The following is a 59359-nucleotide window of genomic DNA, read 5'->3' as shown; positions in this document are numbered from 1 at the left end:
GAGGAGGGGGCGGGCCCCGGCCAGAGCGCGTCCGGGAACTCCAGGGCCAGAAGGGAGGGGGCGTGGCAGGGGCGCGCACGGGCTCGGGCTGTGGGCGGGGCAGGGAGCGCGCGCCCGCTCGGGGACTCCAGAACCTGAGGGGCGGGGGCGGGGCAGAGGCGCGCGCTGGGGGCTTGGCCGGTCGGCGGTGTCGGGGAGCGCGCCCAGGGCCGAGCCTTAGGGTCAGGGTGCGCGCTCTAGCCGCGCGCGGCCCCGCGAGTGAGGGCAGAAGGCGGGCAAAGGCCGTGCTGCGGGGCCGCCACTTCCTCCCTTCCGTGCCCTCGAGGCTCCTGCGGGCTGCAGCCCCAGCGAGCAGGTGAGGCAGCGGGCAGCGGAAACGCAGGCGGGGCGGCCGAGGTCCCGCACCCTCCATCTTGGAGTGCGTGGCCACCTTGACGTCCCCGCCGCCGACTACCTTTGTTCCTCGACTTCAGGCTCCGGGCAGGTGGGGCGGACGGACTTTTCCCGTGCAGCCTCCCCTGGGCTCGCAGGCCGGGCAGTGCTGGGAAAGAGCGGGTTTGGGGAGGACTCTGACCTGCCCCTAGAAGGGGCTCCACTGCCACCACTGCTTCCCTCCCTGCGCCCCAACCCGGAGAGGGACATGGCAGCTTGTTGCCTCTTCCTCTGTTTACGGCCCAGAAAGCCCATCTGGCCAACTGGCCCTCACTTCAAAGGCTTGAACCTCACAATCCTCACGTCCACCGAGGGGAGGTGGTGTTGGGCTTGACTTGATGGAAGGTTGTGGGTAGAAAGGAGGGCCTCCTACGAATTTCCATAAATTTCCAATTTCCATAAAACTCCAGTCCAAAGAAACAGCTGCAGGGTCGGGTTTTGCTGGCTCTGCCGCGTTCTTTACAGTCCGGTTCTCTCCGATGAGCAGCTCCAGACGTCAATGCCGGAAAGATACTGGACGCAGCGTCCAGCCTCCTGGTGTGTGGAGTCCTTCCTTGTCTACGCAGACTCGCAGCTGGAACCGGGAAACTGGTCTTGGTTTTCTCAGGGGGTCCACTGAGGGAGGGACCTGAATTAGATAACTTGTAGGCTGGATGATTCCCTCAATTGTTGATAGTTTTGTGTTTCCTGGATCCTGTGGAGTAAGACCTCAAACTCACAGTTCATGGATATCAACCCTTAAACAATTTCCAAGCTAAGTTTCCAGAATGCTTCTAGTTCGAAGTGAGCGCTGTTTTTGGTTTTTGTTTTGTTTGGGGTTTTTAAAAATTATTATTTGTGAGTGTCTGTACCGTCAAATCAGATCTGACTGGTACAGGAGGAGATCACCCCTCCTTCTCCAGCAGAACTTTTTTTTTTTAATGGGGGACGTTAGCGTCTCTAAATCAGGTATATGGATGGTGGTGATGCACATGTGACTCCACATACATGTGGTTAAATTGTACAGAACTAAACGTACACAACTGCATGCCAACTCAAAAAAACCCCAGCATATTGCGGGTTGAGTTTGACCCTCCAGCAGATTTTCAAAGGCTTTATTTAAATTGCATGGGAGGAGATCGCCCATCTTTGTCCTGCAGAACAGCTGGTGATTCTGCCTGCTTTGGTGTTGGCAGTGAGATTCTCTAGCCACTAGGCCACCTTCTGGATAGACTGTGGTACCCTGGCATCTGTGTTTTTGTTAGATGGTACTATGGGGGGAGTGGAGTGCAGAGTGCACCGGACTTCCTTGTATTATTTCTTAGCATGCATGTAAATTTGTAGATGAATCCTGATCAAAAGGAGGAACGGGCAGATGAGAATTCCAAATTATAGCATCCAGTGTTTCTGTAGCCATGCTACTGGATTAGCCCCCAAACTGCTGCCCAGAAACAATCTTTAAAGCAAAAATATCCCCTAAGTCTTCCTTAAACCATATTGTTGTGTGCCATCAAGTCCATTCTAATTGATTGTGACCCCCTCAGGACGGAGTAAAACTGCACTATGTTTGGTACTAACAAGTTGAAACAGACTCAGAGTTGACCCTCTATGGTGTTTCCAGAGGGGGGCGGGGAACCCAACCCACACAGGAGAAGATTGTCTTTCTCCCATGGAACAGCTGGTGAATTCAAAACAAGTACCTTTGAGTGGTCAGTGCAACTCCTTACCACTAAGCCACCAGAGTTGACAACGTCTAAGGTTGACAGAAGACGAGTCAGTGCCTTTGAGTTGTGGAGTTGTGGTGCTGTAGAAGAGTCTTGAACATACCATGGACCACCAAGAACAAAAATAAACCTGTCTGGGAGAGAGTGAAACCAAGTTTCTCTTTGGAGGCTAGGATTTTGAAGCTCCATCTTACATAATTTGGGCACGTAGCCAGGAGGGACCGATCCTTGGAGAAGGACATCATGCTCGGAAGGGTGGAGGGACAGCACAGGAAAGGAAGACCCCGGATGAGATGGATTGATACAGTAACTGGGGCAATGGGAGTTGGTGTGTCAAAGTAATTGAGACTGGCTTAGGACAGGGCAGGCTTCAGAGCTGCTGTACATAGCATCACCATGAGTCTCAGGTGACTTGGCGACACCTAACAACAACAATAACAAGGAATTGGCGGCACAGAATGCTAGCAAGAGCTTTGCTGAAGTGGAGATAATGGCTCCAGGAGTCCCCTATTTTCTGCAGGCACCCAAGCCTTTTACCAGTGTAAATGAATTGTATTTTCTACCACTCTGCCACTTGGAAAGGTTATCCTTTTCTTTTAAGCCTTTCCTGTTCTTAAATTTAAATGTAAATTTGCATTTATCCTTAGAAACATCACCTGGGTGAGGGCCTCTATCAGTCAAGACAGATGGAGGGCCAGTCAACATCAAATGTCATGGGATGCTGGCAGGTTGTCAGCAAGGTCTGTCACCCTTTTCTTGACATCCACATGCTATTGTCACAAATTTAGAGTTTAGCAGACTTGCAGCTCTTGCTCCAGTGACAGAAGCTGAACACTTAACGGCATATCACTGCCACCACTGTTAGCCTAGCTCTTAAAGATTCTACTCTAGATCTTTCTTTTTCAGAGATGGAGGCAGACGGCTTCAGAGGAAGGGGCCACGTGGCTATCGTCTCCATCTATGCCTGCCACAATTCTTTTGACGGATTGCATCTTTGGAGTTTGCATCATCAGATCCCGTGCTTTTAACTGACAAAGAAAGCAACTATAGCCTTTATGGATTGAATTGTGTCCCCTAAAAATGCGTGTTGTAAACCGTGACTCATGGCTATGATTCCGTCCGGGGACAGAGATTTTCATTTGTTGAGTTATTGGGGCTATATCAGCATAGGATGTGTTTTAAGTTGCTAGGCACAGAAGCCAGCAAGCACCAATGGAGGGAAGACATATGCCTCCTGAAGACTGCCAGGGAACTGAAAAGCAGGAGCTCTATGGGACAAGGACTTTCCCCCAGAACTGAAGAGGAAGAGCCTACCTTACCCTAGAGCCAGAGCCCTGAATTCAGACTCCTAGTCTCCTAAATGTAAGAAAATAAATGCCTATTTGTTAAAGCCAATCCCTTGTGATATTGCTGTTACAGCAGCACTCAGAGACTGAGACAGCAACTGAAAACTAGTAATTGTACTGTGTGCAGTACCTGCTCTGTGCCAAGTACATTATGCAAATGGTCTTAGGTCCTTTTAACAAACTTGCCTGATGCATGTATCACCCTTGTGGGCTTCATTCCCTAGAACTCCTGCCTCTACCACATCAGGGTGTGGAGGGCAATGCTCAGCTGAACGAGGCTCTTGGCTTCTCGGCAAAATATATGGGATGCTCGGTCCCCTTTACAATTCCTCTTGTCTACCAGAAAGGGACAGGCTAAAACCTGCTAGTGGACCAGCTTGGTATATAAAGCTGGGTGCTTGTTTAGTAGCTCTGTTCCTAGTTCCCACTCTTTTACCTTTAGGACCTGTTCTTTAAAATGTTAGCTTGAGTTTCATGCCTGGCAGTTGTTGCTGTGTGCCATCAGGTAGATTCCAATTCATACGCCCACTGCTGCAGAAATTCCTACCGCCGTTGAGCCCATTCTGACTCAGAGCAAACCTGTAGGACACAGGAGAACAGTCCGGAAAGGGTCCCAAAGCTGCGGTCTTCACAGAAGCAGGCTGTCACATCTTTTGAACTGCTGAATGTACAATTAGCAGCCTGACATTTCATCCACTGTGCCGCCAAAAGCTCCTCTGCGCCTCATGGTGATCATACACGACAGGGGAGAACTGCCCCCATAGGCCTTCTAGACTCTCATCTTTACAGGAGCAGCGACTCATCAAGTCTTTCTCCCATGGAGCCACTGGGTGTCTTCAAACCATCATGTGCCTGTGACTTAGAACGGCCCTGTGAACAGCACATCTGAACCCTGCCCTATCCTGCACCATCCTCATCCTCTCTGACATACTTGAGCCCACTGATACAGTCACTGTGCCAATCCAACCAGTTGAGAGTCTTCCTCTCTCTGACCCTCCACCTTTCCCTGTATGATGTCTTCTTCCAAGGACTGGCCCCTCTTGACAGCATGCCCATGGTTTGAGATGAAGTTTCACCATCTTTGCCGTGGCCACACTTCCTCCAACACAGATTTGTTTGTTCTTTTGACAGTCCATACCGGAGAAGCCCACCTTTCTCCTGCAGAGTGGCTGGCACGTGCAAGCTGCTGACTTGTGAGCAAGCAGCCCAACACATAACACACTCCACCACCCACCAAGGCTCACACTCTCTCGCTTGCTCGCTCTCTATCTGTAGCTCTGTATGGCTACAGCGACTACTGTAACATCATGACAGATGGGGGAAAGATTGAAGTAGTCAACTACTCATCTTCGTTCGGTCCACAATCAACACCCATGATAACAGCAATCAGGACATCAAAAAAACATGTTACAGTGGGAAAATCTGCTGTGAAGACCTCGCCAAAGTGCTAAAAAAGCAAGGGTATCAGTTTAAAAGTGTGCCTGACCTAAACCATCGTATTTTCAACTGCTTCCTATGCATCTGAAAGTTGGACGATGAATAAGGGTGACAGAAGAATCGAGTTGTGGTGTTAGTGAAGAATACTCAACATCCCACAGACTGCCAAGAGAACAAGCAATTCTATCTTGGAGGAAGGGCCACCAGGGCGCTCCTTGGAGGCAAGAACGATGCAACTTCATCTCATTGACTATGGGCATGCTGTCAGGAGGGGTCAGACCTTGGGCAAAGATTATGCTGGGAAAGGTGGAGGGTCAGAGAGAGAGGAAGACCCTCAAGGAGATGGGCTGACACAGTGACTGTAACAAGGGGCTCGAGTGAGACCGGGGCAGGCTAGGGCAAGGTTCAGATCTCTTGTTCATAAGGTTGCTATGAGTTGTAATCAACTCAACAGCATTGAAGCCAAAAACAACTACTGTAAAAAATATTTTCAAACCAAAGGTATACTTTTAGGTTTTTCTTAATCACAAAGCTAATATGCATCTATTTTTTGAGTGCTTTTCACTGGCCCAACCTGGGGGAGGGGCTGCTCCGGCATGTGAAGGATGCAGGAAATATGAAACATTAACTCCAGCTGTGGAGAACCAGAAATCATTCCCAGGAAACAATTAGAGGACAATTAAGCGCTAAGCCACTTTGAAATGCAAAAAGTTTCATTGGGAAAAGAAATGAAAATAGGGCAACTTAAAAAAGAAAGGTTAAGAAGACATGTGGTGGTTAGTTGTCATGGTCAAGTTGAGTCTAACCCAGTGCGACCCCATGTGTGCAGAGGAGAGCTGTTCTGGAGGGTTCCAAGACAGTGGGCCTTTGCAAGCCTCTCACCAGGCCTGTCTTCCTCAGCACCTCAGGGCAGCTTCAAACACATGCCCTTTCAGTAAGTGGGCAAGAACTTACCCATTTGCACCACTTACCCATTTGTACCTCTATTAGACAGCTCTGGTGGCCTGGTGCCAAGAAGCCACGCTACAATCCCAAAGGTATATAATCCCAGCTCTTCGTTCCATGGGAGAGGGATGGGCAGTCTTCTGTGAAGCAATTAACTGCCTCTGAAAACCTGCTGGAGGGTCAACTATGGGTCGGTTCTGACTCTGAAGTACTCAACAGCAACAGGAACTCTATTAATAAAGACAGTGAAAGCTTTCATTTTTCATTTTCTTTTATGGGGGTTTTAAAAATTTATACTAGGACCAGGAAGCAGTCTTCAGAACAGAGCAGGGAAACTATGCATGGTTCAAAATCAGGAAAGGTGTACTGCAGGGATGTGTCCTGCCTCCATATCTTTTCAATCTATGTTCAGAACAGATCATTTGGGAGGCTGAGCTTCATGAGAAGAAATGTGGCATCAGGATCGGTGGAAGACTCGTCAACAACCTATGTTATGGAGATGATACAACCTTGCTTGCTGAGACTGAGGGCCTGAAATGCTTGCTGCTGAAGGTTGAGGACTATAGTTTTCAATATGCATTGAAGCTCAATGTCAAGAAGACAAAGATTCTCACCACTGGGCTAATTGGAAGCACCGTGATAGATGGAGAAGAAATAATAAATTGTTGATAACTTCCACTTTCTTGGTTCCATAATCAACACTCTTGGCACCAGCAGTCAGGAAATCAAGAGACGAATTGCACTGGGAAAATCTGCTGCCTAGGACCTCTCCAGAGTACTGTGGAGCAATGATGCCGGTCGAGAGACTAATGTGCGCCTGATCCTGGCCGTAGTCTTTGAAATTACTTACTATGCATCAGAGAACTGGACACTGACTGAGGATGACAGAATAAGAATCGATGCCTTTGAATTATGGTGCTGTAGAAGAGTCTGTAAACTGCCAAGAAAACAAATAAGTCTCTTGGAGAGGGTGAAACTAAGTTGCTCCTTGGAGGTAGGATTTTGAAACTCCATCTTACATACTTTGGGCACATGTCCAGGAGGAACTGGTCCTTGGAGGACATCATGCTCAGAAGGGTGGAGGGACAGTGCAGGTGAGGGAGACCCTGGATGAGATGGGTTGATACAGTAACTGGAGTAATTGGGGCAAGTGTGCAGAAGTCAGTGAAGCTGGCTCAGGACAGAGCAGGCTTCAGAGCTGTTGTACATAGGGTCACTATGAGTCTCAGACAACTTGACGGCACATAACAACAACAACAACACTGTAGAGGTACCACTGAGGCAGAACAAGACATGCAGAGGATTTTTAATCAATACAACCAACAGTGGAAGACAAGATAATGGAAATGATGACCGTAGCATCTAAAACAAAAGCAAAAATTTTGTCATCATATGTGGAGAGGAGAGTGGTTGGCTGTTGTTGTTGGATGCCACTGAGTCGAGTACAATTCCAAAAGACCCTGTGAACAGCCGATCTGAGCCCTGTGCTAGCCTGTGCCGTCCTCACACTCTCAGACACTCTCAAGCCCGTTGCCGCTATCACCGTGTATGTTACTACGTATTCTGACTTACCATCTCCCATCCATGTGGACAGCTTGCTGGGCATCAGAGTAGGTATCACCTAAAGAAAAAATTGAATCAGAGCTTGAAAAAAGCTTGAGAAAGCTCTGGGTAAAATATTATACACCAGGGAGCTCTGGTAGCCTAGTGGATAAGGAGTTTCGCTGCCAATTCAAAGACTAGAAGTTTGAATCCACCAGCTGCTCCGAGGGAGAAGGATGAGCAATCTCCTCCTGTGCAATTACTACCTCTGAAAACCCTCTGGAAGGTCAGCTGTGAGTCAGTTCTCCTATGAGAGTGTACATACCAGCAACTCCAACAACATTGGAAATTCCAGACAGAGCGAGCTGGAGCTCTTCTCTGCCCTGTTCCTCCCTGTTTTCTGGAAGCACAATGGCTACTCGTGTTCCTTGGCTTGTGACCACATCACTCCAATCTCTCACCAAGGTCACAGCACCATGCGTCTCATCTTACCCTAGCTACAAAAATCACCCGTGTCTCTTAAGTTGGCTCTGACCCACATGCCCCACATGCACAGGGTAGGAAAGGGCATGAAAACCTCTGTGGGGTTTTCATCACTGTGATGATTAGGAGAAGGCCTCTGGGTCAATTCAAACCCTTAACCTCTCAGCAGTTTAACCATTCGTGCCCCTTAGGGATTTCCCCTACCTCTCTCCCATCAGGATTAATGTGACTGTGTGTGGGACCCACCCGGATAATAAAGGATGATTTCCTTATTTCAAGATCCTTCATTTAATCATAGCTGTAGTGTCTGTTTTCCAAATAAGGTAATATTTATAGGTTCCATGGCCTAGTACTGCTATCTGTGGGCCACATCAGTCATCAGCAACAGATACCTGAGTGACAGTGCTCTTAGACATTCCAAGGCATTGGCTGGGACTTTTCCTGCTGGTTTGGAATAGCGACGGAAGCCCCAAAGTTGCTAAATTCTCAGTGTCACTGGGCTGGGTCTGAAATAGGCTCTTTGCTCACCTCAGGAGGTGCACGCCAGACGCATACCCACTCTTACAGCTAAGGGAGGGAGTTCCAACAGAGCCACCCACAAAGGCGGAGGGCCCCAAATGGAGGAGTGGGTCTCTAAGTGTAGCCGACTTGTGTGAGCAGAGGGGGATACCCAGGGTAAGCTTTCTGTTCCTCATGGCCTTGTAATATGGAGTTAGGGGAAACCTCTGTAGCTTCATACCCCATTTGTTAATAAAACAAATCCATCAAGAGACTTGTTGCAGGCTCTCCGAGGCTGCAGTGCTCCAAAAATGGATGTAATGGCTCTTAATCACAGCAAAAGATGTGAGGGTGGTGCAGGCCCGGGCAGGGCTTGGTTCTGTTGTCTGTGGAGTTGCTCTGATTCGGAACCAATTTGATGAGCTGTGGAAGATGCGGACTGGAGTTCACATCAATGCACGGGCACACCTTAGAGGTGCTGCAGGCTTTGTTCCAGGCCGCTACACGAAGGGGCTACTGTCAAAGCAAGTCATGCACAGTCTGGTAGGGCCGTCTGTAAGGAATTTTGCTGCTAAGCCAAAAGGCAATTCCTCCCTTGGGGTCTGGATCTACCAGTGGCTCCTTGGGAGAAAGTAGGGCAATCTCCTTCCGTTTGCTTCACAGTCATGGACAGCCACTGGAGGGTCAACCATGAGTTAGTTGGCTCTAAATTAACAGCAATGAAGGTTTGGGGGGATTTTTTCCCCCTGTTGCTTGTTTTCTTTGAGTGCTGAGAAAAGTTATGTTGACACCATACTGTAAAGTTTGCAATAGCATGAAGAAGTTTGAGATATCGGGAGAATGACACGAAGTGAGCACGTGGAAAAATGGCGCCTCGAATAGTTCAAAGTAGGCCCTTCGCGTTGTTAAAAAAAGAAAAAGAAAAATCCAACATCTGTGAAAAGCGAAAAAGCTAGACCTGCCTGAAAAATCACTTTGTAGGAACCCAAGCGGGACCTGACCCAACCCCAGGTTGAGTGACTTCAATCTTGTTACTGTCATCCTTATTCTAGGAGGAGATGGTTTTGCACGGCCTTCCTCTCGTATTCCATCAGCGTTCGGCCACTTTCTAGAGCTCCGACTCTGGCCTGGCCAGTGGCTGATAGCACCCTTCCATGGGAGGAGCTGCTTCCTGTCCTACAGTTGCACAGGTAACTCTTATGTGAGAGACACATGCTTTCAGTGCTAACTGCTGTGGAATGCTTGCCCAGAAGTAGGCTGTTCCGTTCTGGAAGGTCTGCAGCCTGCGGACACAAGGCAGTGTTTGCACTGCAAGACTCCGACCCCCTTCTTCAGCCCGTGCCAATTCACCTGACCAGGCTTTTGCACGAAGCCAGCTTTATCCGAACCATAGCAGAACCCCTCTCCACCCTCTGACCCTTCACCCTAAAAACACAGGCACAAATATGCCCCCACGGGGAAAGTGACCATCAACTGCTAGAGTTGAAATCATTCAAGTTCTTTGTGACCAAGTGGTTCAAACAGTGAGCACCTCCAACACTTAGAGGTTCCACTTCTCCCAGAGGTGGCTCAGAAGAAAGACCTGGGATCTCCTTCCAAAAGAGCAGCTCTTAAAAGCCTTGTGGAACAGAGCTCTGCTCTGAGCCAAATGAGGTGGTCACGAGTCCCAATCGAAGAGGAGGGAGGGGCTGCTTCCTCTGCCTAGGACTGCTGTTTTGGATGCGGGAAATTCCTGCCCTGGCTGCCGGCCAAGATGCTTGTTTAAATTGAACCTATTTTACTGAACTTCAAGGAATGTAGAAGAATTTGACTAGCAGTGGAAAGAACAGGAAATAATGGCAGACAACCGTTTGAAGGGCTTTAAGATTTCCCTGGGACAGGTTTCTTTCAAGCAGATGTAGGAGGTGTCTAAAAAATGAAATGATGAGGATAATTTTATCCTTTGACATAATTACACATATGGAAGGCCCTCAGGAAATAGTGGGTAAGTTGCATTTTTAAAATTCAACTTTTTGGTTTAGGAATAATTTTAGATTTACCAAAATGTTGCCAAGATCAGGGGATCTGCCCTTGTATTTTCTTCAGTATTTCCCTTATTTTCTAAAGGAGAATAAAATAATAAATAAAAAGGAAAATGCAGTAAATACACAAAAATACATCAAAGCAATCTTTTAAAAATTATTATTATTTGGTGTGCATGTACCATCAAATCAGATCTAACTGGTGCAGGAGGAGATTGCCCCTCCTTCTCCAGCAGAGCATCTGGTGGATTCAAACCGCTCACCTATGGGACTGCAGTGCAGCTTCTTGCCACTAGGCCACCAGACCTCCCTTAAAGCAATCTTGGGTTTTTTGTTTTTTCTTTTATTACTATCTAGGGGTTTTTTCCTTAGTTTGATACCATAGATCAGGGCTGGCGAACTAGAGCTCATCGAGGTGGTAGTTGTGATTAAGGTGCATGGAAAGGCTTCTGACCCACTGTGACACCTCTGTGACACAGGCAAGTGGACCTCTGTGACAGAGGAGAGTGGTCATAGGATTTCCTAGGTTAAGATCTTTATATAAAGGAGCAGATTGCTGCTTCTTTTCTCCCAAGAGGGCTAGAACTGCCAACCTTTTTGTTAGTAGCACAGCCTTAATCATTGTGCCGCCTAAGAGACAGCCAATTGCGTCTGTAGATAAAGCTCTGTTGATCCCTGGTAGCACAGTGTTATGCACTCGGCTGCTCGCTGTTTGACTTTATCAGCCACTCTGTAGGGAACCATCTGAGATGCGCGTAGCAGAGAGCGACATGACATTTACCCTCAACAATGTGGATTGACAACAACATTTACCCTCAACAGTGACCGCAACAACGGACTCAAGCCCAGCAAGGATTTGGAAAATGGCAACAGATGGAGCAGGATTTCACTCTCTTGTTTGTAGAGTTGCTGTGAGTGGGAGGTGACGTGATGGTACCTAACAACATTTTATTTAAACCCTCACTCTGTACCCAGATGATAAACTTTTCTACACTAGCTACTTGCAGTGCCCTCTACTATGCTCATTCTGGCGTCTCTCACAAATGCTTGGCAGCGGCATGGATAGCTGAGGTATGATGTGCTATCTACCAGCACACTGAAGCTCTGACCACAAGCCAAGTCGTTGAGGTTAATGTGGGTTTCCTGACTCCCTGCTCACAGCCCCCTGAGGACCCATGAAACAGTCATTTCAAAACCAGCCAAGTCTATGGTGAGTGAGTGCAGTTTATCCTTTGTTTCAGATGTGTGGGATTTTACAGTTGTGGAAAGGAAGACTCTTGACAGAGGATCAGAGCTCAACTGCTTACTGAAGAGTTGGATGTTCGCGTTCACTCAGAGGTACCTGGGAAGAAAAGCCTGGTGATTTCCTTCAAAAACTGTCACAGAAAGCCCCACGGAGCAGGGTTCTGGTCTGACACACATGCCATGAGTTGGGTTGACCTGATGTCAAATAGTTTGCTCTAAGTCTGGCCATAGAGAACTGGCAGTCTTCTTTTTACTAGATAAGCATTATGTGCTATGAAAGAAAACACTAGGCAATCTTTGGGCAAAGTTCTGAAATGCCATGGAACTTACTTTCCCCAGGTCTTACACAGTTTCCACCTTCGACAGAGTGTGATCTCACCACTTTCCCATCATTTTCTATTAGAGGAACACATCAGTGCTTTCCTCTCCAACTGGTTCCACCTTACACAGGTTCTGAATTTCTTACAGGTTTTACTGTATCCAGCATGTAGAAGTGTTTCTATCCTCCCCCACCCTATCTTCACAAACACACACACTCTTGAAAGAGGTGTTGTTGTCAACTTGGCATCCAATGGAGACACTTCTCTCCAGCTGCTCAAAGATGAACTCCCTGTTGCTTCAAGACACTGTGGAGAGAAGCCACACTGTGGCTGGAAGAAGCCTGCAGACATTTAGGGTAACTGGGAAACCTATATCCATTTCCCCTCCCCAAGAAAGGCCTATGGTTCATTCTGCCTTCCAACACTGCTGACTCCTTGAATAAGTTACCTCTCTTCTTTGAGTGTCTCGTAAGTAAAAGCCTCATAAAATTCATAAGCTACAAGGGTAGTACCATCAAGAATTAAGCAAGATGGTGGAAAGTATCTACTGGGATTGCCTTGTGGAAGGCACTGAAAAGAATTGTGCCCCTTCTTCTCTGGACACATGTGATTATGTTACAGAACATTTCAACTTCCATCTTACTAGCAGATTCTCTCTTCCTGGCTTTGATGGAGTCAGCTGCCATGCTGTGAGTTATCCCACGGAGAGGCCCACAGGGCAAGGAACTGAGGACAAATTTTGACTGATGGCCCACAAAGAAATGAATCTTTCCAATAAGCCACATGACATTAGAAGCCTTGCCAACTTTAGCCTACTAAAGCTGAGCCTTCAGAGGAGACCTCAATGCTAGTGTCTTAGTTGTCTAGTGTTGTTATTGATACTATGTACCATTGACTCAGAACTGACTCATAGCTGACCCTCTAGTGGCTTTCAGAGCCAGTAAATCACATGAAAAGAGATTGCCTATCTTTCTCACACAGAGCGGCTGTTGGATTAGAACTGCTTGCCTTTGGATTGGTAGTGCATCTCCTTGTCATTAGGCCACCAGAGTTATAACAGAGATAGATAGCACAAGTAGATGGCTTTTTTTTTAAAGTAGGTGGCTTTTAAAAACATAAATTTATTCTCTCACACTTTAGGAAGCTAAAAGTCCAAATTCGGGGTTCCAGTTCTAGAGGAAGGCCATCTCTCATTTCTCTCTCTCTCTCTCTGTCTGTCTCTCTCTCTCTCTCTCAGAGGAATGTGTCTGTTTCCCTCAGCATCTGTAGGGCAGGTGTTCCTTAGAGATCTCCATGTGCCCTGGCTTTCCTCATTCACTTGGGGACTCAAGTACAAAAAAGATGCACTCTACTCCCGGCAATTCTTTCTTGATGGTAGTGAGGCCACCCCCTCTCAGCTCAGTTTCCTCTCCTTTTATCTCTAGTGATATAAAAAGTACTATAGGCCACGCTCTAGAGAAACTCCCCTTACATCTACTTAAGGCTGGGATAGGATTAAGGAGGGCTGCATTCCACTCATAATCTTCCTACAACTATTTGGTTTATCATATCATGGGGGATCATGACATAGCTTTCACATTATATCATAAACTCTCTCAACTCACTGCTGATAAGTCAGAACTTACTCATAGCTGACCTTCCAGTAGGTTTTCAGAGAGTGTAAATCACACGGGAGGAGACTGCCCATCTTTCTCCCGTGGAGCCGCCAGTGGATTTGAACCAATTGACTTTGTGTTAGCAGAACTTTGTGCCCATTATTTTACCAGAGTTCTCTATCATGTCATTGCATGCACATATTTTGCTGTTGTTGTTAGATGCCATTAAGTCGAGTATGACTCATACTAACCCTATGAACAAAAGATCTGAACTCTGACCTATGCTGTGCCATCTTCAACGTCTCTGAGAAACTGGAGCCCATTGCAACAGTCACTAGGACAATCTGTCTCACTGAGGATCTTCTTCTCTTTCACTGACCTTCCATCTTTCCAAACATGATGTCCCTCTTCAAGGAATAGCCTCTCCCTGCAACATGTCCAAAGTATGTCAGACAAAGCTTCATAATCCTTGCCTCTAAGGAGCAGCCTGGTTTAACCCTCTCTAGGACAAACGTGTTTGTTCTCTTAGCAGTCCATGGTATGTTCAATAAATAGTCCAACACCACAGCTCAAAGGCAATAATTCTCCTTCTATCATCCCTAGTCATTGTCCAGCTCTCTGATGCATAACAAGTGCTTGCAAAGACCATGGCCTGTATCACCGTGCACCTTAGTCTCCAGAGTGACATCGTTGCTCTTCAGTACTTTGGAGAGGTTCCTAACATCAGACTTTCCCATTACAATACTTCTTTTAATTTCCTGACTGCTGGTGTCAAGAGTGTTGATTGCGGAGCCAAGCAAACTAAAGCTGTTAACAATCTCAATCTCTTCACCATCTATCATGATGCTGCCAGTTGGCCCAGTTGTGAGAATCTTTGTTTTCTTGATATTGAGCTTCAATCCATATAGAAGTGCTTCAGGTCCACCTCAGTTTCAGCAAGGGTTGTGTCATCTGCATAATGCAGATTGTTGATAAGTGTTCTGCCAATCCTGATGCCACATTTCTCCTCATAGAGCCCAGCCTCTTGGATAATCTGCTCTGCACGTAGACTGAAAAGTCATGGAGATAGGACACATCCCTGGTGTACACCCTTTCCGATTTTGAACCATGCAGTGTTTCCTTGCTCTGTTCTAATGACTGCCTCCTGGTCCAAGTATAGTTTTCACATCAGCACAATCAAATGTTCTGGGATTTCCATTCTTCTCTGAAGTAGCCACAGTTTTTTATGATCTATGTATGTTGTTGTTGATTGTGGTCAAGTTGAGCACAACTCATAGCGACCCTATGAATGAAAGGCCTGAAACCTTTCTATAACTATTGACATTTATCAAAGTTCATAAGAGTTTCCCGAGACATGGAGTGGATGCCACTCTTGCTTCCATATATATAGGTTTATATATATATATATGTTGTTATTTTCCATTGAGTTAACTACAAACTATAGTGACCCTATCCTCTGAAACCTACCCTATCCTAAGCCAATCTCATTGTCTCTGACACACATCATTACCTCAGTTACCGTGTCAATCCATCTCCTCCAGGGTCTCTCTTGCATGATCCCTCTACCCTTCCAAGCATGATCTTCTTCTCTAAGGACTGGTCTCGCCTGGCATCATGCCCAGAGTATATCATATGGAGCTTCAAAATGTTTGCCTCCAAGAAGCAACTTGGTTTCACCCTCTGTGGGACAAATCTGTTTGTTCTCTTGGTGGTCCATGGAATGCTGAATGTTTTTCTGTAGCACCACAACTCAAAGGCACTGATTCTTCTGTCATCCTTAGTTATTGTCTAGCTCTCTGATTCACAGCAAGTAATTGCAAAGACCATGGCCTGGATCAGGCACACCTTAGTCTCTAGACTGACACTGTTGCCCTTCAGCACTCTAGTGAGGTCCCTGACACCACATTTTTCCCAATGAAATTTGTCTTTTGATTTCCTGACTGTGAATGTTGAGGTTTTATATTTGTTGTTGCTGTGTGCCATTGAGTCAGAGCTGATCCTCCAGCAGGTTTTCCAAGGCAGTTAATCACATGGAAGGAGACTGCCCATCCTTCTCCCACAGAGCAGCTAGTGGATTCAGTCTGTATGTCTTTGGGATTGAAGTGCAGCTTCTTACCACTAGGCTACCAGAGCTCCGTGTGTGTGTGTATGTGTGTGTATTTCGTGAGCGCTAGGGTGGAATGTTGATTCGCTAATGGAAGTAAGGAGAAATGGATTGCCTCCGGAAACTCTATGAACAGTGCTCGGATCTTTTGTTCATAAGGTCGCTATGAGTTGTTTATGGCTCAACAGCACCTAACAACAATAACAACGACAACATAGAGAGAGCTACGTTGTCCTAGAGGACAGAAAGTTATGCTACCAAGCTCAAGGTGGGCGATTTTAATCTGTGGCCCTCAGGCCTGGTTTAAATTGGTTTTTTGTCAGACATTCTTCTATGTGGTATAGCACTGGTCTGTGCATTGCTGTACAGAGGTAACTCATGGTTGCTGTGATGCCAAACACTGTGACACTGATGTGCCAAATGTGAGAATAGTTACGCATGGTGGACAGTGTTTGGTGGAGCTTCCCAATTAAAACAAGCTTGGATGCAGGAGTGTCATCCACTTCCAAAATGGCTTGTCTCCAGAAACTCTAAGAACAGTGCTCAGGTCTTTCATTCATAGGGTCGCTATGAGTTGTCTATGACTTACCAACAACAATAACAATATAGGTGTGAGAGAGAAAGATTTCAAATTGCAAGAAAATGGCTCATGCGCTTGTAGAGACAAGTCACAGGTCTGTAGGCAGACCTTAAGAGAGAGGTGTTGAAAAGGTAGAGTCCAAGTCATCAGCAGGCAAGCAGGGTCTCAGATTGCTGGCTTCAGAAACTGACACCCCTGAGGTAGGGTAATGCAAGTATAGTGTTGGCCTTGCCAACTGAAAGTAAACTGCTTCTGATCGTCCTCCAAAATTAATGGAGAAAAAGGCATTGGCCAGATCAATAGCTGCATACCAGCTATCAGGTTGTTGTTGTTGTTGTTATGTACCGTCGAGTCGCCTGCGACTCATAGCGACCCTATGTACAACAGCCCTAAACTCCGCTCTGTCCTGTGCCAATCGCACTGTCTCTGACACTCCCATCCCAATTATCCCAGTCACTGAATCAATCCACCTCAAGAGGGCCTTTGGAGACACCATCTGGTTAAGCTTACAATAATCAACTATCATTCTTCAAGATCCATCTGCATTCTGCACAAGACAAACAGTCAAGTTAAATGGGGATATGGTCGGAATCACCACCCTTACATCCTTTAATTCTTTGATAGTGGTACTACCCTCTGCAATTACTCCCAGAATTCAATATTGCTTTGGATTTATTGTTTTCCCAGATAAAGGCAATTTTAATGGTGTCCACTTAGCTTTTCCCATCATAATAGCCCGTATTGCACATGTCAGAGATCTAAAAGGAGAGTGCTGCCAGTTACTATGCATTCTGGAACTGAGAAAACCAATGAGATGGGTCCAGTGATTCACTGGATCCACTGTAAGCCTGACAAGCTAAAACTCCATAAATAGCCTGACCTCCATATGCCCCTGTTCTGACCAGTGGGCAAAAGTGACTTTTTTAGTATCCCGAATTAGTGTCCATTGAGAGTTGGTATCTAGTAATCCTCAAAATGTCTGGTTATTCCCTTTCCCCTAGAGAACAAATCATTCCAGTAAAAGGCCATAGATCTCTTTGGGACAGGCTGGGAGAAAGATGAGCAGTATCAATTTTTTACAGTACTGGGGTTCTTCCTCAAAAGGATTCAGTTTCCCCTACCTTCAAGGGGTTGTGAGTCTGTGAACTGAGAATTGGCTGTAGTCTGAAAATTGATTGAATAACTGTGATTCTGTTCAGGTAGGTCAAGTTAGACTGCTATCCATCTGGCCTTCAATTCTTTCTCTTAAATCACTCACTCACTCATCATCACTGAGTTGGAGCCAGCTCATAGCTGAGTTTCCAGAGGCCATAAATCCCACAGGAGATCATCCATCTTTCCCCCTCAGAGCCATGGTCGATTTATACCAGCAGCCTTTAGGTTAGCATCACAACTTCCTATTGACTATGCCACCAGATTGTTATTCGGCTATTATTCATAGAGACCCTATGAATAACAGATCTGAACCTTGCCCTGTCCTGTATCACCATTGGAGCAAACAAGTGTTTAGTAGTTTTCTCTTCAATGCCATTCCATCCATGACTAAGTAGCCAACACCATAAATTCATATGAGTCACACTACTGTTTTGAATACTGCTTTGACTCTACTTTCTATCATGGTAATCTTGTTCACCTTACCTTGATTAATTCAGTACAGTCACTTGGCACCTAACAGTATGGGATCCAATCGACCTCATTGCAGGTAGATGTCTTAATTAGGTTAAGACACTCAATGTCAAATCTGGCTTACCTAAAATGACAATCATGGTTGTTTTCAAGGATGCTGGAGCTCCTGTTACAAGTTTGTTCCTCACCATTGTTTTAAGTGGTGTGTTCTCTGGGCATTCCATCTGCGGATCTATGGGTCTAACCTTGTAGATTGACTCTAACATGCCTATTTCCCTAAGCCTTTGGATACTTTCCTCTACAAGGTGCCAAGAAAGATCTGATACCTGAACTTGACTTAATGTTGGCCACAACATATGTGATCCTTTCTTAACCTCTCAAGCTGAAACATTGAATGAAGAATCTATATTTAATAGTATCAAATCAGTAAATTCAGATTGATTTAATGTTATGTCCTTGTACCATTATTCCACACCCTTAATAGCCATTCCCACACATATTATTCAGGTTTCTGTTTGTTGTTGTTAGGTGTTGTTGAGTGTGATTCATAGTGATCTTATGAACAACAGATCTAAACCTATCCTGTGACATCCTCATCATCTTTGACACACTTGAGCCTATTGCTGCAGTCAACTGTGTCAATTTATTTCATTGAAGCTCTTCCTCTCTTTCACTGGCCCTCTACCTTTCCAAGCATGATGTCCCTCTCCAAGGAATAGCCTCTTCTAGCAACATGCCCAGAGTATTTGAGATGAAGCCTCCAAGGAACATTCTGGCTGCATTTTTCCCAAGACATATGTTTATTCTTTTGGCAGTTCATGGGATATTTAGTACTCTTCTCTGACACCACAGCTCAAAAGCCTCAATTTTTTTCCTCTCATCCTTGTTCATTGTCCAACTCTTAGATGCATAGCAAATAATTGAAAAGATAGTACTAGAAAATGGAGTTCTTTTGGAGTGGAGAGTATCTCTTCCTGGGTCACAATTTGCACTCTACCTCTTGGGATGCACAGGGGTTTAATGCTAGTTATGGATCTAGAAGCAAAATAGGTGGTGGAGATGGCTCTTGGGACGATTCAATAATGTCTTTTAAGGTATCTACTTCAGGCAATGCCCCAGGTTGTGACACTGGGAAATCAGACATCTCATCAGATGGAAGTAGAAGGACTGGTTCAACAGGACTTAGAGGCTCAATGTCCCTAATTTCCTGATTGTCTCTCCATAGTCCCCATCTCAATCCTCAGGGTCTCATTTCTTCCTAGTCAATACCTTCACTTTAACCTTAGACACCATTTTGGGTTGGCAATTTAGTTGGTATTGTAATTCAGCTACTCTTACAATAAGATTTTGAGTTTGGTTTTGAACAATGTCAACTCTGTTGCTCCAACACACAAAGCTTCCTTTCAAGACCCAACTGAAAACTTTAAAGTCATTTATGAGAAGCTTGAGCTGTGAATTAGAAGCACTAAGATCATTTCTTTCTTTCAACACTATGTCTAACATGAATCGGACTAACCATCTACTTTCCTTAAATCTCTCTGCCTTACAAAAGTGTAGAAAAATGCTAAACACATGATTACCCAGAGCCTCACTTCTCACTACTACTTAGTCTATTGGTGGTGATATTTTGGATATATTACAACCTCAGGTCATGGATTGGAAAAAGAAAAAAAAAATCTCCCAAATACATTGTCACTGAATTGAAATGGAAGCTGTCCCTTCAGTGGGTTTTCTGTGGCTATATTTAGAACTGGAGATTGCCTATCTTTCTTACTGTGATGACAGAGCTCAAGATACAACCTTCATGGCTGGTCCAGGAACCTGCATTCATAATGATTCCCTCCTCTTAGGTAATTCTGGTGCCAGAGCCCCTTGCAAGGCTCAGGTTACCTTTTAGCATTTGGGGTCAGCTGGAGTTCTTCCAAACCCACGCCTACAAGTTTGCATGGTGGAGTGTGGCGTGGCATGAGATCAGTTATCCAAACCCTGGAGCATTAGTGAAAATTAAAAACAAACAAACAAACAAACAAACCCCAAGCCAAACGAATTTTCCAGAGTCCATCCTGACTCACGATGACCCAAATGTGTCAGTGTAGAACTGTATTTGATGGCTGAATTTTCAGAAGTAAATTGCCAGGTCTTTCTTTGGAGGCACCTCTGGGTTAGCTGTTACAGGTTTTCAAAATGCTAGCTTTCCCACACACACTCCCATAACCACTGCTAAGTGAGACTAGTGTTATTATATTTTGGAGGAACATCCTTCTAATTTGTACATCACTCTTTGTCAATTTGCTATACTGAGATAATCTGGGTTTGCTGTGATGCTGAACCTTGTGCCATTGGGGTGTCAAATGCCATAATGGTTTCCCAATCTGGACATTGCTTGGCTGAGCTCCCAACTGTAAAACAGGTTTAGAAGCTGGAGTGGCATCCACTTCCTAAACCACATGCCTGTGGATACTCTATGAACTTGGAGAAACGACGATAGTTATAGAAAGACATTTTGTTCATGGAGTCACTATGAGTCATGTTCAACTCAATGGCAATCAACAGTGGCAGCAACAACAAGAACAACTCCTATCAAGGCAGCTACAGTGTGACCAAGCTGCGTTTATGGACACCTCAGACCTGTATTATTTGGAAGTCTGGCTTTGCCCCCTGCCAGGCTCTCAGAGAATCTATTCTACCTCTGCCTTCCATGGGGGGAGTGGTTACAACTGGAAGCTCAGCTCTGCAGTCTGGAGAACAAGAAGGAACATGCGCTGAGCCAGACCTGGACTTGACTTAAAATTGTAAAGCAAGCATTAGAAATGCAAAGACACTGCTGGCATGGGACTGCATTGAAGTATTCACATTTAAGGGAGCTTTAAGTGGCTTACTGGGAAGGAATTGCACTGCCAGTGCAGAGGTGGGCTGTTCAAATCCACCAGCTGCTCCACGTGAGAAGGATGGACAACCTTCTCCCGTGCAATTTACTGCCTCTGAAAACCAGCTGAGCTATAGGTTAGTTTTGACTCAATGATACAGAACACCAACAACATTCACATTTAAGTGTTCAGTAAGAAAACAGTGTTAAAGTCTTAGCTTTCGTTGAGTGAAAAAAAAGCAAACCCCCCAAAAAAACACTTTAAAGATGATTTACTGGATGAAGAGGCCAATGAGGGTCTAAAGAGTCACCTAGGTGGCTGAACTAAGTGAAAAGGTGTCAGCGTGAACCCACCCAGAGGTGCCGTGGGAGAAAGGCCTGGCGCTCTTCCTCTGAAAAGCCACGGCCTCAAAAAGCCTGTGAAGCACAGTTCTACTCTGTACACACGAGGCCACCAGGAGTCAGAAGTGACTCACTGGCAGCTAAGAACAGCAGCTGTATTGATGATGATGAATGTGATAGACCTTGGATTCTCCTCCTTCTGAAAAGAAGGGTTTACTTGATAAAACCATGATCTAGACGGAACTTTTTTATACTCAACCTTGACTAACTTTATTTTTCTTTTTAACTTCACACAATATGTTCGTTGTTATCATTAGCACGGAAGTAATTTCAAAACCTTTCTGTGTTTTGTTGAATCCAACAAGGATTTTAATGTGCAAAAAATTCTACAGGAAAAACAAAGCAGTTGGAAAATACTCGCGTTATCTTTTTTTGCACAACTTTTTTTTCCTTAAGCAGTTATTCGTGAAAGCTAAACTAGAATGTCAAAAAACCGTAACCCTGTATTGTTGCTGTTCAGTAAAAATACAACAAACGCAAAATGTGTATGCTTGCATGTGCACTCACCCCGTCCCCCTCACTTCTTTACGAGTTAGCCTAACGGTTCATTCGTTATCTGAACAGGAAAATCGTGGGCTCAGTCACACTGGCAGCTCCTGCGCCATTCCCACAACCCTTGCTAAATTTGAACTAATTGTTTCAGCTGCCATGTCAATCCATCTTATGGAAGGTTCTTCTCTTTCTTATTTACTTTGTAAACATTACAGCCTAGAAAACCTTGTGGGCAGTTTCCACAGTCACATGAAGTCACCCACCCGCCATGAGTCCATTCATTCCAGGATGCCAAACATTTTAGCACCAGTTCTCTGCACAGGACAGATTTTTGATTCCTGAAAGGCATCGAAATTATGGATGTCAACTGGCGTAGGAATGACATGTCACCTCTAGCGTGTTCTGTTAGTGAGACCAGTGGACAGGAGATGGCAGGTTTGGGACCGCAGCTCTCCAAGAACGAAATTACAAAGGCGAGCTTAGTTTACAGTGGCAAGCAGGAGGCCCTGACCTCTCTGTCTTGCATTCTGTGCAGGACTCCCCAAGCCCCTCGTCCCCCAAGCCTCCTGCTCTTCCTGCTCCTGGATGAATGAAGCAGCACTCCCCTCTTCAGGCTCCAGCCCCCTTTGTAGCCAGGGGCAGAGGGCGGGGGTTCTTGGAGAGGCCGACCACGCGGCACAGTGGCACATGATGCCTTCCCCACCGGCCAGCACATGACCCAGGCCGCCCTGCGAGGCCCTGCAGACCCGAGCCACAGCGCCGCATCCCTCAGCGGCCCATGGCCTCCCCGCGCCTGGCCACTTTCTGCTGCCCCACGCGGGACGCAGCCACGCAGCTGATGCTGACCTTCCAGCCGCGGGCCTTCCATGCGCTCTGCCTGGGCAGCGGCGCTCTGAGCCTGGGGCTGGGCCTCCTGCAGCTGCTCTCTGTGCGCCAACCTGCGCGCCCCGCCGCCCCGGAGCCCGAGCCCACCGCCCCGCGGGTCTCTGCCCGCATCCTGCGCGCGGTGGCCGCCTGCGACCTGCTCGGCTGCCTAGGTAAGGGTGTGGTCCCACAGGGTGCCTAGGCGAGGGCGTGGACCCGCAGGGCGCCTGGGCGAGGGCGCGCAGGGTGCCTGGGTGAGGGCGCGGATCCGCAGGGCGCCTGGGCGAGGGCGCGGACCCGCTGGGAGCCTGGGCCAAGGCGCGGACCCGCTGGGCGCCTGGGCGAGGGCGCACAGGGTGCCTGGTGAGGGCGTGGATCCGCAGGGTGCCTGGGTGAGGGCGCGGATCCGCAGGGTGCCTGGGCGAAGGTCCACAGGGTGCCTGGTGAGGGCATGGATCCGCAGGGTGCCTGGGTGAGAGCGCGGACCCACAGGGTGCCTGGGCGAGGGCGTGTGGTCCACTGGGTGGGATATGCTGAGAAGCATGAAATAGGAAAGCTTGTCTCCCTCAAAGCAGTCTTGTCGTTGTGTGCCATGGAGTAGGAGCCAACCCAAAACTGACCCTCCAGCGGATTTTCAGAGACGTTAATCTCAGGAAGATTGCTCTTTGTTCTCCCATGGAGCAGCTGGTGGATTCGAGCCTCATGCCTTTGAGATTGCAGCGCAGTTCCTCATAAGAGTCCTAGAGGAGTGCAAACAGTTCTGTGTTTGGTTGCTAAACCAAAGACTGGTTCTTTGAACCCATCCAGAGGTGCCTCTGAAGAAAGGCCTGGCGATCAACTTCTGAAAGGTCAGTCTTGATCACTCTCTGAGACATGCGGGGTAGCCATGTGTCAGAACTGGTTGGACAGCACCCAAACAAGGTGGAGGGCCCTTGTCCAGCTCATGGGAGAATGACGTCAGGTGAGAATGACAGAGCTCTGTGCTGGTGATGCAGGCGTTAGCAGCATTGACTTCAACAGCACTGGGCTACTAACAGAAAGACCAAAGTTTGAATCCACCAGCCATTCAAGGGAGAAAGATGAAGCAGTTGGCCTCAGCCTTGGCAATCCTATGGGGCAGCGCTAGTCTGTGGAACAGAGTTTCGGCGTTGGACAGGACTTTACAGCAGAGCATGGGAACCAAAGAAAAGCATCTTTTTCTTCAGCAGTGGCTAGCTGAGTCCGTCTCAACTGAATGTTACCTGACCCACAGTCACGGTGGGGACTGTGTCAGGCTAGGCAGCGTTCCATCCCACTGGTCATCAGGATTCAGGGCCAGCGTGATGATCGCTATGCACACCCACTGCCTTGTCTGTAGAAAACGGTAATCCATACCGTGAGGCTGTGCACTGTCTTGGGGAAGAGTTTGATTTTGGGGTCTGATAATAGCAAAAATTGCCAAACAATGCGTAGCAAAAAAGAACTATGAGGACTCAGTTTGGGACCATCTTAAATGTATTTTCTTAGAAAGTGAGAGAACTATATTTTTAACCTCAGCCTCTTACTTTTAGAAAAAGCCTTTTGTGTGAACGTGCGTGTGCATTTGAAGAATAATCAATATGCAAATAAAAGACAAAACTTGGAAATACAGATGGTTACTCACACTGACTCCTTAACACCAAATAAACAAGCAAATTACAGAGAAGCTTTGTGGCCAAAGGTAGTTTGAAAATAAATTGAAGTGCCTGGAATTACTTTGCCAGCATAATAGGTAGGTCTTCCCTGAATAACAAAATATCTTCTCTCTCTCTCTCCACATTGCATGTGTATTTCTGCCAATCTGCTGATCCACCTATCTACCATCTGTGCTTAACAAAGCAACAAGCCAGCTTCGGAGTTCATCTTAGTTATCTAGTCCTGCTTCAACAGAAATACCACAGCAAATGGCTTTAAACCACAAGAAAACCAAACCCCAACCCAAACGAAACCCAAACGCCTGCTGCTGTAAATCAGTCCCAACTTCTGGCGGCCTGTAGGGCAGAGCAGGACCGCCCCAGAATTCTGTAAGGTGTTCTGTAAGGTGTTCCGGAAGCTGGCTGCTGCATCTTCGTCCTTCCGAGTGAATGCTGGGATAGAACTCTTGACATTTCAACCGCTGAGTAGCTAAGCAAGGAGCCATGGTGGTGCAGTGGTTACATGTTTGACTGCTAACCGAAAGCTGGCCAGTGAGAACTGAGCCGCTTTTCCACTGGAGGAAGAAGCAGCAGTTGGCTTCTGTAGACTCAAAGACCCTGGGGGCCTCTATAGAGCCCCTAAGAGTCAGGATGGCCTCCCAGCCCAACCGCAGCGAGCTCTTAACTACCACCAGGGCTTCTTCGGCGGCCTGTAGCCCAAAGGAGACCGATTTCCCACCGTTTAGGAGGCTAGAAGCATGAACTCAGGGTGCAGGCTCTAGGAGGAGGCTTTCTGAATTTTGCTTCTTGGCTCCCTGGTGACATCCTTGTCGCGTGGCGTCTCCCCCACCCCCACCACTTCCCTGCCAACTCTGCTGTCTACTCCACTTGCCTGATTGCTTCTTTAATCAGCTCTTTTTATATCTCCAAAAAGATTTCTTTTTTATGTCAAAAAATTATACAAAGATTGGTAGTGGCAAGAAGCTGCAAGGCAATCCCGAAGGCACGCAGTTCGAGGCCACCAGCTGCTCTGCGGGAGAAGAATGGGCAATCTCCTCCCCTGTTATTAACTGCCTCTGAAAACCCACTGGAGAATCAGCTATGGGTCGGTTCTGATTCGACGGTACACAACAACACAACAACATATATATGTAAAGATTTTTATATCTCCAGAAAGATACACTTAGGTACTAATAGGGCCTTAACATAAGAAAGCAAGCCCCTTCCCAAATGGGATTAAGAACACAGGTAGGGGGTTAGGTTTTACAACAGTATTGGGCCTGGGCTGGGTCGGGGGCACAATTCAATCCACCCTCTCTGTCTCCTCTAACTCTCCTGCAGGTATTGTGGTCCGCTCTGCGGTGTGGTTAGGCCTCCCAGATTTTGTTGACGGCATCTCTGAGGTGAATGGAACAGACATTTGGCCTACTGCTTTCTGCGTGGGGAGTGCGGTACGTGCCTCCCCCTTCTTCCATCCCTTGTGCCCAGGTTCTCAAGCTTGGCCCTCAGCTGCATGTCCTGTGAGCTTGTCAGAGATGCTAATTCCCAGCCCCTCCCCCACTCTCGCCGCCACAGACCTCCTCACCAGAAAGTGGTGAGGTCTGCTTTCCGAGTTTTAACAAGCCCTCCAGGGCATTCCATGCACTTCAGATTGAGGACTAGCTGGTAACTGGAAGGTCAGCTGTTCAAATCTACCTGCAGCTCCACAGAGAAAGATGTTGTGGGCTTTTTCTGTTCAGATGAAACTCACTGCCTCCTTGATTTGGAGTCAAAGGGATCCCATCCCACAGGATAGGGCGGAACTGCCTTCGCACTTGCCATCTTCCATCCTGCATATCTTTCCAGATGCAGAATGACACATCTTTCTCCTGTGGACCTGCTGGTTGGTTCAAATGGCAGTTAGCTCCTTAGTGCTCTAACCACAGAACCACCAAGGCTCCTCTAAAAAGATTATAGCCTCTGAAACCCTATGGGAGCAGTTCTCCACTGACCTTCAGGGCCTCCAGGACTTGAAATTGAATCAGTGGTACAAATGGTTCACGCAGTTGACTGCTAATTGAAAAGCTGAAGGTTAGAGTCCACCAAATGTGCCTTGGAAGAAAGGCCTGGCAATCTATTTCCAAAACTCAGTGAGAAAACCGAATGGCACACAGCTTTACTCTGACACACTTGTGAGTGCTGCAACTCAGAGGTGGACTGGATGGCAACTCATTTGTTTACCTACTATGTACCCTTGGGCCCACATACTTATAGACCCTTAAGTAGAGCCTCATTCGAAACCAGTTGGATTGAAATAAAAATGAAAGTTCTTGTTACACTGATGATATTTTACTTACGGAAATACTTTAGCCAGCCTGTTTGGTGCGTGATGGACTATCTGAAAGTGCCCTCCACAAAGCCCTCTGCCCTCCTGTCCCCGCACTGCCTGCCCTCTTTCTAATCGCAGCAGCCCGAGAAAACATCTGCCTCTGCCCACAATAGCAGGCTTAGCGATCTCGTGCTGCTTCTGGGCCTCGCAGCCCTTGCCTTCTCCTCTCTTGATCTTTCCTGTCCACACTCTTAGCTCAGAGGGAAAGTGCCACTACTTCAAAGAGCTGCCTCCTGGCCAGTAGTTTAAGCTGCATGCCTAGGAGCTGATATTTCTAACGGGCACAGAAGCGTAGAAGATGAGGGCTCAGTCCGTTTGGGGATGGGGGGACACACACAGTGAGAGCCCCCGGCCCTCCAGTCCCTAGCTCCCAGCCTCTGGTTTCAAAGCTGGGTGCACAAACATCCCAGTGCTTTCAAGAACTGCCTGCCTGATGTCACCGGAAGCTGGGCTCCTCCCGCTCATTTCTCCGCTGCACTGCGAAGCTGGTGCCTGTTTGCAGAATCCTTGACGCCAGGTTCTTCCCGTTTGCAGATGTGGATCCAGCTGTTGTACAGTGCCTGCTTCTGGTGGCTGTTTTGCTATGCAGTCGACGCCTATCTGGTGATACGGAGATCAGCTGGACTGAGGTATGCGCCCAGAAAAGCCGGGCCCTCATGTTATTTCATCAGAAGGGTTTAGTGATTCCAGCAAGCATTCCAAAGTATTTTACAACACTGCTAATTAGAATCTGTTCACTGGCTCCTGCACTTAGGAACAGATAAAACCAGTTACCATCAAATTGAGTTCAACCTCCACATGTGTCGAGGCAGAGCTGCACTCCATGAAGTTTCCAGTGGTGTATTTTTATAAAGTAGACCGCAAGACCTTTCTTCTGAGTTACCTCTAGGTAGAGTCCGACCTCCCACCTCCCTGCTGGTTTGCACCACCCAGTCACCACCACCACCATCACCACCAACTCATTGCTGTGGAGTCAGAATTGAGTCCTAGCTGACCCTCCAGTGAGTTTTCAGAGGCTGTAAATCACACTGGAGAAGACTGCCTATCTTTCTTTTGTGGAGCACCTAGTGGATTCAAACCATGTACCTTTGTATTGGCAGTACAACTCCATGCCCACTAGACCATCAGAGTTCAAGGCTCCTGAAAACTAGTTGCTGTCAAGGTGACTGATCATGGTGACACAATTTGTGTCACGGCAGCGCTGTGCTCTGTAGCTTTCAGTCAATGTTCTTTTTCAGAAATAAATCACCAGGCCTTTTTTCTAAAGTACCCCTGGGTGGACTCAAACCTTCAAACTTTCAGTTAGCAGCCAAATACTATCTGTACCACCAGAGACTCATAGGAACATATAAAGCAGCAGATTTGACAAAAGGCTAGAGGCAGATTCAAAATATGGAGGATTTTTAAACTTTACAAAGAATTGAATAAAGGAAATATTTGCAACTTGACAAACACTAAATGTATCCCTAGGTGACTACGAACAATTTTCTAGATCTGTGTTAACACTGGATGCCAACAGGCAATTGAGGAGGGCAGATGCAGGCAGTGGCTAGAGCACGCCGGGGTGAGGTAGCACAGTGGTTAGTGCCTGGGGCCCAGAGTCCAGTTGAACTGACACACTGTGTACATGTCACGAGACAAGTAATCAAACTTCTCTGGGCCTCTCTTTTCTTAGCTGCCAAATGGCAGAACAGCAGTAGTCATGCTAGTGAGTGACTGTGAAGCATTGCCTTTGTTGGTAGGTGCCGTCCAGTTACGTATGACTTATAACAACCCCACGTATAACAGATCTGAACCCTGTCCTATCCATTGCCATCCTTGTCACCCCTGACACACTTGAGCCTATAGCTGCCATCACGATATCAACCTATCTCGCTAAGGGTCTTCCTGTCCTTTGCTGACCCTTCTCCTTTCCGCATGGTCAAAACCTCAAATTCATTGCTACGAGTCAAAACTGACTCATAGCTAACCCTCTAGCAGCTTTTTTGAAGGCTGTAAATCACATGGAAGATGAGTCATTGTTGTCCCTTAGGGCTGTCGGTAGATTCAAACTGCCAGAAAGGTTCAGCTTATTATGGGTTAGCAGATTAGCAGTACAACTTCCTCATAAGCCTGCTGTTGTTATTGTGTGATTCCTGGCGACCCTATGAACAGCAGCTCTGAACCTTGGCCTATCCATATGCCTGATGTTTTGTCGTGTGCACTTGAGTCAGGACTGACCCAATAGCTGACCCTTGAGAGGGTTTTCAGACGCAGTAAATCACACTGGAGGAGATCACTCATTCTTCTCGCACAGAGCTCTGGTAGATTAGAACTGTGTGCTTTGGGAATGACATTGCAGCTTCTTACCTTTAAGCCCAGAGCTCCCCTATAGGCCTGGTAATAACTGGAAATTGACAGGAGATTACCTGGTCAGGAGAGTGCCAGACCAGATCTCAAAGAGTGTGGGGCTGACCAGGAGAAGCTGGGGCAGGTCAAGGCAAGTGTGAGACCTCCAGGGTCTGGACTAGGGGTCATACCTTCTGCCCCCAAGGTTGTACTCCTATGAGACACTCCCTCTCATGGCGTTAGCTCTTTCTTTCTCTCTCCGTTTTTCAGCAGTTTGGCCAAGTTCAGTCAATGTGAACACATCACCATTTTAAAGCATTTCTCTTGCACCAGAGAGCGGACTAGACATCATCTAACAACAATAGCAATCATGTCAAAAAGGCCCAGTGCTCATTAGCAGGAGCAGCAAGAGCTGAAGCACCAGGTTGCTTGCTGGCCTGAAGGTTCAAATCTCCCCAGCAGCTCCATGGGAGAAAGACTTGGCAGTCTACTTCTGTAAAGATTTACAGCCTTGGAAACCCCAGGGGCGTGTCTGCTCTGTCCTCCTGGTCCGGCAGGAGTCTGGATGGGCTTGCAGGGTGTGTAACTCACTATTGAAAATAATTACTAGCAATCACTCCCCATTTCCCCATTCCTTGAGCTCCCAGCCACCACTGACTTAGAGGCACTAAACCCCACCACCTTGTTTTATTGTACTTTGCAGACAGGGAGGTTTATGCTTTACAAATTGAAGTTTTATGGCAGTGCTGCTTCTAGCAAGTGTGTGGTGCCATTTTCCTAACTGTGTGTACTCTCTCCCTGTCTCTGTGCCACAGTTGGGCAATTTTCATAATAGTTCAAGTTTTGTCATCACGCTGTTGCACCCCTGATAGACCAGTATTAGCACGACTTCATGGTATCTTGGGAAACCACAACGCTAGCTACTTTGCTTGATGGCCAGGGAATTTTTCCCAGCGGTGGCTGGGATTTATGTTTTCACTTTCGTGAACAGTGCTGCTGCAAATATTTTTGTACATGTACTTTGAGTCTCTTCTGACATCCATTTCGGTTTTCTCTTTCTCCTCTGTTTTTGCTTTCTTCATGAACGATTTCTTTGATATCATCCCACAACTTATCTGGTCTTCTATCTTTGGTGCTCAATGCCTCAAACCTATTCTTAGGATGATCATGTAAATGTTCATTAAAATTAATAAAAAATTTATAATAAAAAAGATGATCATGAAATTCTGATGGAATTGATTCAATATCATATTTTAGTTCCTGTGGACTTATTTTAACTTTTTTGCCTCAATTTGAACTTGTATATGAGTAATTGATGATCTGACCCACAGTCTGCCCTGGGCCTAGTTTTGACTGCTGATATTGAGCTTCTGCAATGATTTCTTCCACAAATGTAGTCAGTCTGATTCCTACGCGGCCCACTGGGTGAAATCCATGTGTAAAGTTGCCTTTTGTGTCTATTAGATAAAGTATTTGCAATGAACAAATCACTATAAATACAAAATTCAATCATTCTATTTCCAGCCTCATTTCTACCACTAAGCCCATATTTTCCAACTACTGTTCCTTCTTTGTTGTTTCCTACTTTTGCATTCTAGTCACCCAATTACTATGAAATCATTTAATTGTCATTAAATGCAGCCTTCAGTATACATTGTGTCTTAATATCAAGAAAACAAAAATTGTTACCATTGGACCAATAGACAGTATCATGATGGATGGGGAGGCGATTGAAACTGTCAACAACTTCATCTTGCTTGGATCCACAATTAACACCCTTGGTACAAGCAGTTAAGAAATGAGACAAATTGCACTGGGAAAATCTGCTGTTAGGGACCTTTCCAAATTATTGAGGAGTAGTGATGTCATTTTGAGGACTAAGGTGCATCTGATTCAGGCCATCATCTTTCCTATTACTAACTATGCATCCAAGACTTGGACAGTGAATAAGGATGACAGAAAAAGAATTGATACCTTTGGGCTGTGGTGTTGGAGAAGAGCACTGAAATCCCATGGACCACGAAGAGAAAAAACAGATATGTCTTAGAGAGAGTGCAGCTGGAGAGCTCTTTGGAGGCAAGAATGATTTGGACATATTGCTAGGAGGTGTTATTCCTTGGAGAGGGACATGATGTCGGGACGGATGGAGGGTCAGCGAAGGAGAGGAAGACCCTCAACCAGGTGGATTGACACAGTGATGGCTGCAGTGGGCTCTTGTGTTGGAAGTGTGAGGATGGCGCAGGACAGGACTGGGTTCAGATCTTCTGTTCATAGGGTCGCTATGAGTCATACTCAACTCGATGGCACCTAACAACAACAACGTTGAGTACCTATTTTCAGTTCCTTTGAACACATACTCACACCCAAACTCACTACTGTCAAGTCGGCTCCACCTCATTGGCTGCCCGTCCTTCGGATGTTTGAGGCTGTCTTTGCAGAGGTCTGTCTCTCTTTTCTCTGAGGAGTAGCTAGCAAATTGAAACTGCTGATCCGACAGTTAGCAGCCCAAAACATTGTGCCGCCAAGGCTCATTTAGGGCATATCCTTAAGAGTAGACTTTCTGGGACATCTGAATATTTTAAGGACCCACCATACTTTCTAAAGTGGCTGAAACATTTTGGAATATATGAGGGTTCCAGTTTGGCCACGGTTTTGCTGACACAGCTTTTACTGCTGCTTTTTTTTTATTTTATTTTTTTTTTAAATCTAACTATTCCTTGGGGATGAAGCGGTATCTCGTCGCGGTTCTGATTTGCATTTCCTTGATGACTAATGAGGGGGCTTTGGTGGCCTAGTGGTAAGAAGATGCCCTGCAATTCCAAAGGCACGTGGTTCGAATTCACTAGCTGCTCCGCAGGAGAAGGATGGGTAGTCTCCTCCCGTGTGATTTACTGCCTCTGAAAACCTACAGGAGGAGGGAGGGCGGCCAGCTGTTGGTCGGTTCCGACTCAACACCACACAGCAATGACTAAATGACATTGAGCATCATTTCCATGTGCTTGTGATCAATTGTGTCTCTTCTCTGGATTGTTAATTTAAAGAAAACTATTTTCTTTTTTGTTTTTGAGACTATACATGGCAGAATATATACCAATCCAACATTTTCTACAAGAACAATAAGTGACATTGATTATGATCTTCAAATTGTGCAAATATTCCCGCTGTCCTTTTCCTAATCATTCCTTCTCCAAGAACATAAAGTTGTTGCCCCACAGCCTGCTGTTGTTCATCTAGTTCTGGTTAAGAGTTCTTTCAGAGAGCACAGTGCTCCACCATTGCCCATGCTTTATTTAGTTCTTTTGGTGTTGGTATGACTGAATTGGACTAGTCTTTTTTTCTAGATAAGAATCCCCTGCTGTTGAGCTGATTCTGACTCATAGCAATTCTATAGAGCAGAGAACTGCCCCGTGGGAAGCATCAGAGAAGTAGGCTGTCACGTCTTCCTTTTTCGGAATGGCCGTTGGGTCTGGATGACTGACCTTTTGCTTAACAGTCGAGAGCTTTGACTAATGTTTTCCCAGGGCTCCTCATATCCTACCTACAACTCCCTTATCAGATAAGTGGTTTCCAAATAGTTTTCCTCGTTCCTTGGGTTATCTTTTCACTTCTTGATCATGGCCTTTGAAGCACAAAAGGTTAAAAGTTTGATGAGGTTCAGTTTATCCTTTTTTCTTTTCTTTTCTTTTCTTGCTCATACTTTGGGGGCATAACTTAGCATCTGTTCGTGCCAAATCTAAGGTTGTGAAGATTTATTTGTAAATCTTTTCTGAAGAGTTATAGTTTTAACACTTACTTTTAGGTATACGATTTTTTGGGGGGTTAGTTTTCGTGTACTCTGTAAGAAAGGTGCTCAGTCTCCTCCTTTTGCGTGTGGATAGCCAGTTGTCCTAGCACCATTTGCTAAATGAAGTAATTTAGAAAACCAATATAGATGATATTGAAAGGCTACAGGCTATGTTGACAATCTTAGCAGAACTTTGTTTTCAAATTGTAAACATGCGCTATGAACAGTATAGCAGCATTAACCTCATTCTCTCTGACCTCAAATGCAGTATATATATTATGAACTGGCTCTCTACTTTTATACCTTGGTTTCCAGGCTCTTTTGTATCTGTTGTTTTTGTTACTTTGACATCTAGTCTCTTCTGATTCATTGAGACTCAGTTACAACAAAGCAAAACACTGCCCAGCCCTGCTCCAACCTCACACCGTAGCTATATTCGAGCCATTATTGCACCACAGTATCAATCTATCTCACTGAGGGTCTTCCTCTCTTCCAGAAGGGCTCTCTACTTACCAAGATAACATGTCCAAAGCACGCGACCCAAAGTCTCACCATTAATGCTTTCAGGAAGCATCCTGATCACACTGCATCCAAACCAGAATTGTTCATTCTTCTGTCCATGATACAATCAAGATTCTTCACCAACTCCATAACTCACAGCTTCAGTTCTTCCTTGGTCTTCCTTATTTACTATCTAGCTTTCATACACCTATGTGATTGAAAATATTATTTGGGTCAGGTGCAAAGTGATAGCTTTGATTTTTATATGTATCTGTAGTGACCTACTTGGCTGTAGAAGTTCTCTGGGGAAGAAAGCCAGAGACAATGCCAACAGACCAGACACATCAGAAAGGATTCATTTTGGCCACACAGGCTGGTGGTGTTAGGTGCCACCAGGCTGATTCTGTGTCCTGTTAACCCTCTGTGACTGAGTGGAGCGGCCCCATAGGGTTTCCTAGATGATACTTTTTATAGGAGCAGATTGCCAGATCTTTTCTCCCTGGGAGAAAAAATCTAGATGATATTTAAGCTTTTAAACATGCTGTCAATCTTACTCAATTCTTTACCCAATACTTGCAGACATGAGCTATGTAAAGTGTGTCATCATTAACTTTGGTCTCTGTGGCTTAAACCACCAACTTTTTGGTTAGTAACCAAATATTTAACCATGACCACCAGGACTCCTTGACGCAAACAAAATGAGGATCTATTCCTCTTTCATATAGAGGAAATCCAGAGATAGGAAGCCAGGGTTTTAATGATGGACACCAGGGACCCAAGCTCCTTCTCTCTTTTTGCTTTATCACCTTATTATGTAACTGCCATCCTGAAGGAGTCATGGTCCAATACAGCTGCTGAAGCTCCAGCCATCACACTTGCATTCCAGGCAGCAGAAAAGAGGAGGCAAAGTGTAACACAAATATGGCTGATTTTCCTTTTGAGTCAGTTCCCTTTAAGTCACTTCCCTGGGAGTTTCACAAATAATTTCACTTACATGTTATCAGCCAGAACTTAGTTTCATGGCCACACTTAGTTAGCTGCAGGGGAGGCCAGGAAATAGAATCTGATAGCCCAGAATGCTGTTGTTCTTCAGGATCTTAGTCATCGTTACATTGAGGGAAAAAGAGAAGAATGACTTTGGGAAGGTGACCAGCAGTTTGAAAGGGCTTTTTTTGTGTCCCTGTCTGATGGCTTCCTTGGCCACTGTTGAGAGGGTAGAGGCAGATACACACCCAGAGGTCTCATGGCTCACCAGCATGGAGATCAGAGAGCCCTGGAACACCAGGAAGAAGTTGGGAGAAGATTAATCCCCCACCTGCTGCCCTAGGTGGCTCCTTTGTCTTCATTCGCATGGGTGGGCGGACCTGAGGTCTGAGGGGCAAGAAGCCCCCCGTAGCACCCAGGAGATCCATCAGGACTTCAGGGTTCCTCAGGAGCTCAGACCAAGTCCTGCAGGACGCTGGGTGCAGAGTGTGATGGGAAGAATGTGGTTTCTGAGGAGGTGCCTACACACAGAACCTGAACTCCCAGGATGCAAACCCCTGAAAACTCTCCAGAGCTAGCACAGGACCCCCACTTCAGAATGACTGTTGGCAAAGGAGAGGGAAGCAGGCAGAGGCCACTGGTGGCCGTGGAAGCCTAGTGTCACTTTGCAGAATGTGCAAGGCTGACCTCGTGCTAGCATTTGAGGTCTCCAGGGGACTAGGGTGGCCCCAGTAGAGCTGAGAGTGTGACTTCATAGGGTCCTGATGCTGTCATTGTCTCTGATTCATAGCAACCTCCACGTTAAGAGAAGGAAAGAACCCTGGTCCCCCTTGTTGGGCTGAGGCCATTATGGAGGCCGTTGTGTCAGTCCATATCACCGAGGGTTCCCTTCTTTTTCATTGACCCTCCACTTTACCAAGCATGATGTTTCTTCTAAAAGAGCCCTTTTGTTTTCTGAGGACATCTCTGAGGAGTTTGCACATGACTTAAAACCCCCAAAAAGAGCTCTGGCAGTGTAGTGCAATGTGTGTCAGGCTGCTAATCAAAAAGTCAGCAGTTCAAGTCCACCAGCTGCTTTGTGGGAAGAAGATGGACAGTCTCCTCCTGTAAATCTGTGCCGCCCTAGAAACCCTACAGGGGGTCGCCACGTGTGGGTTTGGTTTATTAACCTAAAGGTTACCAGGCCCAACATCTCAAAGTGCCATGGAAGAAAGGCCTGGTAATCCACTTACATAAAAATTCTAGAACAACAAAACCCATTTGCTTTCAGGTTGATTCCAGCCCATGGCATCCCTCTAGGACGGAGTAGAATGACCATATACAGTCTCCAGGGCCATAAATCTTTCCCGAAGCAGACTGCCACATCTTCCCTGCCTCGCAGTGACTGGTGGGTTCGAACTGCCTGCCGAGCCCTTTAACCACTGTGCAACTGGAACTTCGCCCTAAAGATAACAGTTCAGAGACCCCCATGGGACAGTTCTGCTTTGTAACACGTGGAATCATCTCAAGCTTGGTGTCTGGTGGGCTTCTTTTCTTTCTTTTGGGAGGTCTGGGAAGGGCTGGTTGTGATGTGGGACTGAGGCTGAGGCTGGGGGGCCACATGGGCCCAGGGTCCAGGCAAGCCTGGATCCAGCTCCTCAAGCCTCTTGAGACCCGCCAGGACTCCGCTGTTTTCTTTGGCACTGGGGAGATTTGTCTTTTCTTCCTGCTCTGGAGAAGTGTCATTAAGAGAGAGTTAAAGTTAAAATGTAAACCGCTGCTCTGGTGCTGGGAGGGGGATGGATAATGCTTGAAAATGTAATGGAGGGTGGCTAGGATTTGCAGAAGGCCCAGAATCAAAGTTGCTCCTTCCTCTAGGACCCTGAGAATGCTGGGGAAAGGGTTTGGGGGGCACTTCGTGCCTTACAGCTGCCCAGGCCAAGGGATGAGCGATTTTGTCCCCTCGCCAGCCACTCAGAGCCGCACGAGTGGGTTTCAGACCGGACCCATGATGAACGCAGTGCTCCCCACCCCCCCGGGCAGCCTGGCACACGGCCCACCTGGACTTCATGTGGCTGTCTGGGCACAGGCAAGCCCCCCCCCACCCCAGGCCTCAGCAGCTCCAGCCCCTGCCAGCTTCGCCATTGCAGCTTTCCCTGCAGCACCCCCAGCTCTTGGAGGAGGGAGAGAGGGACAGTCCCTTGGCAGGAACTGTTCTGTACCTTGTTGCCATCCCCCACCCCAAACGCTGGCCACCAGGCTGACCTTGCTAAGGTACACCTGCCCCCACCTGCCCCCAAACCCAGGGAGAGCAGCCAAGCACCGCCTGCCTCGTGGGAGGCAAATATGTCCTCGATGGCCTCCGGGGAAGCTGGCTCCTCCACCCACCTCACCCTCGGCTGCACTCTCCACTTTTCCCCTTTGTCTCTACTCCCAGGAACCACGCCCTTTCCACCCCAGCCCTCAGGCTGCCTAGTGGCCTCAGAGCTGGAAGCCCCAGCGCCTGGGCCCACCATGCTAGCCAGTGTGCCCCAGGGAGCCCCTAGCCTGAATCACATCACACAGAGCTGGGAAACGAGCGTGGAGGTTGGCAGATGACCCTGTGTACATTTGGTCTCGGGTCTTCCTGGCCCGTGTGGAAGGCCCAACACCTTGGACCCTTTGTGTGGGCTTAGAAGGAATGTCAGGGGGATGGACACAGGGTGGCCAGAACAACAGGACCATTGCTCACGTGAGTCGCACAGACAGCTCCAGGCTGGTCAGTGGGTACGTCACAATTGTCACACGTGGACGTGGGGTGCATGGCAACATGTGAATAGAAATGACAAGGTTACGTGTCAAGAAAAGGTGCAGGGCACCCAGGAATAATAGTGCAAGGTCACACAAGTACAGAGAGCGTAGGATGCCTTTAGGAAGGAGTAGGCGTAGAGCACCTTGCTGACCGTGTGTCCTGTCCTTGTGAAGGGCTTTCCCTTGGGGGACATGAGCTGGGGGGACCCCATACACTGACAGCTTTCCATCAGGAAACAAGACTTGCCTCAAGGTTGGCTGCAAGCCAGCTGTGCTCACCTGTGCGATAGGGACGAGAGAACTCAGAGCTGCAAAACCCCCTGCCCCATCCTCTCAGCCAACACCCCATAAACTGGGGAGACACGAGCAAGCATCATCTGAGGTGGTTCCTCTCAGATTGTTTGCTTAGAAGCTATACATTTTATCTGATTGAAACATTTTTTTAAACAATGAAAATAGCCCACTAGTGGGTTCTTTTCAGACCTAGAATAAAACTGAAGTGGAAGGATTGATCATGAGGAATACTTCTCGGATAATCATGACAATAAGAGAAATAAGAACATATGCTATTCAAAATAGTAGAGTCAAAAAATAAGAGTGGGCGTGAGATAAGTTAGCAATGTAAAAGAAGACAAGCAAAGAGAGCATATAATAGCATATGTTGTGAGGAGAGACCGGCCCTTGGAGAGGGACATCATGCTTGGTAGGGTGAAGGGACAGCACAGGAGGGGGAGGCCCTCTATGAGGTGGATTGGTTCAGTGACTGGGGTAATCGGGATGGGAGTATCAGAGACAGTGCGATTGGCACAGGACAGAGCGGAGTTTAGGGCTGTTGTACATAGGGTCGCTATGAGTCGCCAGCGACTCGACGGCACATAACAACAATAACACAATAGACGGGGCAGGGGGAGAGCCTAAAATAAGATGATAGAAATAGATCCACAGATGAAAGTAACTAGTGAAATCTGTGAGAGGCAGATCTGCCTCATTCATCCAGCAAGTCAGAAGTTGTCTGCCTTTTGACAGGATGCAGCTAAACGCTCTCCTATCGCTCTCTATTAGGGGAAAATGGTCAAGTTTTCCTTCTTTGACAGGTTTCTGCCTTACATCAGCTCAGGTGAAAACGGGTTTTACTGTACAACCAATGGAAAGGTGGAATATTATTGGATCACTTTGTTGTTAGGTGGATGCTGTCAAGTCAACTGCAACTCACAGGGACCCTGTGAACAGCAGATCTGAACCTTGCCCTCCCCTGCCACATCCTCACGGCCAGTGACATGGATCCCAACAGGCTCCAGCCCATTAGTACCAGCACCGTGTCAGTCCATCTCATGAGGGGCCAGCTCTGTGGTATTTACAGGAAATAAGAGTTTGAAAATAAAAACAGAAATAAAGAGAATCTATACAGATGGTCTGGTTCCTCCTCCAAGTGACCACTGCTCCCCACGAGGCCCTTGCTCTGACCCTTCTCCTCTGCTGCCTTCCTGCTGCTCAGCTGCCCCAGCTCAGAGCTTCCCACATCCAAGTGCAAGTCCAAGGGCAGGCCATGGGCACTTTCTGGCTTGCTCTGGTCTGAGAACCTGTTCCTCAAAATGTCCACTGGTCAGTCCCTCAAGTAACTCAGCCTGGGGTCGTATGTCAGCTGCTCAGAGTGCTGGCCATCATCATCCGGCAGAAGGAGCATTTAATGGCTGCAGCAATGGGCTCTACTACACCAACGATTCTGAAGGTGGCACAGGACTGGGTGACATTTCCTTTTGTTGTGCGTGGGGTCGCCTGTACACTTTTTTTTTTCAAGTTATAGTAAACTCTATTAGGGAATGATACCCTAACTGTTATAAATAGACTGGGAAATAAAGCAGGTAGTAACAGGGCCTTAGCTTGTTATTAAATGCATAGATCGCTAAGATGCCCCTTCTGTGTAAATTGCTATTTTATAACCTGTTTTCACAAGACAAAGCAGAACTTTGGTCACTAAGAATCCCATGAGATGTACTAGTAAGACTTCAGAAAATTTTCTAACTGTAAACAATAGCCTTCCACGTTGAGGGCTATTTTCTACAAAGTGACATTTTGGGATAGTGCAACAATGCTCTTTGTGTATCTTTGGCAGTAAATAGCAAGGCTCCACCTGGACAGTGGAGTGGTCACTTCAGATGAGCCAGGTACAGAATGCGTGAATTCCTCATCTGCCTTTCCTGCTCCAGACAGAATATCAAGTCCTTGATGCAGACTCTCGTGGTTCTTGGGCGAAGAAACTGTTTGGTGGCTGTCAGGCTGGGTGTCCCAGATGCAAGGAGGTTGTCTTTTATGCCCTCACTTCCAGACTCTAATGGTCTCTTCTTCCTTGGCCCAATAGCTGCAAGAGCTGTGAGATTGGCGTCCCTGTGCTGTCTGTGTGCAAGCTCCAACTGCTGTAACTCTTTGGCTTTCTGCTTTAATCTCAGCTGTTCTGGATCTTCTTTATTGGAACGACTCTTGGCTGCTTTAAACAACATTTCTTTTTCTTCTAAATCCTTTCTCTGTTTCTCCAATTGATCCAGCTTTTCAAGAAACTTGAGCTGTGATCTGGTATCACTAGACAGGATGTAGTTTTCACTGGTCTTGTAAGTTGTCATTCGATGCTGAGCAATTGCACTTAGTTTTTCTAGCAGGCCTCGTAAACGCTCCTGCGTTGCGTGTGGGTCGCCTGTACACTTGATGATCACTAGTAACAACAATAGAGCATTTGCTGTTCCTGGGGGATACAAATGCTTAATATACTTGGTTGCTGGTTGAAAAGCTGGAGGTTTGAGCCCACCCAAAGATGCCTCAGAAGAAAAGACTGGCTAGCCACTGAAAACCCGATGGAGCACCGTTCCAGTCTGAGACATTGGGGCCATTTGTCAATTTGATGACAACTGGTTAAGGAGCACTTACTGTGATGCCTGCCTTTTTGTTCTTCCTAGCTCTTATTAGGGAGCTCTAGTGGCCTGGTGGGTGAGGAGTTGTGCTGCCAACTCAAAGTCACACAGTTCGAATCTTCCAGTTGCTGTGAGGGAGGAAAAAAACCTCCCGAGTTGTTCTGTACTAACAAAATTAATTACAAAATTTGTAGCTAAAATTTGTTACAACTGCTTCTGGAATTAACAGCACCTAACACATGGGTTAAGCCAACATGAACTTTATATATAACACAACAAGGGTGTTCGTTGCTCCCTGTGCATTTTCCTGCCTGGAGCTGTTCTAGAACTTTCCACGTATGACCTTTGTAAGCTGTAGCCATTCTCCTTCTGCTTCTCTCCTAGCACCATCCTCCTCTACCACATGATGGCGTGGGGACTGGCCATCCTGCTCTGCGTGGAAGGAGGGGTCATGCTCTACCACCCTTCTGTGTCCAGGTAAGGTGGGACTGAGGGGCCCCAATGCTGAGCTGTGCGGGTTCTCCCACAGCAAACCAGGGAGCCCCTTGGCGACAGAGTGGTTCCCTGTGGAGGTGCAGTTGGAAACAGGGGTTGACCACAATGTGCATGGACCTCCAAAGTCTTCCGCCCCGCCCCCTCCACGCCTGCATCTGGAACAGTTCATACACTGTGTGGGCCCTGGGGGGTTCTCTCCCTGTCTCTCCTCACTTTGGGGTGAGTTGCTCCCTGTCTCCCCCGCTCACACCACACACACACACACACACACACACACACACACACACACACACTCTTTCTCCTGTCCCCTCTCTGATTCTGTCTCTTTACACCACTTTCCTCTGAACGAGCAGGTGAGTTTCCCTAGAGTTGGAGACAGCCAGGCGCAAGCAAGGAGGGGCTGTGGTAGAGCCGAGTCAATTCTTTCTCTTTCTACACTGGCCCACTGCCCTTCTACTCTGTCCTCTCAGCCATCTCGACCATAGCCACGCAAGACGTGGCCTAGGAAAACATCTCGAGGATTTCGGCATGTTTAAAAGCTTGTAAACATACGTGCGTGCAGAGTCTCCAGGTAATTTTAAAGAGCGAACTTTATCTTCCTCTGGAAAACAGCAACAGACTATGGTTCCTCTGGCTGGTGTAGTATTGAGCTGCTAACCAATACTACACCTCGGTAGCCACTCCACGGGAAATAAGCAGTTTCCTACCATGAATATTTACAGCCTCGGAAAGTCATTGTAGGGCCACCGTGACTTGACACCGATGGCTTTGGTGGCACAGTGGTTAAGTGTTCTCCTGCTAACCACAAAGGAGAAAGCAGAGTCAGTCTGTTTCCACAAAGATTACAACTTTGCAAACTCTGTGGGGCAATTTTCCTGTGCCGTTGTTAAGTACCATCAAGTCAGAACTGACTCATAGCTGATCCTCCAGTTGGTTTTCAGAGGCAGTTAATTGCACAGAAGGAGATTGCCCATCTTTCTTCCACAGAGAAGCCTTTGGGATGGCATTTCAGCTCTACCATTAAGCCACTGGAGGTCAATATGAATTGGAATCTACTTGACAGAAACTAAGATAGTCTTTAAACCATGGATCTGTATAATACAATCCTCAGAACACATTATGCCTATTCCTGTTTTTAGTAAACAAAGGTTGGTTTTTTTTTATGGTGAGAAAAATTTATTACATTTAGAATTAGCCTGCTGGACTCAGTTTAGATGATCCCAATTTTGTTGGCAACATCCAAAGCAGCATAATCAGGAGCAAGTCGAACATAGGCCTTCTTCTCTCCATCAGGCCTGATCAAAGTGTTGACCTTAGCCACATCAATGTCATAGAGCTTCTTTACAGCTTGTTTAATTTGGTGCTTGTTGCCCTTGACGTCCACAATGAACACAAGTGTGTTGTTATCGTCTGTCTTCTTCATAGCTGACTCAGTGGTCAGGGGAAACTTGATGAAGGCCTAGTGGTCAAGTTTGTTTCTCCTGGGAGCGCTCTTCCGGGGGTATTTGGGCTGCCGTCGGAGTCTCAGCGTCTTAGGCCGCCGGAACGTGGGTGACGTGCGGATCTTCTTTTTTTTTTGGCTGTGGACGCCCTTCAGGACTGCCTTCTTGGCCTTCAATGCCTTTGCTTTGGCTTCAGTTTTGGGAGGGGCAGGGGCTTCCTTTTTCGCTTTCGGCGCCATCTTCGTAGAAAGGGTAAACAAAGTTTTATCGGCACACAGCCACTCCCATTTACTTTTGTATTGTCCATAATCAACACCCATGGTAGCAGCAGTTAAGAAATCCAATGTTGCGTTGAGAAAAATCTGCTGTTAAGGACCTCTCCAAAGTGTTAGAGAGCCGTGATGTCAGTTTAAAGAATAAGCAAGCCTGATCCAGGCCATGGTGTTATCAACTGCTTCCCAAGCATCTGAAAGGTGGACAATGACTAAGAATGATAGAAGAATCGATGCCCTGGAATTATGTTGTTGGAGAAGAGTACCTAATGTCACACAGATGGCCAGAAGAACAGACAAATCTGTCCTGGAGGCAGTGCAGCCAGGCTGCTCCTTAGAGCCAAGGATGGTGAAACTTTATCTCACATACTCTGGGCATGTTGTCAGGAAAGTTCAGTCCTTGGAAAAAAAGACATGCGGAGAAAGGTGAAGGGTCAGAAAAAGAGAGGCAGACCTTCAGGAGATAGATTGACACAGTGACTGTAAATACAGGCTTGAGCATGACAGAGATAACGAGGAGAGGGCAGGGTTCAGATCTACTGTTCACCGAGTCACAATGAATCACAGTAACCTTGACCGCACCTAACGACACCACCACCACCACGTATGTTGCTGCTTTCATGCTGCAGGGGAAGAGTAGAATTATTGAGATAGAGACTGCGTGGTCTACCTCAGTCTTGACCAACTGGATTTGTCACGTAGGCCACTTAGGGTCACTTAGGGTGACTTTAGAGACCCGAGACTTATTTTCTCACCATTCTGGAGGCTGAAAGTCCGGATCAGGGGCCCGACCCTGCCCCTTCTCTCCTTGTCCTGGACTTGATGATCCTCATGTGCTGTGCTGCTCTCTGCTTTCTTCTGCTCTTCCTATCCGAGTCCTCTCAGAAAGAATTAGGGCCCAGGTCCACCCCACCCCAAACTGGTAACATTCACAGGAGCTGGGGGTTCAGGCTTCAGCCCACATTGAGGGGACACAATTTAATCCACCTGAACATGTCCATTCATAAGACCCGCAGTGCCGGGTCCCCTGGCTGGCACCACAGAACGGGCTCATTGGCGCATTTTCACCCAATGCCTTCACCTTGGGCCCCTGGCGTCACCCAAGGAGCTGCATCAGAGGTGAAGGTGCCATGCTGCAGGGTTCTGAGGTTCCCCAAGGGGGGCCCTGGCCTTCTGGAAGCTGCTGTGTCAGCGTTTGCTTCCTCGTGCTCTGCAGCCTGGAGTCCTCGGGTGCTTCTGACTCATTTCCTCACTCTCCATCTATCACTTCTGTTCATTCTTTGCCTGGACCCTCTTCCTCCTTTGTCTTCCTTTGCCCTCAAGCCTTTTCAGGTGGCACTGGACGCTTCACAGCTGATCATCCAAGTCATTCCATTGCTGTTGAATCAGACCCAACCAACTCATCTCAAAACCCTCCAGTGGGTTTTCACAAACTGTAAATCACGGGAAAATTGTCCATCTTTCTCCCAAGGATCCAGTGGCTGGTTTGAACCTATCACGTTAGGGTCAGTAGCATGACTCTCTGCAGACTAAACCACTAGGGTGTCTCAAACCGAAGCTGACTATGAACCTAAACCAAACCCTCTGCTGTCAATTCTATTCTGACCCATTGTCACCTTAGAGACGGAACAGAAGTGTTCGCAGGGTTCCTGAAGCTGTAAATCTTCCCGAAGACAGACTGCCTCATTTTTCTCCTGTGAAGTCACTGGTGGATTTGAACCACTGATCTTGGCAAGGTGATTTACCTACAGCAACCCCAGGACTCCTCTGTTAGCACCTATTAAAAAGCCCTGCCTGTGGCAGGGGTGAACCAGCTCTTGACCGCACCTCATCCAGCCTTAGTTGCTTTGCTCTGCGCTCCACACACACCTTCTGCTCTCATTGTGACTTTTCCACCCTCTAGAGCCAGCTGGCGGGCTGTTCCTCTTCTGCTGTCCACCTCCCTCTGTGGCTGGGCGGGAGAGGCCCTCTCTTCTCTGCCCTCTCCTGCACTCCTCCTTCCCTTCTCTCCTACATTATGCCATTTCAGCCCAAGCCTTCACTAGGTTTCCATTGATTCCACTGGTCCTTTCCCTGGAAAGAGCCACCATCGTGCTGACTAGGACCAGTCACACAGATAAAGGAGCAGGGAAACCAGAGGAGGGGGGGGTGGCTGGCGGGCATGGACTGCATGCTTCTGCACCTAGCAGGCACTCAGATCCTCGTGCATTCTTCTGATGCTTGGCCTCACCTCGATGCTGATGGCTTTTCTTCCATAAGACTCAGTGTGAGGGGGCCCAGCACTGTGTCATTTCCGTTCTTTCTTTGACCTTTGTGTGGTGCCCCAAGGAATGGCTGGGAGGTCCTCCGCCCAGAGACCAGGAGAGACAAGACTGAATTCTCCTATTCCTGCCATGCCTAGCTGCTTCTCAGACAGGAGAGACAAGAAATGAGTCACGTTTCCTCTGGGCAGAGTCAGACCTGGATTTGTGCATTTCCTTTTGCTCCCTCATCTTCTTATCTCAGCTCCCAGATAAGTCTGCGGATTTTAGCCAGAGTATGGCTTTTGAGAAGAATGACTGATGTGGCTCTCCTCTCTCAGGTGTGAGAAGGGTCTGGAGCACAGTATCCCTCACTATGTCACCACATACTTGCCGCTGATGCTTGTCCTGGTGGCCAACCCCATCCTGTTCCACAAAACGGTGACTGCAGGTAAACCAGTTCCCACCGAGGCAACTCTGACTGATGGGGACCCCGAGTGCCCAGAGTAGAACTGTGTTCCAGGGGATGTTCAGGGGCTAATTTTTCATCAGTTGACCACCAAGGATTTCTTCTAAGGTGTCTCTGGGTGGACTTGAACTTTCAGTTAGCAGTCAAGTGAGTTAATCATTTGCACCACTCAGAGACCCTTAGCTCAGGCAAGTTACAGGAAAGTTTTCTGGGTACATATCAAAGAGGATGACTTTTTACACATGTCCAAGACACGGGTCTTGGACTCAGATAATGAGCTAAAATATCCTGCATATTTATGTTCTCAGAATGAGGTACTAGCCTTCTAGAACCATCTACAGCCCCTAACCCTATTTGCCACCCTCCAGAGGTGAATGCAGAATATAACTGAGAGAATGAGTGGGTTTAATAAAGGAAAGTGAGTAAGCCTTTTTGGTCACAGCTTACATAATTCCTAGTCAACATTTGTTTGTCCTAAATCAGGACAAGTGCACTTTTTTACTCCTAGGCTGGGCTGGGTGGTGTTTGAAGACATAAAGGACAGTGGAGTGGGGAGTCCTGAGTTATATACAGACTCCATGGCTCCCAAAACATAGCCTGTATCTCCCTATAGTAGAAGGATCCCAGTGTGGAACAGGAAACAGGAAGTAGAGCACAGGAAATGAGTCAATAGTAAGAGCTTGGTAAGAGAAATGTAGCGAGCCAGCTGAAGGTAGCGGGAGGTGTTCCAGCCCCACGCCATCCTCAGGGAAGTGAACCTGCAGGTCCCTTACTGACTCATAGTGACCCCATAGGACAGAGTAGAACTTCCCTAAAGGATTTCCAAGGATGTAATAATCTTCACAGAGGAAGACTGCTAACATCTTTCTCCCAGGAGTGGCTAGTGAATGGATATAAATGGTTGGATTTTTAGTTTGTAGCCAAGTGCTTGAACCTGCACCACCAGGACTCCTCAGGTCCATGTGCTGTTGAGTCAAATACACATAGCAACTCTATAAACAGATCTGAACCCTGTTGTACCGTGTGGGTAAAGTGCTTGTCTGTCAGACGCTGTACTCAGGCAGAGCTCCCAGAATAAGACACTCTAAAAAGGACTGGCCAGCCACTTCTGCAGAAACAAGCTTTCAAAACCCCTATGAGAAGATCCCTCTGTGGCTCATAGCAACCTTATATATAACAGCTCTAAACCCTGCTCTATCCTGAGTCAACTTTATCATCTCTGACACACCTTCCCCCATTATCCCACTCAATGAGTCAGTCCATATCATAGAAGATCTGCCTCTCCTGCACTGTCCTTCACCCTCCCAAGCATAACGTCCCTCTCCCTGGTCCGTCTTTGCAACATGCCCAAAGTATGTCAGATGGAGCTTCAGAATCGCCACTCCAAGGACTGGTCCATCCTTGCAACATGCCCAAAGTATGTCAGATGGAGCTTCAGAATCCTTGCCTCCAAGAAGTAGCCTTATTTCACCCTCTCTAGGACAAACCTATTTGTCGTAAATTCAAAACTCTTCTCCAGCACCACAGCTCAAGGGCATCAATTCTCCTATCATCCCTAGTCATTGTCCAGCTTTCTGATGCATAGCAAGTAATTGCGAAAACCACGGCCTGGATCGGGTGCACCTTAGTCTCTAGACTGACATCATTTCTCTCCAGCACTCTAGAGAGGTTCCTGACAGCCGATTTTCCCAATGCAATTCATCTTTTGATTTCCTGGCTGCTGGTACCAAGAGTTTTGGTTGTAGAGTCAAGCAAACTGAAGCTGTCAACAATCTTAATCTCTTCACTTTCCATCATGATGCTGCCAATCACCCCAGTGGTGAGAATCTTTTTTTCTTGATGTTGAGCTTCAATCCATATTGAAGGCTTCAGTCCTTGACCTTCTGCAGCAAGCACATATTCTTTATCGCTGATAGCTGCCACAAACAACTGCTTCCTTTCCCAAGAGACCATAAGACCTGGATGGTGCCTAGCTTCCATTACTGAACACTGATCCAAACGTGAGGACAGACCAAAAGGAGGACAGTGAGGAACAGATTTCCAAATTCTCAATGACTCTAGACTCTGGAGCCATGGAGGCTGGATGAACACGTGAAGTTATTGTCCTGAGAGAATCTCTAAACTTTAAACCAAGAACACCTCCTTAACTCTTAAAATCAAGCAGTAGTTTAACTTAACTAGTGAGCATTGTGCTCTTTTTAGAAATGCATATATAATAGCCATTTGAGAAAAGCAATTTGAAAGATTAGAGAGGAATCTTAGAGAGCTCTGCTGGCCTAGTGCCAAGAAGCTGTGGTGTAATCCCAAAGGCATGCAGTTCAAAGCCACCAGCTGCTCTGAAGGAGAATGGGCAATCTTCTCCCGTGTGATTAATTGCCTAAGGGTCAGCTGTGGGTCGGTTGTGACTCTATGGTACACAACAACAACAACAACAACAAGAAGAGAGGAACTTCAAGGGGGCAATGGGGTTATGTTAATAGGGGAGGAACAAAGCAGAGGAGGAGGGGAAGAATGCTTGTGCAGCTCAAGAAATTAATACCACTGAATTGTACGTGGAGAAACTGTAGAATTGGTGGGTGTTTAGCTGTGTAGATTGTCAACAACAACAAAGTATTTTCAGTAATAAAATAAATTATGACTGCTACCTGATGAACCGACTGGAAGAGAAGCCATATTTGCTCCCATTCCCAAGAAATGGTCCAACAGAATGTGGAAACTATCAAACAATATCATTTATATCACACGCAAGCAAAATACTGCTAAAGAACATTTGAAAAATGGCCAGAACAGTACATAGATAGGGAACTGCCAGAATTTCAAGCTGGATTTAGAAGAGGCCATGGCACCAGGAATATCACTGTTAATGTCAAATGGATTCTGCCTAAAAGAAAAAAAAACCAAAAACCAGAAGAATGACTTATTTGTACTTTATTGACAATGCAAAAGCACTTGACTGTGTGGGTCATAACAAACTGTGATTAACATTGAAAGAAATGGGGATCCCAGAACACTTAATCGTGCTCATTTAAAACCTATACTTACACTAAGAAGCTGTTGTGTGAACAGAGTAAGGAAACACTACATGGTTTAAAATTAAGAAAAGTATGTGTCAGGGTTGTATCCTTTCTCCATACCTATTCAATCTATATGCTGAGCAAATTATTTGAGAAGCTGGATTCTAAGAAGAATGTGGCATCAGAATCGGAGGGAGACTCATCAATAACCTGTTTGCTGCAAAAGATCAAAGAATACAGCTTTCAATATGGATAACATCTCAATGCCAAGAAAACAAAAATTCTCACAAGACCAATAGGCAACATCTTGATAGTTGGGGAAAAGATTGAAACTGTCAATGACTTCATCTTACTTGGATTCACCACTTGGTATCAGGAATCAGGAGATCAGGAGACATATTGCACTGGAAATGTCACCAGTCAAGGACTTCTTCAAATTATTGAGGAGCAATGATGTCAAATTGAGGACTAAGGTGCACCTGATTCCGGTCATGGTCTTTTCAATCACTTGCTATGCATCCGAGAACTGGACAATGAATAAAGATGATAGAAAAAGAATTGATGCTTTTGAAGTATGGTGTTGGAGAAGAGTACTGATTATCTATCCTGTGGACTGCCAAAAAAACCCAAAAAAACCCAAGCAGCTATGTCTTGGAGAAGGTGCAGCCAGAGTGCTCCTTGGAGGCAAAGGTTATAAAGCCTCCTCTCACATACTTTGGGCATGTTGCTAGGAGAGGCTATTCCTTGGAGGGGATATCATTCTTGGAGAGGTGGATGGAAAGCGAAAGAGAAGACCATCAACCAGATGGATTGACACAGTGAGTGCAGCAATGAGCTTGAGTGTGTCAGAGAGCATGAGGGTGGCACAGGATAGGACAGGGCTCAGACCTGTTGTTCAGAGGGTTGCTTTGGGTTGTACTCGACTAGACACAGCACCTAACAACAACAACGTCTATCGTCCATCCACATTTCCTGGAGTCTAGCAAGTTGCAGATGAATGAGCACCTATATTTGGTTTTGCTTGTCACTCTCTCGGCTTTTCTGTCGCTTTGTTTCCTTTCCTTGTGCACAGTGAACCTGACATGCCTTCTTTCCTTTTCAGTGGCCTCGCTGCTTAAAGGAAGACAAGGCATTTATACAGAGACAGAGAGACGGATGGGGGCTGCCATCAAGATCCGATTTTTCAAAATAATGCTGGTTTTAATGATTTGGTAAAATTCTTCCATTTTTGTTTTGTTTTGTTTTTCCTTACTGCTGGGACGGGGGCTCTGCTTGCTCCTCTGAGTGCAGCCCGGAAGTCCCAGAGGGAAGAATCTTGGGAAAGGAAATCCTTGAGCCTGTGCTAGGTGCCCTTCAAGGAAGTGCACCAAAGACAGGAAAGTGAGCCCACAGTTCACGAGCTTCCACCAGAATGGACTCCCAGTGCATAGAAAGCTCTCAGGACAAGAAGTCCTGATTTTAGTTCTCAAACATCCCAACCATATGCTTCCGGTATTTTGTCCTGCTGCTGGAGTCAACGTCAAAATGATGCAGTCTGGTGTGCTCTTCTGTTTATCCACTGGCATCATTCTTGACCCCAGAATTCCTGTGTCCAGCAAAGGGGCATAGACACATGTTTAGTAGGCTGACTCACAGCTCAGTCTAGAAGGCTAGAGAACAGGATAAAAACCTTTCTCTCGTTTCTCTCACCACTGGTATCCTGCCACAAAGTGTCAGGTAGATGCTATGAAAATAGACCTGCAACCAAGCAAGCAAGATTGCAATCACTGTGGTGGAGCGAGGCTTGGAAGGATATGGCATGTCTTGGCGGTGTAAATAATTCACCTGCTAGAAGGAAGTTCGTTTGGATGCCCTCCTGGGGTTGGGGTGCGTGTCAATTGTCTCCCTTTAGAAATATCCTCTTGCTTTACAAATGCTCTCAGCTATTTATTAATTTTGAAATTCACTCATCCACACAAGAAACACTAAAACTTTCCAATATATCATGCCCAGTAAGTAAGCTGTATTTTGCCTGCTATCAAGGCTTTGGGTGACCTCTCAAAAGAGTGAATTCTGGGTAATCTGACCCAGGCTCGAACCTTACACCCTCATGTGGTGTTGGATGGTATTGTTGATCTCTGCTTTAGGCTGAGGAAGGGCTCTCTGTTTCTCTAATGTCCCTCTGAAGGTGCTGGTTCCTTTAAGTCCCTTCCTGAGGAAGTAGTCATCTGTCTCCCCAGAGGACTTAAAGTCCTTGCTAGAACGTGTCCCCCTCCCTGTGCCCAGCCTCATCACTTCAAACCTCATTGTGTTGTCTATCCTTTTCACTCATGAGGCCATTTCCTTTCCAACAGCTGGCTGTCCAATATCATCAATGAAAGCCTTCTATTCTATCTTGAAATGCAACCAGATATCAACGGTGGCTCCCTGAAATACATCAGGATTGCAGCCAAGACCACATGGGTCATTATGGTAGGTCAATGGTGATTTTAAATCTTCCTGGAGGAAAAAAGACAGCACCAAAAACCAAGCTGAACCCCAGATACATAGTGCATTCTTATTTGAATATATAAGGATTTCATAGGCTCCTGAGAAACTTCCATGGCACACTGGTTGTTGACCAAAAAAGTCAGTGGTTCAAACTACCATGCACAGAAGAAAGTGGTGGTAGTCCACTTCCATACAGATTTACGGCCTCAGAAATCCCATAGGCAGTTCTACCACATCCTATGGGGTCACTCTAAGCCGGAAGTGGGTTCGTTTTGGTTTTTCATGGTTTACTTACTCTTGGCCATGGTATACTAAGCAAGTCAGCCTAATTTACCAGTGGAATCATGATTAAGTAGGTACCTACCACTCATGGAAATCATCTTAACAAAGCCACAATACCTGGAAATTTATTGAGACCAGACAGATAACCAGGCTGGCAAAGCCACAGGGGTGAAAATATTGCTGGAAGCAATCTCTGTGCTGTGTGTTATTATGGGTGTCCCCAATTTCCAGCAAGAAGGGAATGGCCATTGCACTCAGAGCTCCTGACGGAATGCTTACGTAGACATTAAAAATAGTGATTAGGGAAACCCCCACAGTTGGTGAAACACCCAGGTTCTAAAATGATAGTAATCACAGCTACAGAAAAGCAAATCTATGAAACCATGTCGAGTGGAAACACGCAGAACAATTATTGGCTTGTTAGGGTAGCCGGGCCTTGCGTAGCTATCGCCCTTCAATATTTTCATTACGTTACATTTATAATGAAAAGTAAGTATGTGAGCTATTGGCAGGGAAGCTTTTTGCTGCAAACAATGGACGTTTCTCCTGCTTCTGAAGGAGGGAAACCGGACTCCTCAGGGTGTGGACCTCAGTGGCGCAGAGCTTTGGAATCTCGCCTGGTCCCTTTAGCTGACCTCACGTGCATTTACAGCACATAATGGACGGATGGTCTCCAAGCTCATCCGCGGCCTCCGGAAGCTTGGTGAGGTCAGATCCTGATTCAGAAGCACGGGGGTGGGGGGGTGGGGGGGGGGAATGAAAGCAGTGCTTCCCCCACCCCCACGGCTCCGAGCCTGTGGGGCCTAAGGCTCTTTGTGCACCATTGGGAAAGCGGGCAGGCGGGGCTGGGCTGGGGAGCAGCAGCTTCCTGAGAAAATCCCCTGGATTCCAGCCTGGAAACCTTGGATATTCTACTCCATCACAGAGGGTCACTGTGATCAAAAACCAGAAACTCAAACTTGTTGCCCTCACTTTGATTCCACCTAGCCACCCCATAGGACAGAGTAGAATTGCCTCGCAGAACTTCCAGAACTGTCATCTTAACAGAAGCAGTCAGCCTCAGCTTTCTTCCCGCGAGACAGAGATTCTAACTTTTGACCTTTCCAGTGGTAGCCGAGCACTTTAACCACAGTACTATCCAGGCTCCTGTCCACCATCCAGACACAGTTTATTATCAGGCAACCAGCTTATTGCTGGAAGTTGTGAAGTAGGTAGAAAGAGGCTGCTGACAACTTGGAGTTTGACTAAGATAGTCCCAGTGAGGTATTTTGGGCTGATGAGTGCTCTCTCCCTTGTACTACGACAAAAGGCATTGGTGCAATTTTTGCTTGGGGAGGAACACTGTATGGCCTATGGCTTGGTGAATCAGAGGTTAGTTGAGTGGGTCGTTGGCTTGAGTCTTGCTCTCCCTTGTAGAGCTTCCTGGGCCTGAGCCCATTCCCAGCCCGAGCCTGAGCCCGTAGAGGGCCCCCCCCCCATCGTTTCTCCTTCACCTTGGTGCTGGGCTTTACCCTGCCCGGGTTGCTGCGGCCCAGCTTTTTGTCTGAAACTTATCCACATACTCATTAAACCCTGGGATAGCCTGATCTCTGAAAACTGGCACTCCCCTCTCCTCACTTCCCCTTCTCCTCTGCTCCCTTTCCTCCTCCCCTCCCTCTTCTCTCACCTCCTTTGTCCCCCCTTCCTCTTCCCTTCCTTCTCTTTCTGTCTTCCTCCTCCCCTTCCCTTCTTCCTTTTATTTTTTTCCAAAAATTTTTCGTGTGATTGTAATCTTGATTGTAATCAAAGTTTACAGAAAGTTTGGCTTTTCATTCGTTCCCATTTTCTTCCCTCCACCTCGCTTCTTACTACCCTAGTCCACTTAGCAATGCACCCCCTTGTTCCCGATTGTTGCCCCACTTATTTTTTTTATTATTATTAAATTTTATTTGTTTCAATGAACATTCACAGGGATTCTGGGCTTTCACTCCTTCATTGCCGCACCATTCTCTCCACCCTCCTCCCCAGTTTATTCTTCTTCCCTGCCATCCGAATGTCTGTTTTAATTGTCCAATTGCCACAGTGCTTGTCAAAGTCAGTTCTGATTAATCTCCTTTGTCGGTGTGTCCTTTGCCATTCCCTATCGCTCCTCCCTGAGAGAGACTTCACCCTGATTCATAAGGAAAAGGGGATGGCGTATTCTCTTAGCTACTTCCTGCTGAAAAGGGACGCTGTGGGTTTCAGGGTGAAGATCTTCTCTCACTACTCTAAAGGGCCCCTTTGGCAGTAGAAAACACATAGACTATTATGGAGATTGATTTTGGAATTTAGATGCACTCTTATTGATTGTGCTTGGCCGTACATGTTCATATCCTTGAAGATGTATCATGGGGGTGTTGCAACCTAGAAGACACAAATTTGACTAACAAGTTATAAGTACATGAGTCAAAAATTATGGAAAAATAAAAGAAAAGATTCTTTCATTGTTTTACAAACCCTCCCCCAGGTCCCCTCCACCATGTAGCCCTCGCTCTAGACTCCTGTGATGACAGAAGTACCTAGTCATATATCTCTTTTAAACAGTTTTCTCCCTCCTCTGTTTCAGTGCAGTATACATTATTGAACCCATCTTACTCAGTCTCTCCCCAACCCCAAGGACAGTCCCATTCTACAACAGTGGCATCATGTAATATTTGTCCTTTTGTGACTGGGATATTTCACTCAGCATAATGTTCTCCAGAGTCAACCATTTTGAATAATATTGCGTGAGTTCCTTGTTTTTTAATGCAGCATAGTATTCCATTGTGCGAATATACCACAGCTTCTCTAGCCATTCGTTTGTTGATGGGCACTTAGGTTGTTTCCAACTCCTTGCTATTGTAAACAAAGCCGCGATAAACATGGGTATACATATATCTACTTGGATGTCAGCTATGGTCTCTTCAGGGTATATTCCCAGTAGTGGAATTGCTGGGTCAAATGGCATCTCTATTTGCAACTTTTTGAGAAAGCGCCATACTGCTTTCCACAGGGGTTGCACCATTTTACACTCCCACCAACAGTGAATCAGGGTTCCAGTTTCTCCACAACCTCGCCAGCATTTGTTGCTTGATGTTCTGTTAAATTTTGCTATTTTGACTGGGGTGAGATGATATCTCATAGTTGTTTTAGCCCCACTTATAATGTCCAATCATACATTCCTTTCAGACAGTGCCCTCACCCATCAGGTGTAGTGCGGTGCTCGTTATCTCCCCACTCCAGCCCCCCATGTCAGTCCTGGTTTATAACAGCGCTATTCTGCATCCTCCCCTTCTGCCTCCCTCCTCTCCCTCTCCACTGTCCTCTCCCCCCTCCTCATCCATCTCCCTCCCCTCTCTCACCCTCCCTTCTATCTCCTGTCCTTCTGCTCTCCTTTCCTCCCCTCCTTCCTTCTCCTCCTCTTACACCCTTCTTCTCCATTCACCTCTTCTCTCCTCGGCACACTGAGAGGGTACAATATCCACAGCCAGTCTGTGTCTTGCCCCAGTCCAACTCCTGTCCCTGAGTGCTCTCGCCTCACCCCCACCACTGAGCACTCTCCTTGCTGCTACACTGCCCTACTGACCACCCTGTGCCATGCTGCCCTTCTCACCAGGGGACACTGAATCCGGCCCAAGGATTTCTCTTGTCCCTGGCCTTCTATGGCTGGACTGGGTGCAGCCTGGACTTCTGGGCCTCCAGGAAGGAGCTGCAGTGGGAATCACTGACCACCTCCCCCATGGGCTCCTGCGGGCCTGACGACAGCCAAGGGACCCGGAAGATGACTCGGGGTATCGGACATGCGTCTGATGAGGCCTTGAGCCTGCTGTCTGAAGGTAGGTAAAGCCTTATCTTCCAAGGGAAGTGGATTGGAGGGCACTCATGGAGTCAAATAACAAGCTGCCTGGAGGGAGAGTCTATGGCATCCCCACAACCTTTCAAACAATGCCGGTGGAGAATTAGGACAGCGGGCATGGACGCTAACCTTGTCTCATCATGTTCACAGGTGAATATTTTTATGATGCCTCTCAGTGCAGAGTTGCAAAGCAATGAGGCCTTGCATTAGCTATAACTGGCCCCTCCATGGGTCTGAGTGGCATTTAAGCAAAAAAAAAAAAAAAAAAAAGAAACCCCAAACAACAAAACTACCAGCTAAACAGCTCTTTAAATGCCTAAGGGCATTTACTTCAAGCATATGATTAAAATCCCCGGTCCGAACCCAAATTCATATTTGAATCTGTAATAAACAATATACCTACTCTAACATATTGTATACCAAATATTAACTCTTGGGGACTCACCATCCAGCTAGTTTCCCCCTCCTGCCAGGTGGGGTCATTTGTGTGTGAGTGTGGTGTTCTTGTTAATTGTTGTTGAGCTGCCTCTGACTTGTGGTGATCTTATGTTCAACAAAACCAGTCATTGCCCCATCCTGCAGGGCTACACCACCAAGACTCTTTGAGGAAGAGACAATATTTTATCATTTCAGCAACATGAAATTAAAAACTCTGCTACCATCAAGGTGATTCCAGCTCACAGTACACTGTAATTGCCCCTTATGATGCCCAAGGCATCATACTGCCACATCTTTCTCTTATGGAGCAGCTAGGGCACTGAAATAATCTACCTTTCAATTAGCAAAGGCGTTTTTAATCCACTTCACCACCAGGACTCCTTTGCAAATCCTATACACTTTCCATGTTGTTGTTCGGTGTGGTTGAGTCAACGCAGGTGAGAACCTTGACCCACTCTGAGTCATCCTCATGCTCGAGTCTATCGTGACAGTCACTGTCCCTTCCTTTCATTGACCTGATGTCCACTGGCCTTTCCCAGCATGATGCCTTTTTCCAGGAGCTGGCCTATTCTGACAACAGGCTCAAAGTATGTGCGATGAAATCTCAACCTCCTTGCCTCTAAGGAGTACTCTCCTTGCACTTCCTCCACGATAGACTAGTTTGTTCCTCTGGTGGTCCATGGGGATGTTCAGCACTCTTCTCCAACACTGCAACTCAAAGGCATCGATTCTTCTGTCCTCCTTCACTGTCCAACTTTCAGATGCATAGGAAGCAATCAGATGGCTTGTGTCAAGCACACTTTGGTCTTTAAACTGATACCTTTACTCTTCAGCACTTTAGGACCACTAAAGAGGTCCTTGACAGCAACTTTACCCAATACAACATGGTTGTGGGGTTTTGTGGTTTTTGTTTTTGGTTTTTTGGGTTTTTTTACTGCTGCTATCACGGCCATTGATTGCCAACCCAAGTGAAATTAACTTGTGGACAACTTCAATTTTTTCCCTCCATGTTGCCTTTTGGTTCACTGGTGAGGATTTTTGTCTTCTTGTATATATTTCAAGTCTTTACTCTTTGTGTCATCTGCAAACTGTAGCTTGTTGATGAGTCTTCCTCCAATCTTGACTCCACATTCTTCTTCAGAGAGTCCAGCTTCTCCAGTGTTTTACTCAGTATACAGATTGAATAGGTCTGGCTAAAGGATACACACCTTACTTGATTTTAAACCATTCCGTGTTCTTCGTTTAAAACAAAGGGAAGGAATGCGGAAGTAAGAGAGAGAAGCAAACATTTCAAAGTGCAACTTGAGGAGACAAAACAAAGTATTAGAATGAGATATGTAAAGAGCTGGAACTAGAAAACAAAAAGGGTTGAACAATTGACATTTCTCAAGCTGAAAGAACCAAATAACAAGTTCAAGCCTCAAGTTGTGATATTGAAGGGTTCTATGGGCAAAATCTTGAATATTGCAGGAAACATCAAAAAAATACGGAAGGAATACAGAGAGTGACCGTACCAGAAAGAACTAGTCAACACTGAAAAATTTCAGGAGGTAGCGAAAGATCAAGAAGCGATAACACTGATGGAAGAAGTCTAAGCTGTACTGAAGGCAGCTGAAAAAATAAGGCCCCAGGAATTGATGGACTACCATCAATTTCAGAAAACGTGCAGCCGTGACTGTGCTCACCAGCCTATGCTGAGAAATGTGGAAGACTTTCTAGACACCTCTCCAAATCTCAGCTCTGTGTCAGGCTGGGGAGGCCTCCAAGGGTCAGCCTAGGTAGGGGTCCTCTAGCAAAGGGCGTGGGCCTCAGTACTGTGAGGCCCTGGACATCCCTCAGGTACTGAGTTTTCACTAAGAGGAAAATAGACAACCTCTCCAGATGGCAACATGGAGTGACTTCTCTGAGACTTGCTCCCTGCCTCTCTCCATGGAGCCCAAAGGTCCGAAGAGAAATCCCAGTGACCAGCAAGCTGGACTGCAGGCAGGCCCTGCCCAGGTGGCTGGCCCCACAGCACTTGATTCAGGGAAGGGCACTGCAGCAGAGCCGGGGGGGGGGGGGGGGGGGGGGGGGCGGGGGGAGGAGTAGGGGGAGACGGAAGGGCCAGACGTCTTCAAAGCTGCAGGGCCCAGGCGTGCCCCGGAGCGTAAGGTCACGGGTGTGCTCAGCCCAGACTTTGATCATGAGTCACCATGTGACACAGCGGCCCAGGAGTTTGCGGAGAAGACTCACAGAAAACTTACACAGTTCCCACAGGGCCGGCATGTCCCCATCGCCAGTGGCGGCCCAGTGTGAGAAATAAGTCTTTTTGAAGAGCTACCAGGCTTTCCAGCAGCCCTATCTAATGGTCTCTCTGCCTAGTCTCCAGTCTGCAGGAGTTGCACCCCAACACAAAGGTCTTCTCTCACCATCCCAGACTCTCCTGCTTGACCTGGCTGTGGGGTCAGAGCCACACTCAGTCCTCCCTCCGCCTTTAAACACTCCCTTCCCTCCCCTTCATGGCGCGTACACCTGCCTTGAGTATGCAGGCCCCATGTCTTCTCAGATGCCTCCGAGCCAGGCCTGAGAGGAAGCCCCAGACCCAGCCTCTCCTGCCCACCATGTCCCAGAACGGGCTTTTTTGAGGCGAGACAGTGCAGTGTTGCATCTATCTGCCTTCTTGGCAACACTGCCACCTTTTCTATAACTTGGGATTTTCTAGAACTTTCCAAACCATTTCTTCTCCCACTGCCACAATTAATCAGCTCCCCGTTTCCACCACTGCCACCACCACCAAATACAGGATTGGACAGATGTGTCTGGCATTGAAGGCACATGCTCAGCCATCACTCTCTGCAGAGTCCCAGTGTAGGACCACAACAATGGGGTTCATTGACGCAAAGACTGGCCACTGGGGACTCTGCTCTGTGTGTATTTACATGCACACATCATTTTGTTGTACTTCCCAGGTTCCATCTTGGACTGAGCACATCTCTGAGGGACATTTCCCCAACAGCAACTGCTCACTTCCTGTCCTTGCCACATTTAGACTACAGTAAAGTTTTGTTGTTGTTGCTGTGTTCCCTTGAGTCGGCACTGACACATAGCTGCCCCTCCAGCCGGTTTCCAGAGGCAGTAAGTTGCACGGGGGAAGACTGCCCATATTTCTCCTGTGGAGTCAAACCACCCGTCTTCGCATTGGCGGTGTAACTCGTTTACACCAGGCCACCAGAGCTCCCCTACAGCAAAGTGGAGACATAACTTTTAAATATACTGAGAAACCAAGGCATCTATGGGACTTATTTGTCATATTTGCTCCATTCTGGTGCTTACTTTAGAGTGGCAGTCTGGAAATGTGGGCATGTCCTTCATGGGTGGCACTGAGGAGCTATGGAAGAGGGGAGCTGTTAACATCATGAAAGACCACATGGGAGGGTGTTAGTTCACAGAGGGTAGGGCCCTCCTTCCCGTGGGGCATGTCCCGGAATTGGATATGGGTGACCAGGTAACCACAGGTCCCTTGTCACAGGAGTTGCTACGTCCTCTGAGGCTTTGCTGTGGTCCCAGGGCTCATGTTGTGCGTCTGCATCACACACGTCTTTCCCAGTTGTGTGAGGACCAAGTGACTGCTCTTCATGTTGAAGATGGGGCGCTGAGGGGCTGAAGATGGACCCCAGGCTAGTTGCCCTGCACCACCTATCGTACACTTCAGTGAGGCAAAGGGTGACAGTTCCTGATCACAGGCTGTGTGTACCGGCCCGAGCTGAGGCGCTGGGTCCAAGGTGCAGTGGCACCCGGGAGTGTTCTCCAAGGCGCGTGACGGTTCTGCTCACGACTCAGATGCCATCGCCTCCTCTCTCTCTTCTCCCCCAGGATCAGATGCCAGCACGATCGAAATCCATACCACAAGTGGTTCCTGCCCTCCAAATGAGGCCAACTCGACTCCAGGAACCCAGGGAGAGTCATGAGGGGCCAAAGGGTCTAAGGACCCCAAGTTCCTCAGAGAGTGCAACGCCCACTGCCTGGCCTGGAGCTCCCTTCGGGTCACCCAATCGGCGCTTCACCCCAGGGCCTCCCCTCCAGGGAGGAGATAGGAGCCATAACAGTGCCCTTGGGGAAGGGAGGCAAACTTCGCTAGCCCAGCCACCCCAATGCGCATGCCCACTTTGCTGTTAGTTTTTCTGCAGCTGGCTGTCATCTAAATGTCAGATCCAAGTCCTTACAAAAGTAGTCAAATAAAGTCATTCTCAAGTTCCTGGCCAATGTGGATTCTGTCCGAACACCTCCAGGTAACATTGTGGAGTAAATTGCTGTAAAGCAGCAGCCAGGCACGAGTAGTGCCCTTCATGCGCCCACTAGGACGTGGAGAGGGATCAGTGCCAACTCGTGAGCAATGATGTATGTCAGAGTCAGCCGTGCCCGGTAGGATTTTCAATGGTTCCTTTTCCAGAAGATCACCAGGCCTTTCTTCCAAGACACCTCTGGCTGGTGTGGAGTAATCTTTCGAGTGCACTAACCATATGCACCATCCAGGGAGTCTGGCGGGGTGAGGGCATGTCCTTGTTGTTGTTGTTAGGTGCTGTGTCTAATTGTGTACAAATCAAAGTGACCCTGTG

At 47.1% G+C, this 59359-nt stretch overlaps 1 protein-coding gene across 1 annotated transcript; it reads left to right on the top strand.

Annotated features, from left to right (window-relative positions):
* The first annotated feature begins 22350 nt into the window (after positions 1-22350).
* GPR143 (G protein-coupled receptor 143) lies at positions 22351-58711 on the top strand. Its single transcript, XM_006892412.1, is given in 10 exon segments — positions 22351-22378; positions 22381-22674; positions 25495-25604; positions 27056-27150; positions 40175-40267; positions 44581-44690; positions 48825-48933; positions 50056-50173; positions 54087-54306; positions 58617-58711. Coding segments are annotated over 10 exon segments (1272 nt in total).
* Positions 58712-59359: the final 648 nt, after the last annotated feature.

Source organism: Elephantulus edwardii, unplaced genomic scaffold, assembly GCF_000299155.1.
Source record: "Elephantulus edwardii isolate Elephantulus edwardi_28Jun2011 unplaced genomic scaffold, EleEdw1.0 scaffold00115, whole genome shotgun sequence".
NCBI lineage: Eukaryota > Metazoa > Chordata > Mammalia > Macroscelidea > Macroscelididae > Elephantulus > Elephantulus edwardii.
The sequence above is the reverse complement of the archived record's forward strand: the minus strand, read 5'-3'. Positions and strand labels throughout refer to the sequence as shown.